The sequence below is a fragment of the Macaca mulatta genome, chromosome 20 (genome assembly GCF_049350105.2).
Source record: "Macaca mulatta isolate MMU2019108-1 chromosome 20, T2T-MMU8v2.0, whole genome shotgun sequence".
Lineage (NCBI taxonomy): Eukaryota > Metazoa > Chordata > Mammalia > Primates > Cercopithecidae > Macaca > Macaca mulatta.
The window spans coordinates 48256387-48328475 of record NC_133425.1 but is presented as its reverse complement, the minus strand read 5'-3'; positions in this window follow the sequence as shown (position 1 = coordinate 48328475).

Genomic DNA, 72089 nt, shown 5'->3' with positions numbered 1-72089 from the left:
GGTGAACAGTGGCTGTTGTTATTACTGATGAGACCCTCTAAGCAGAGCCCTGTAGGGGGAGAACCTTCGCCTTTTCATGGTCCCCTTACAGAGTAGGGGTTTCTGGAGCAAGTGCTTGTTGCTATGAAAAGACTGGGGCCATTAGAACATCAAAGTCAGAAGAGAGCTTAGTGGGACCCCAAGTGTCTGCTCATTTGCATCACCGGGGAGCTTTATGATACAGACTAATGGACTCCAGTCCCAGCCTATCTAATTGGAATCTCTAGGCAGAGACTTGGAAATAGGCATTCAAACAATCTGAGATGGTTTTGAGGAGCTGTTACACTTGGGAATCTCTTCCTTGAATTCCTTGTTCTTCCTACTCATATTTTAATACTGTAGGTGGTTTGTAAATGCCTGTGTACCTATTCATTGATTTAAGCCTTCTGTCTAAACAAAACCTTTGCTTCATCTTACCTTAAGAACCAGTGAGGAAGAAATTACTGGTATTTCAGAAACTCACAGTTCTTGGAAAAGGAAACTTTCCTCTCAAAAAGTAATTATGGAAATTTCATAAAAAGGTGAAAGATTTTTGAGGAGAGTCAGACATAAAAATTACATTTGCAAATTGTACTTGGAAAGAATTATTTTAATTGAAGCAGCTATTCCCAAGTCTAAATCCCATAGCTCCAGTGGCCTCAGAATGTTCATTTCATCCTTGTCAACTACTTTCTCTTCTGATACGGCCTAAATATGCTACTTAACTAACAACTTCTATTTAATAGGTGCTTCTTGGGGACTATGCATGTGGGTCCTAAGAGGCGAATCTGTGCAAGAATTTCATCACCATGGTGGTCAGCAGGTAGATAATTTTGGGACTCATGATATCTTTGGCACTTCCTTCTTTGTCTATGTGAAGGGCCATCTTTCCAAAGAGGAAAATGTCTCTCCAGCATTCTTGAAGGCAGTCCTATAGGTTGACTTTGTTCATTCATTCATTCATTCATTCATTCATTCATCCATTCATTCCACAAATATTGATGAAATGCCTGCTAAATGCCAGGTACTATGGAACCAGAAATATATTGGTGAATCACATTGACACAGTCCCTAACATGTTAAAGCTTAACAGTGCAGGGAAAGATAGCTTTTGTAGGGATCAGTACAAGTATGAATCACATTGCAAAGGGAGAAGCAGTGGGCATTATAGAAGCATGACCCAACACCTTGAGTAAGAAATGAGGGTGGGAGTCGGACACAGTGGCTCATGCCTGTAACCCCAGCACTTTGGGAGACCAAGGCAGGTGGATCTCTTGAGGTCAAGAGTTTGAGACCAGCCTGGCCAATATGGTGAAACGTCAAGTTTTCTAAAAATACAAAAATTATCTGGGTGTGGTGGCATGTGCCTGTAATCCCAGCTACTTGGGAGGCTGAGGCAGGAGAATTGCTTGAACCCTAGAAGCAGAGGTTGCATGCAGTGAGCCAGGATTGCACCACTGCACTACAGCCTGGGCAACAGAGTGAGATTCCAAAAAAAAAAAGAAAAGAAAAAAAGAAAAGAAGAAAAGAAATGAGGGATGAGGGTGGGAAAGGACTTCTACCTTTTGAGGAATGAGTCATAAGTATTTGTCTCTTGGTGTTAGAAATTGGAACATATGAAGAATTAATATGGGCTATGTCTGTGATGTCATCTCCCTGATAAGAAATAACTGACTTGTCAACTTTGATATTTATTAAATGTAACCATTATGTGGGTAAAGTTGGTGGGGCTTTTCCACATGTAAAAAATTAATTTTAATGCAGGGAGTCAGTGATGGGAGTACGGTTAGGAGGCTATTGTAGCAGGCAACAGGGCCCTGAGACCAGCAAATCCACAGTGAGTATGGAAAATAACATGCCGTGGTATAACATTTTGAAAGTATTAATCATGTGGTTTTAGTCTCTGTGTTTCTCTACAGCTCTATAGCTTCTCCATTCATTCAGTATGACCCTCCATCTTCAATACCTTTGCAGATTCAGAGACAAGAGTTTTGAAGGAGTCCAGGAAATGCCACCCCAAAATATGATGTTTTGGCATGTTAATTACTTTGAAGTGAGGGCACATGGGGACGAGTGATGATAGGCAGAGGCTTTCTTGAACCTCCCTTATTTACCTAATGACAGTACTCCAAAAGGGACTCAATAGTCATGAATCCCCTTCCCAGGAATCCCACCAAGCAGGGAAGATTGATTTGTATCACAGGAGAGAAGATTGGGGGTCATCACCATGGCCAGGCAGCCTTTGTCACAGGCTGCCACCTATTCTTTTGCTTTTGAGATAGAGTCTCACTCTGTCACCCAGGCTGGAGTGCAGTAGTGCCATTTCAGCTCACTGCAACCTCCACCTCCCAAGTTCAAGTGATTCTCCTGTCTCAGTCTCCCAAGTAGCTGTGATTACAGGCATGTGCCACCACACCGGCTATTTTTTTGTATTTTTGTAGACACAGGGTTTCACCATGTTGGCCAGGCTGGTCTCAAACTCCTGACCTCAAGTGATCTGCCCACCTCTGTCTGGCAAAGTGCTGAGATTACAGGCAGAAGTCACTGCATTTGGCTTGTCCCCTATTCTTCTGAGGTCCCAATCATCTTTCCCCCAAATCACTTACTCTCCTCTAAGTTGTCTGCATCCCCCTTTCCATCTCCCCTGTGAAGAGCATGTAAAAGCTTCCAGATCTCACCAGTATTGGGTATTCTCTTAAATTTGTACACTTTTTCTCCTGTTAATCCGGTTACTAATAATTTCTTTCACAGACTCAGTGATCAAACCCTCAGAAGGTAAAGGGAAAGTTTTACCTCCTCCACTGTCTCTTCTTGGTTTTGAGTTCCAAAAGCAAAGGCCTGGGAGGAACAGAAGGATTAGAGTTGCCTACAAGGGAAATACCGCGGTTCCTCACGCTGGAAGAGATCTCCCAGCATGGGGTCACTGCCTGTTTGCTGTGAGGCTCATTTCTCACCCTTCTGCTGCTCTGGTTTCTGTCTTGGGGTTGATTCCTACAGACCCCATCCCATTCCCCAGGTTCTCTTGTTCCTCTGGCTTCTGGGTAGTTTTGCCCAAGGCGAGGCGTAGACGTTCTGTCTGAGGGTGAGAGGAGGGAGTTAGGGTATTTCTCCCTCATTTTTCTGCTTCTGATGGTGTCTCTGACAGTAGCTGCATTACCATGGCTCCAGCTCCCAGTAGGCAGCTGCCCCCACTCTGGCTCTTATCTGTAGGTAACACCTGGGCTCTGGGAACACCTCCTCCATCCCGCTGTTCCTGCACCTCTCCAGGTGGCCTCAATGTTCCCTGATGTGTTTTCAGCTTTTCTAACACCTCTGTTACTCATTCTCCACATTCAATGCCCTCAAGTTGGCCCAAGTTCTGTTTTCCTGGTTGGATGGTGACTGATACCTTGGAGTTATCAGGAGGTTCATGAGGAAGGAGAGAGATGGATGGTACCTGTGCTGAAGGAAGCAGACTGGAGGTCCCGTATGGATGGATCAGACAGGAGTTTCTCTAAGATACTGTCTGGTCTCTATTTGAGCACCTGATCAAGTGAGCACGGTTGCAGCTCGGAGGGGCTGAGAAACCAGCATCTTTAGACCATTAACTGCCCTTACCTCTGGCAACTGGCAAAGACTCCTCTTGGCCAGCAGCTACAGCAACCTTGCTGGGCCCCGAAAATTTACCCTACATAGAAAACCCTGTATTAAGGCTCCAGGACACTCGTGAGCCCTCAAGATCAAGGACAAGGTCCTAGCGTCTAAAACTCCTCTTAGCCCAGGCCCCCATCAATAGTAAAGGAAGAACATTTCTGTCACTTTTTGCTTTCTTCTCAAGAGCTGGGAAAATTGTAGCTGGATATTACCTTAGAGACACTCTAGTCCTAATTTTTCATTCTGTGGACAAGGATGTTGAGGCTCAGGGAAGGGATTTTGGCTGCTCAAGAACTCCTGGTTCATCTTGCATCTAGTACATTTTGGTGACTATTTAATATCATTTAGGAAAAAATCTCCACTCCTACCTTTCACACCCTGAAACATTCTAAATTTTAAATTATTTTGTGTTTGAGAGTAGAAAGCAGCGACTGAAAAGAAGTCTGCATGTGCTTAAATCTTTATCAATCCATGCATATTTGGTTGTATAAAAATGTCAAAGATCTATTTTGGGGTTCTGCAAAAGAGAATTCTTTCTGGAATGACACTTGAACTGTTAAATATCGTCTCAAATCTCATTTGGGGGGCTTGTCACCTTCTAAAAGCCTGGCATAGGGCAAAAGTGGATTAAGGTTGAAGTTTTCCAGAGACTTTGTCTTAGATCAGTAAAATACTTCTGATCACTTTCTATCACCATCAGAACCAGAGTGGCTTCTGAATCTCGTGGTTTACTGTCATTATTAAGAAGAATTGAGTACAATGGTTGAGATAATTATTGTTCTCCAGAGTTTTTGTTATTTAGAAGGAAAAAAATTTTGTGTTATTTTATTTTATTTGAGACATAATCTCACTCTGTCGCCCAAGCTGGAGTGCAGTGGTGCCATCTTGGCTCACTGCAACCTCCACCTCCCAGGTTCAAGTGATTCTCGTGCCTCAGCTTCCTGAGTAGCTGTGACTACAGGAGTGCGCCACCTTGCCCAGCTAATTTTTGTATTTTTAGTAGAGACAGCGTTCCACCATATTGGCCAGGCTGGTCTCAAACTCCTGACCACAAGTGATCCACCTGCCTTGGCCTCCCAAAGTGCTGGGATTACAGGCATGAGCCACTCGCCTGACCAGGGTTATCTTTTTAAGGAAGATACTGACTCTTATTTTGCTCTTTCTCCCTCCAGTTCTCTAAAAGAACACATTCCAAGGACTCAGGGTTAGGGGTTTCAAATGTTTTGTGTTTAGGATCCTAAGGAATATGTCTGAGTAGTTGGAAGACACACATATTTTGCAACATCCTCTCCTCCCCCTGGGAATGAATTCTTTATCTTTAATAAGGTGATCTGTCCAGGTCTACGTAGATTATCTGTGAGATAATTTGGCAGGTAAATGCAAAACCAAGATCGTCTCTATTCCATTCCTTGTGAAATTCCAAGAGGCATTACTAGGGACTCGGGCATAAAAGTTTAGAATCTGTGTCTTTGCATGAATTTAATCATCTCCATCAGAATCCTTAAGGAATTACAATAACAGTGATTCATTCATAATTCACAATTTCCATTATCTTCTTTCTCCATCTAGTGTGGGGGGTAAAATTTATGGCTTCATTTACATTGTGTTCTATGAATAATAGAAGAAATACAGTAAAGACCCATGGAAATGTTCTTGCTGCAGATGCACTTTGGAGCACATCTGCATCACAATAGCCTCCTCGCCTTCGTACAGTGCAGGATCTGCCAAGCTTGCAGCTGCGAAAGGGAGCATTTCAAAGGGGCCATTCTCATTATACAGAGTCTTCTCTTTCTTTGAACTTCAAAGCAGAATGAAGAGACCTTAAATGATATGGGGTAGGTAAGTGATGAAACTGTAACTTCAGGTATAAAATATCTTCAATTATGTGTATGGAAAAACACAGCCATTCAGTGGAGCAAATATGTTTGCTTAGAGTGATATCTGGCTGGCAGGCAGGAACAAATTTAATCTTAAGATTTCTTCGAGCTGTTGGGGCCTTAAAGATAATCTAGCCCAAAGCCCTTCTTTTGCAAATGGAGAAACCAAGGCATAAAGAAAGAAAATGACAAATTCAAGGCTGCACAGCAGAGAGAAGGCCAGGAACACTGTCTGATCACTGGCTGCTGATCTGGTAGACTATATTATCTTTGTTTTAAACAACAAAGCACCTGGCTTTGTGACATAGCAATAAAGCTAGCGGTAATCCTCTTGGTGAGGGATTTTCAAACACGGGCGTTTTCAGGGATCCCCCCCCCCAACAATAATAATCTCTCTTAATTGAAAATCTTCACTGAAAAACATTTTGAGATTTGAAGAAAGAAATTTGTCATACTTCTGCGATTAAGTAAATCTCATTTTTCTTCTCCCAAGGAATGACAATAAAGCTGATGGAAACCTTTTGACGTTCAGATTTCTCCCCCTGGTGTCTAGTGGTAGCCCCAGTGCAATACTTTATTACTACTCCATCCATAAAAGAATAAAAAGAAACCCATACATTTAGTGAACGGTCTGTCCTTTGAATCAGTAGCTTTCCAGAAATCACAGGGAACATACCCTAGCCAAGCCAAACTCCTTTCACATAGTAGAGGCTCAATGTATTTTTGTTGAAAAGATTAAGTTTTTTAAAACGTGCTTTTACTTGTAGTTTGGTGTGGGCCGTAAAGAATAGTTCCTAAAACCCACTATGTTCATTACTCCCTTTCCTGCACCATGCTTCCTACTTCCCCATCCCTGGTCCTTTGCTATTTTGTTTTGAAGAGAAAAAGCAAATCGCCAAGCATCATTTTGGGAAGGATCTCTTATTTCTTACAGAAGACTCACATAGCATGTTGTGTCTCTAATTTTACTAAAGTAACTTTGATATCATGTGAGTAGGGAGGCCTTTGCTGGAAAGAGCAACTGATATTAGTAGGCAAGACACATACAAATTCAACAGCGCCGTGATTCACGGATGCATATTCTCTGTGATCCAACATGTCTAATACATTTAGTCATGCACAATAAAAACCAAACAAAAGAATCAACCATCGGCCTTTCACTGCCCGCTTCCCACCCCAAGCTTTAAGGAATTTCTCTAGTTTTGCACACCCAAACCAAAATACTGTGTTTTCTTCCCCCTTCAAATGAATGAGACAACTCAAAGAGCATTTACTCTACAAAGAAGAAAAATGAGCAGATAACTTTATCTTTTTGTGCTAAGTGCTTACTTCACCCTATTCCAGAAGCGTAATTTGGCGACAAGCTGATCTCATTTTATAAAGAGAATTCTAGAATGCACCAACAAATCCCTGTTAAGCAACAAACTTGAATTTCTATAGTTTACAAAATATCTAAGATCCAATCTATTGCTCATTTCAAAAGTCTACCTGCTAAACTAAAATCAGACTGATTAAGATACTCCTTGGATTCCACAGTAAAACCACACTGCCTGCTAATTTCTCTGTCTGCTTTTTACCCACTGGGTTATTATTCATTCAGTTGCAAGACCTGCTTATTAAGCGTAGAATGAAGACCAGATTTTTGATTCTTACCTGTAAGACCCTTGAGGATTTTAAGAACCTCGTGGTCTACTGGATGTCTCTCCTTCCCATAAATTATTATTTTTCCTGCCTCATCATAATGGGATAGGGGATGGGTTTGGTGTGGAATTAAACTTATACATACTTTGTTTCTGAATCCCGGTTCTCTTTTATCTGGTCATAGAGACTCAATTTCTGTCTGTTGAATTCTACTGCGATCATTCTCTTGTGGAAGAGACATGGATATAAAATAAAACTATCAACTGTATTTTACAGAGAGCAGCAAGAGAGTTTCCACGTTGTGAGGACACTATGCAAACTGTTTTTCTCTTGAGGACTGCCTTTTTATTCCACTTTATTATATTAATATTTATGTATGTCTTTATTTTTGGTGATGTGTCTGCAAGCAGGAGTGACCTTGTAGTTAGTGCCTCAGAAGCCATGCAACATTGGCAACTTAATGACTTAAGGGTGGGTGTAGAACATCTAGACGGGAAGCCTGGTGATCATGCTGTTCTCAATCGGCGACAGTTTTGCCTCCCAGGGGACCTTTGGCTATGTCAGGACACATTTTTGATTGTCACAACTGGGGCAGGTTTGCTGTTTGCCTCTGGTGGGTGGAAGTCAGGGATGCAGCTACTCATCCTACAATGCACAGGACAGGCCTACAACAAAGAATGATCTTGCCCACAACGTCAATAATGCTAATCCTTGAGAAATCCTGCTCTAGATCAAGTCTCAGCTGGGATAGTGTGTCTGGCCCTGAGTCCAATACTTTGAAACAAATCTTGCCAATCTGGAGCTTGTCCCAAAAGGGTGGCCAGAAAGTGGAGGGATTTGAAACAGTATCAAATAAGGTATGGTGAAAAGGACAAAGGGTGTTTAATTTAAAGTAAATGGGCCTCAGGAGACATAGAAGTTTGTTCTGTTACTTCAGAGACCTAACTGGAAGCCACAGGGAGAGAGATTTCATTTTAATGTAAGAAAGTCATTTCTAACAATCAAAGTTACCAGAGTAGAATAGGATTCCTTGTGAAATAATGACTTCCCTGTTACTGGTTAAGCTGAAGTATATCTCACCAGAACTTACATTCCCTGAGAATAGCCAAAGTGCCCATTTTCCTTCCCACTGTAGACTGATACAGAACCCAAGATATATTCGATATCTAATAAACAGTAGTTTGATTATTCATCAGATTACTTACCAGTACTTTGATTATTTAACCAAGACATTGTAGACGATATTCAAGGGTAGCCATACTCCAAATTTCATTTTTAGACTGGCCTCATGTTTCTAGCAAAACCTTAAGAAATATATTATTTTAATTTTAAGGCAGCTGTAACTAGAACTCATGGCTAGCAAAACTCAATAAAATAATTTTAAGCTACATTTGGGGAATTCATTTTTGGAGAATCTGAATCCATATATAGTCACACATTGACATGAAAGGTGTGTCCTACTTTCAACGACACCAATATAGTAGACAATCTAGAAGATATATATTTTAAACTTTTTATTGAAGTATTATGTACAGAGCTAAGTCTACAGTTTGTTGAACTTTTACAACCTGAAAATACTCATGCCTCTATGACCCAGATTGAGAAACCGAGCATTTCTAGTGCCTCAAGCCCCATTTGCGTTCCTTTTCAGTCACTGTTTCCACAAGGGAAGCCACTCTTCTGACTTTTAGTGGCACTGAATAGTTTCATCTATTTTTTCCACTTATGTTTATACTTTATATAAAAAGAATCATAGTGTGCATACACTTTTGTTTCTGTGTTCTTTCACTAAACTCTTTGTAAGATTCTTCAAGTTCTTTTAAGTGTAGTTGTAGATCACTTACTATTATTGTTATTATTATTATTTTATTGCGTGACTCTACCATGAGTAGAGTCACTCTGTCACCCAGGCTGGAGTGCAGTGGCACCATCCTGGCTCACTGCAACCACTGCCTCCTACGTTTAAGCGATTCTTCTGTCTCAGCCTCCCAAGTAGCTGGGACTACAGGTGTGCACCACCATGCCTGGTTAATTTTTGTATTTTTAATAGAAATGGGGTTTCGCCATGTTGCCCAGGCTAGTCTCAAACTCCTGACCTCAAGTGATCCACCCACCTCAACCTCCCAAAGTGCTAGGACTACAGGCGTAAGCCACTGTGCCTGGCTTAAAATTTCATATTTTGTATGCAATGAAAAAACACCTCCCCAGACTGGCCATCCCCTTCTTGATAAAGCAAGGCACCAATGTGCTTCTTTGCTGGGTTAGAGGAGACATCTACCTTTTCCTGCTCCAATAATAGACATTATTCTTTCTTCAGTTGCTGGGAAGATAGATCTTAGACAACTTGGGGCACTCTTTCAGCCCAGGTCTAATCTATGAAATGATCAAAAAGCTTTATTTAGTTAAAAAACGGTGGCGGTGAGGTGGGAGCTTTCAGACTAAATCATTTGCAGTCCACACCGCCAGTCTGTGTGTGTAGCCAAGTATGCATATTGGCCCACAAACTGATGTGAAGAAAATGTAAAGTTATTTTTTTCACCGCCAAACTTAATTTTTCTGTTGACTTTCCATTCTGAGAGGGACAGCAGAGGGTAGGACAGAATTTTGATCTATTTAGGGTCCATTCTGCTCATTTCTGCATGTTTCTCTTAGGGCTGTGTCTAATTTCTTGGGTCCCTACTGAGGTTACAGCTTTATAGAGGAGGGGTATCAAGTCCTGGACCCTCAAATCTCATGGCTGTCATTTGCTGAGAATGTCCCACCTGGCCTGGATCATTGACTGAGGCTGCTGTGTTGTCCTTCACTTCTGGAAGCCCAGCGTTTCCAGCTTTGATCTCCCTCAGCTACTGCTGCTCCCCACTTAGGGTCATGAAAAACATTTGATTGCTCTCCTGTTCCACTCTGAGGCCAAGGGCAACTTGCCAACTTTGTCCAAAGTCCTTCACCAGGCAGGCATGTCTTTTCTTTCCACATTGCTGTTGGCTGCAGACAACCCCACTTTAGGGCCCCTCTTTGTTCTATGGGACAATTCTCCTCTAGTTTTGACTTCTATCATCCCTTGAACTTATTGGACTTAGTCTGGAGAGTATGGGGACGGCAGAGAGCTTGAGGGGTTATGATAAACTGTATCCTTTCATCCATACTGAGTTACAAACAGAGAAAAGTAAGCAGATGGAGTGCATCCTTCAGGCACTTACTCAAATCAGAACATCTGGAACACCTACTATGTGCTAAGGAAAGCTAGTATCTGAGAATGCAACTTAAGTGTGAATCAACAATGAGCTTGCATACTGTGATGGTCAGCTAGGCTATGTTATAGTGTGTCCGGAGTTTGTTCCTTCTGGCGGGTTCGTGGTCTTGCTGACTTCAGGAATGAAGCTACGGACCTTCACGGTGAGTGTTAGAGCTTTTAGAGGTGGTGCAGACCCAAAGAGTGAGCAGTAGCAAGATTTTTTGTGAGAGCAAAAGAACAAAGCTTCCACAGTGTGGAAGGGGACCCGAGCGAGTTGCTGCTGTTGGCTGGGGTAGCCAGCTTTTATTCCCTTATTTGTCCCCCCTCATGTCCTGCTGTTTGGTCCATTTTACAGAGTGCTGATTGGCACATTTTGCAGAGCACTGATTGCTCCATTTTACAGGGTGCTGATTGGTCCATTTTATAAACCTCTAGTTAGCCACAGAGTGTTGATTGGTGTGTTTTTAAAGAGTGCTGATTGGTGCATTTTACAAACTTCTAGCTAGCCACAGGGGGCTGATTGGTGTGTTTTACAATCCTAGCTACAGAGTGCTGGTTGGCGTATTTTACAATCCTCTTGTAAGACAGAAAAGTTCTCCAAGTTCCCACCCAACCCAGAAGTCCAGCTGGCTTCACCTCTCAATAGCACTCAGTTATTCAATCAAACCCTTATCTAGGTGTGGCTGTGGAGTTAATTTTGTAGATGTGATTAACATTGGCTTTATGTATAGGAGATTATCCTCAATAATCCGGGTGAGCCTCATCCAATGAGTTGAAAGACATGAAGAGCAAAACTGAGGTTTCCCTGGGAAAGATGCTTCCATAAAAAAGAAAAAGAAAAAGAGAGAGGAAGCATGAGAGCTATGCCTTTTTAATGTTATGCTAAAATAGATCCCTTCTCATAAAAGAAAACATTATAAGCCTTTTCTCACTCCCTCAAACTCTTGAGGAAAACAAAGATAATCAAGAACTATGAGAGAGAAAATTTTATTTTACATACTCAGATTATAAGAAGTATGAATGTTAGAACTGCTTTATTTTACCAGCTGAAGTTCCTCTAATAATATTATTGCCCTTCAAGGATGTGGAGAAGAGAATGCTTATACAGTGTTGGTGAGGATGCAAATTAGTACAAGCTCTATGGAAAATGGTATAAAAGATTTCTCAGAACTAAAAATAGAATTACCATTCAATACAGCAATCCCAATACTCAGTATTTACCCAAAGGGAAAGAAATCATTATATCAAAAAGCTTGTAGGTTTATTGCAGGACTGTTCACACTGGCAAAGCTATGGAATCAACCTGTGTCTGTCAACAGATGGTTGTACAAAGAAAATGTGGCAAATTCCAGTATATTTAATGGAATATTATTCAGCCATAAAAAAGAATGAAATAATGTATTTTGCAGCAACATGGATGGAACTGAGGCCATTATCCTAAGTGAAACAACTTAGAAACAAAAAGTCAAATATCACATGTTTCACTTATCAGTGGGAGCTAAATAATGGGTACACATGGGCATAGAGTGTGAAATAATCGGCATTGGAGAACTGGAAGGGTGGAGGGTGGGACGGGGTGAGGATGAGAAGAAATTACTTAATGGGCACAGTGTGTACTATCTGGGTTGTGGTTACATTAAAAGCCCATATTTCACCACTATGTAATATATCCATGTAACAAAACTGCACTTGTGCTCCTTAAATTTGTACTACTCCATCTGTCTATCTATGTATCTATGTATCTATCTATCTGTCTGTCATCTATCATTGCCCTTGATTCAAGTGCTTACTGAAGGAGCTAATTTGTTTCCTTCCTTTATTGTATTTTATTTAGAATGTTATCCATCATATTACAATCCAATAAAATGCCATTATAATCCAAACTTTTAAACAATTGCTTAAGACAAAAACACCATGCTACAAATACTTTTGCGATGCATTTTAGTTTGAATCTAGCCAGTTTTCATATAACATCTGATGATTATAGGAAAATGCAATTTATAGGTTCTAGAGTAGCTTCCATATGTTTTTCTCCTTAGTTCTATGCTATTTCTGTACATGGTACAGAAATTTCAAATCCCAGTTATGCCATCTATTTGTTGTGTATCCTTGGGTAAATTAATATCTCTGAGCTTTGGTTTCTGTTTGATTATGCCCATATGTGAAATGGGGATAATAATTGTACCTGTCTGGGTGGGGTGGGGTGGGGGGCGGATGTGTGAGAAGTAAATGAAATCACATACGTAAATTGCTTAGTGGATATCTGAGTAAAGATGACATTTGGAATTCATGCATTTTACTTATTTACTTCCATTCTCTCTTAAGCTCTACTAAAACGAAACTAAAAAGAGGTGGGCTTTTGTTGTTTTGCTTTGAATGAATAAATGGGAGAGGAGACAGTAGCAACAAATTTTTGGAAGTTGGAATGCTAAGTGACTTAACACACTTGAGAAGATGGAGTCCTAAGCCTGCAGCATGGAAAACCAAAAAACAACCAATTTAAACCACTGAGTCAAAGGATTGAAATTGGTACCACAAAATGAGGTAAAATATGGGATCAGAGCCCAGGAGTACTGGTCCAAAGCCTGTTTAGGAAGAGTCTGAGGCTCACATCTCCTTCCCAGTGGCATGCAGCTGGACAACTGCCCCTCCTTTATCCCAACAAAAGACCTGGAGCTCATTCTTTGGAGAGGTTAAAGCAGAGGTATATGGATGAAAGTAGCTCAGTTATTCTAGAAGGTGGGTTTATCCTACTGAAAACACAGGGTGCAGATTAATGAATGCATTCTGGTTGCTAAGATTCCCCCCAGCTATCCCTTCACTCAGCTTCTGGAAGTGACTTTCAGGCCTTTTTCCTTCCTAGGAGATCTAGGAGATGAGTCTTCTCTCGGGAATCTGGTCTGGTTTGTGCACATTTTACAAGGGAATAGCCCAGCCCCATCACCTTGTAAAGTTCACAGACAGTATAGCACACTTAGAGCTTCTAGTCTGTTTTTATCTCCATATTCTTCAATACAGCAGACAATTGGATTACCAGAGTTAAGAGAAAGCTTAGCCATTGACAGAAGTCAAAGTGAACATCAACAAAAACCAATCTGGTAAAAACTGGAAACCATGCAGAGTAAAGAAAAAAAAAATTTCCTATCATTATTACATCCATAAATCAAGAAGAGGATGCTTTATAAAAGGAACACTTAGAAAACAAAATAGAGTTCTTAATTAAAAATGAGGGCAGAGATGAAAAACTCAAGAGTTAGAGAATTAAGTTGAGGAAAAATGAAACCAAGAAAATCTAGAAAGTAGAGTTAAAAAGACAATATGATAGAAAGTAAGAAAATTTAGAGGACCACCAGCTCATGAAGTTCAAGATCTGAATATCGGGAGTTCCAGAAAGAAAATATGTGGGGAGAAACAACAGAAAAACATTTCTCAAAACTGACGGGCAAATTCCCAGATAGGGAGAGCCATAGATTTGGAAGCTGGAATGCTATTACTATTAGTGATTAGCACTATTAGCACAGTGATTGAAAATACGCAAGCCTCACATATCTCAGAACACTGGGGGGCGGGGGGGAGAAAGAGCAAGAGAGAAAGAGCAAGAGAGAGAGAGAAAGAGAGAGAGAGAGAGAGAGAGAAACTAGTTGCACACAAAGGCCCAGGAATCAGAATGATTTTGAAATTCTCAAAAGCCATACTGGATGTTGGAGGACAAGTGGAAGGATGTTTTCAGAATTTGAAGAAAAATGATTGCCACTTGGAATTCTATACATAGCCAGACTGTCAATCATGTATGAGAGTGGACAAGCCTTTCATGAGTTTTCTAGCAAAGATGGTAAAAAACAAGTGGCAATAGGAGCTATCTTAGGTGTATGTGAAAATGAGAAATGCTTTTTCTTTGGGCTGGCCCCAGTTTTGTTTCTTTTACTTTAGAGATAGGGGTTTTCTGTTGTCTAGATAATAAGAGTTGTCAAAAGTTTTTATTGTGGTTGTTTTACTGTTCTTAAATTTTTGCTCAAAACAATATTACAAAGCATTTCTTTATTTCCCATACTAATTACAAAGCATGAGGGTCAAATAAACCTGTTTTTAGGTAAGCAGTGTTTCAATAATTTTATTTCCTACATATCCTTTCCCAAGAAGATACTAAAGGATGTATTCCACCTAAAAGAGGGAATAAGCCAATAAGAAGGAAGATATGAGATTCAGAAAAGAAGAGATCCAACACAAGGAAGAGGCAAAGAGAATCCACAGGAAGATGTTGAAGGGAGGTGCCAGGATAGTAGCCATGCACCAGGCCTAGAAGGCAACCAGTTCAGGTTGGAGTATATCAGAAGCCTCCAGGAAAGATTTCTCTAAGAATAGGAAATTGATAGATCAGATCATATAAACGTCTTAAAAAGAGTTTTAGACAAAAGGCAGGGACTTCGGAGTTGCACTAGTGGTATATTCATAGAAAACAAAACGAATGAGAAAGCAAGACAATTATCTCTAGGGAAATTTGCACGGAAAATAAAAATAATTAGTGTACACACGACTCAGCTGTGAGCAGCACTTACACAGTCATATGCCAACACAATATCGATCTGACAAAATTACCAAATAGCTATATTAGGGACCCGAGGGAGGGGAAAGGGTGTGCAGTGATGGGGCAGGGGAATGAATAAAAGTTCCATTATCGTTATCCATAGAAGGAGGCCAATAGATTATGTCTAAACTACAAAATGAAGAAGTGGTAAGAAGTATGTGGTTCATAATTTTGAAGGTAAATGCCAATATACTTCCTTTTTAGATTCGAAAGTGAAGTCTGCTGGGAAGATAGATGTGGGGCAAAGGGTAGGAATTGCTGAGTTTTGTACAAATTTGTAAAACTCTTTGACTCTTTAAATATGGACATATATATTTGACAAATATAAAATGGAAAAAAGTCTCATCAGAGTGCCTACGTAATAAGTCCTCAATAATTAGCCCTTAATATTAACTTTATTATACCTTGTGTGTTCAATCCTGGGCAACTGTGAAAGGAAGCAAGAAAAACTTTCCTTAATGTGAATGACTCAGGCTTTATGTTAGTTCTAAGCAGTTTTCTTCATGATGATCAGACTATTAAAGTTTGATGAGGATATGGAAACCTATAATATCTCAAGAAGACAAAGAGAAGGAGCAAAACCATATTATTGAGTGCCAACTCTGTGTTTGGGATGGTGCCCCTTGCATGCATGGCTTCATTTGCCCTTTTATTCTTCTTGAGATAGGGTCTCACTCTGATGCCCAGGCTGGAGCACAGTGGTGTGATCATGGCTCACTGCATCCTCAACCTTTTCAGGCTCAAGTGATCTTCCCACCCCAGTCTCCTGAGTAGCTGGGATTACAGGCATTCACCACCACGCCTGGCAAATGTTTGGTACCTTTTCGCAGATATGGGGTTTCACTATGTTGCCCAAAGTGATCTCGAACTCCTGGGCTCAAGCAATCCACCTGCCTTGGCCTCCCAAAGTGCTGGAATTATAGGCGTGAGCCATCCCACCTGGCCACGTATACCCTTAAAATCATCCTATGCTGTAGGCATTATCATCTCCATTTGACAATTGCAGTCAGTCTTGGAAAGGTTAAAATTGGTCCTCATCACATAGTAAGAGAGGAGTCAATCTGGCATCCTTCTCACTCATCATCTCTGTTAACTGCATCAAAAAGCATATAGGGACAATCTTGGATGACAGTTTCATAATATTAAAGGTTGGTGCAAAAGTTATTGAGATTTTTGCCATTAAAAGTAATGAGAAAAACCAGCAATTGCTTTTGCACCGATCTAATAGATTAATGAGGGAAGTCTGGATGTTTGGAACACAGGTGTAGGTCTAAATACTTCTGTATTCTCTTGTCAAAACCAGATCCCTGGGCTGGATGCCCCGGGCACTGACCAGCAGGCTGCCCTTCTGTTCTTGTGGTTTACAGAGTTCCTGGTTTTGCCAACACTAGACCTGCAGAAGCAGTGTGCTGTTTGTTTAATCTTTTCGATTCCTCCTGACAGAACAACTTGTTCTCCTCTCCTCCTGGTGAGATAGGTGAAGGCTGAATGTAAACAGAATCTTTCTTCTTCCTGTTCAAAATGTAGAGGTGCAGGTGAAGCCAGCAGCTTGAGTCAAAAGGTTGGCAGTGGACTTATTCATCACTGGAGCGTGCCGCGGTGAAGTGAGACCCTGAAGACAAGGGTCCCACGTTGCGATTCTTCTAACTGAACCCCAGTCCAAGTGGTCAGAACTGGTGGGATTAGAATTTGGGACTACCAGAAGCCTTAGCTTTCCCTGGAGTTAGATAGGGATGGATGTTTATTGTAGAAATTTTGGGATATATGGAAAAATACTGTATCAGTCAGAGTACTCATGGGAAAGAGATGGCACACTCAGAAAGACTAAGAAGGTACATTTACTGCACAGATCTTTTACAGAGGTGTGGGTAAGATTTAGGAAACACCAGCAAGGCCTGGTGTGGTGGCTCATACCTGTAATCCTAGTGCTTTAGGAGGATGAGGTGGAAGACGGCATGAGGCCGGGAGTTCAAGACCAGCCTGTAACCAGGCATGGTGGTGTATACCTGTAGCCCTGTTTACTCAGGAGGCTGAGGCAGGAGGATGGCTTGAGCTCAGGAGTTTGAGGCTGGAGCAACCTGTGATCGTGCTACTGCACTTCAGCCTGGGCAACAAAGTGAGACACTGTCTTTAAAAAAAAAAAAAAAAAGAACTCAACAAGAATGGTGAAGCACCCCAGGTCAGCAAAAATGGGGAGCTGTTGCCACCCTTAGGCATGAAGGAACTTTGGAAGGGAGAGTTCACCTAGAGAGCGACAGACTTACAGATATAGGTCAGCTGTATCTTAATGGAGCCGAGACCATAGAGTGAGCGATACAGTCCTTTCCAGCCTGCACTGGCAAAGAGCGAGCGCTGGGAATAAACACCTCAGTGTCACTCTTTTTCCACCCTCTGGTCACCTGCTGTTGTCTTCCCTTGAAGAACCCAACTACAAACCAGAGGGGAAGGGAATGTGTTAATATATCTGTAAAGGTCAGCCCCCCAGGACACAGATTAGAGTGAAGGTACGTGGAGAGTGGGTTTGGAGAGGGCAGACCACCCAACATAGGTATAAAAAATACAACAATAAAACGGAAGTCTCCCATGATCCCAGCTTGTGTGACTCCAGCGCCTGCCCTCCTGACTGTGTCTTGTCGATGGCTTGGCTTTTCTCCTCCCTTTGTGCTTCTTTGCCACTCTGAGGATCCAGTGCCCCAAATGTTGCCAGCTCTTCTCAAGGAGGCGCGCGCTCATAGCGAGTATATTTTTATTGTGAAGACATCTGCACCTTCTTGCCAGCCAAAAATAACATATGGAAACGTTTCCCACATTTTCACCAGGGGGCACTCACTCCTTTTCCATGGATGACTAAAAATGCTTTTTTCGAAGTATTTGCTGGCCAAAATAGAATCCTTTTTGTAGCCACGGTGAATGTTGGAATCAGCTCTGCCCTGAAGTGATTTCTGGCCAAACAATGTTTCTGTTTGAAATAAGATGACTGGACTCCGCGTCTGCCTTCTTGGTAAATGTTTAGCACCCAACTTGCATGTTCCATTTGGAAAATGCTTTGGGTCTAAACGCTACGTTACTGTTCTTCCATTGAAATGAACAGAACCAAGAAGACTTTGAGAAAATAATCTGCGTGCTTAATTTGTAGGTGCCCTTTTCAGAGCTGAAAGCCAGACCAATCAAAGACAGTGAACAAATCCTCTCTTTGGAGGCTGCCCTGTACCCATCCCCGTGATTCATCTTGATGATAAATGGAGGCTTCCTGGGGGAAATATGTTTTCTCAAGCATAAATTCTCCCAAATGGAAAGGAATTTGTTTGGTATCATATCAATCCTATTTAGCTATTACGTATGAAAGTGACATACTCTTTGTCAAAGGAACTATGCAGACAGACAGCTGAGTAATCAAGCAATGTATGGGGAGTAAGTGGAAGGCCTCAGGCATATATTTATAAGAATTCCTCTTAAAAGTGTGGATTGTGTTTGCAACTTGATAAAAATAGTTATAGATCTCTGATGTCTTTTTAATGAGCACCATGTTACAAGTACAGGGAAATATAAAGATATATTTACTTCATCACCTGATCAATCAATCAAAGGGGTAGATTAAAATTGTGGGGTTTTTTTCATAAAAAAGCTCATTCTTAGGTCTGGACACCGTATGGTATAATGATTAAGAGCAAAATTTTGGCACAAAATCATCCTGGATTTGCATCTTGGTACCATTTCTTACCTCTGTAATCTTGGGAAAGTTATTTAACCCCTCGAACTTTAGTTTTCTGATATACACAATGGGGGAAATTATGGTACCCACTTAATAGCATTAATGTCAAGATTAAGAGGATAACACAAGTCAAGTGTCTGGTACATAAAAATACTCAATACTTAATGAATATTGTCATTACCTTATAATAAGATAATCCCCTCAAAAATTTAGAGATAATACATAATGAAGAAATCATTACATGGGTTCAGACAACTTATTACTGGGCTTTTTTTTTTCTTCTCCAATCAACTTTAGCTATGGGAGTGCTAATTAGTTATTTAAAAAACAACAGCTGTTTGAGTGAATTCACTGTCACAAAACATAGGATCTTGGAGCTGGAAGGACTAACAGATTCATCTCATCCAAACTTCTTTTAAGCAGAAGGGAATTCTTTAAAAAATCTTTGAAGTAAAGCTGGTTTGTCTGCATAGCCACGAATCCAAGGTATGAGTAAATAACTGCAGTTCTCACTGATTCAGAAATGGTAATTTATACATTACCCTTCTCCTTACAAATCAGTGCTTCAATGTGAGTTAGAAAAAGAATGATTTCCTTTCATTTTTATGCATCCTGACTGATTATTAAAGTTTACTTTCACTGCTTTCTGTAGATGTTTGATACATGCGGGATAATCTCTTATTTCGGCTTTTAATGAAAAATTAAAAATAAAATTTGATTACATAATTTTTCATGATGTGTGGGACAAAGCTACTTTGTGGAGAATAAATTAAGAAAGATCAAAGTTAACAGGTCCACAAACTGGGACAAGGTGATTTGCTTAAGTAGTGGTTAGTCTTTTGCACACATTCTTGTCCTGCAGCATATAAAGAGAATGAAACTTTTCTGGGGTTTGCCCAATTGGTGATCATGCTTCTGCATGGGGTGGGCAAGAATACGACTAGCTCAGATGGTTCCATCTTAAGGAGATATGAATTCTGGTCTAGCTTATTGTTTGTATTAGTAAAGGCAAAAAAATACAGATTGGTCTAAGGCTGATTTTTTTTTTCTTTCAATATGACCTACTATGTCCAAGGTTTCACATTATACTAGCTCTGTTTGAGTTTCCGATTTGGCTATTTTGCCATTGTATATATCTAGAGATTCCACTCACAGAAAATATATTGACTATTACCATGTAACCTCTGTTAGGCTAAATGCCAAGTAATGTACATAGCTGAGACTCTGGTATCATCGCACGACTCTGTCCACCTGAAGATTATCTCTCTTCTAAGGAGCCACGGTACTCCATTTATTCAGCTTTTATAGTATTTTTAGAGAATTTTAGTTATATACATACATGATCATAATATATTAACACGCTTTTTTTGAAAAATTACGGCAATGAGGCATGAATATATTCTTGTTTGAAAACCTTCAAAAATATGGATACAAAGGGAAAAACAGAGACTGTCTCTCAGTCCTATGACTCCTATAACTGGTAACGACTCTTAAGACATGAGGCATATCCTTTACTCCTTTTTATCTGATAGTGCACACATTTACACTAAAGGTTGCTAACCAGCTGTTTACAGGGGCCTGGCAGACAACAAAAACAAGCAAGGAAGACTGGGTATAAAACAGTGGCGCATAGTGGACACTGGACACCCAGAGCTGCATGAGTGGCAGCCACTAGGCTATTTTAGCCAGTTATTGCCATGTAGGAAGACAGGTCCAACGTGGCAAAAACTTCCTATTTTTCAAGAGAAGACTGACATGTAGATTCTGGAATAAGAGTTCCTAATTTTTAAATTCCAGCAACTAATTCAAATATTTTCTTTGCTTTTGAGATGAGGCTCTATTGCCCAGGTTGGAGTGCAGTGGTGCAATCTTGGCTCACTGCAACCTCTGTCTTCCGAGCTCAAGCCATCCTCGCCATGTCAGTCTCCTGAGTAGCTGGGACTACAGGCACATGCCACCACGCCCAGCTAATTTTTGCATTCTTTGTAGAGTTGGGGTTTTGCCATGTTGTCCAGGCTGGTCCTCAAACTCATGAGCTCAAGTGATCTGCCTGCCTCAGCCTTCCAAAGTGCTGGGATTACAGGCGTGAGCCACCACACCCAGCCTAATTGGAATATTTTATAGTCAATGTTTAAATTAAGCCAAACATATCTACAGTCTTAGTGTGGCTAGGCAACAGCTGATTTGTGCCCTTCGATTTTCATCCCCACTATTTTCATATACAATTGCATTGCCTATACTATTGCATATCCTATTTGCATTATCTTTCTAAGCTAAACATTTTCTTAAGGCAAGATCATTTCCTTATTCATTTTTGCATTCATTCCAAAGGACTCCAGTATACAAATTATATAACTAATTTCAAATCTCAGTTTTCATCTATACAGTGTCTCTAAGGTGATGCAAAAACTTGGAACTAATGAAAAAAGCAAGAACAAAATGTAAACCCAAACAACAGAAATAAGAAGGAAAACAATAAGAATAATAAACAACAGCAATAAAGTCAACCCAGAAAAAAGTATAATTGAGGAGTTGGTGGTTAAAAATCACCTCCAAAAGAGGCCACTAGTAATGGTCAATGTAGGCACATTGATAGGACCGTATTGCCCTGATTCTGTTCCCATCTCCATTCCCCAATCCAATCAGTCTGATTGGGTGGTAGCAGGAGCCTTGCTGGTCACTCAAGTGGGCAGTGTCTGGAACTGATGAACAGGGCTCTGCAGGCACACTCAACGCTTATCATCCAATCTCTAAGTCTCCTAATTACAGAATTGAGATGCCCATGGGACATTGAAAAGTTGGAATGCAACAGAAGATGCCTTGATGGTTGTTTTGAAATCATTTTGTGTTGATGTACACAAGGTAAAGGAAAGCAGAGAATGGAAAGGCATCAAATCTGTAGTTAGCCTTGAATTTTACCAGGACGTGTACTTCCAGAAGTGGTCTTATCTCTAATTACTTAAGCTTGGAAACTGAGCTACAGAGAAGAGGCTTTCTTGTAAAGAAACTGTTAAGGTTTCAATTATGCTCTGACCTCACTTTGATGCGCTTTTTAGGACACATGCTTGGACAGGATTTGCTTTAGGGTGGACGTGGGGAATTAAGGGACAGGGCAGGAAGAAAGATATTTAGCCCTGGAATCCTTCAACAACACCTGTGTTGTTTCCCCTACTTACTCTTACTCCATCCCACTGGTTGGAGTAATCCTCTTAACCTAAAAACTATCATGTCACTCCTCTGTGTAAAATTCTGCAATGGTTCTGTTGCCTTCTGATTAAAGTTGACACTCTCAACTTAACCTAGAGGACACTTCGTTTTCAGGCTCTCGTTTGCCCGTCTCCACTCTGGGCCTTCCCATGTGTTCTTCCTTCCCCTTGCTTGCTGGCTAACTTATTCTCACTGCAGATCTCAGTTTAATACATTTTTCGTGGGAAACCATCCCTGGCCCTTTAGAACAGCACAGTCCACTAGAAATATAAGTCACATATGTAATTTTAGCCACATTAAAAATGTGAAAAGAAAATAGAAGCAGTTGATTTTAATAATCCATTTTATTTAACTCAAAATATTTTCATTTCAGTATGAAATTGATATAAAATTTGCTGGCTGGGCACTCTGGCTTATGCCTGTAATCCTAGCACTTTGGGAGGCTGAGATGAGAGAATTTCTTGAGGCCAGGAATTCGAGACTTGCCCGAGCAACAAAGTGAGGTCCTATCTCTATAGAAAAACAAAGAATTAAATTAACCAGGCATGGTGGTGCACACCTGTAGTCTCAGCAACTTGGGATGCTGAGGTGGGAGGATCGTTTGAGCCCAGGAGAGTTTGAGGTTACCGTGAGCTGTGATCGCACCACTGCATTCCAGCTTGGGTGACAGAGCAAGACCCTATCTAAAAAAAAAAAAAATTCCTGATATACATTAGTACTATTACTTGATAGCAAGTCTTTAAACTCCGGTGCATATTTTGCCCTTACAACACATCTTAATGAAACCTTGCCTTATTTTGAGTCTCAATAGCCACTTGTGGCCAGGGGCTCCCATATAACAATGCAGCTGTAGGTGAGGTTGGCTGCTCGCCCTCCTGTGAAACGTGTCCGTCCTTTCCTGTGTTGTGTTCCAGTCACAGAACTCTCTGTCCTGCAGATGGGTCATGCTCTTTCTCACCTCATGTCTTAACATAGGTTTTTCCTCTGCCTGGAATACTCTTCTCCACTCCTCTTGTATCCGGCTAGCTCCTGTGTGATTTTTTTCAACTCAACTTCCCCTAGAAAATCTTCCATGACTTCCCAAATCCTGATTGTGTCTTTCCCATGATCTCCCCACGTGTTTCTTAAGAAACATCACAACTTGTTTCCCACGGAATTACCAATGCCTGTTTGTAGTTCCCTCTGGGCTGTGAGCTGTATGGAGGTCCCGTTCCTATTCCTGACTCACTAGTCCAGCGCCAGCACATGCTCGACACTCAATAGTGCATTATTTTCTGATTTTCAGAGACCCAAAACAAACTCTTCTACTCATTTTTCTCCGACAGAGTTAGCATATGGATGCAAATGTTTCAAAGTTAAAAACTTAAAATCTAGTTAATTTATTTTATAAAACCTGTTGACTCATATTCCATAGACTACCTGTAAACTTGGAGAATACTATTTAAAAATAAATACACCTGAGTCAGTATTGTACCAACAACAATTTTCTGGTTTTCACAGCATGCTGTGATTATATAAAATATGATCACTGGGTGAAGTTGGGAGAAGGGTACATGGGAACACTGTATTATTTTTGTGACTTTTTGTGAACTTTAGATATTTCAGAGTAATAAATTATTTTTAAAGGAATCTGCTCAATTTAAACAATTCAAGGTAATTGCTAAATTCCATGGCTCGTAAATGCTTTTGCTTGGTATAATTAAAACACTATTTCCTAAGGGCAAACTGTAATATGAAACAAAATGTGTCAAGGGAGAGAACAAATCAGTGGCTCCCAAACTTTGTGGATTCATGGCACATTTCGGAATATTAGAATTTTGGCAGCCCTCTTGGAATGATTAGGAGACTAAAAACAACATTTAAACAAATTAGGAACAATTACAATGCAGTAATTGCCACAGTCTAACAAATGTCTCCCAGTGTTTTGAAAGAAGTTAGTGGTCACCCTTTTGCACTGTCCTGCTATTTGATTAGAATTATTTATTGCTGTGATGACAATCTGCTACAAACTCACAAGCCAAAGCTCACACTTTACTCTGGTTCACAGCAGGTTGGATCGTCCTTTTTATATTCCTGCCTGCTGAAAGGATCCATCAGACAGATGATGTTGCAACTATGTGTATTTTCATTTTTAAAAAAGGTCACATTGGGCAAAATTTCATTGTAACACTGTTCAGGTTTCATGGTTCATTAGTAGCCACAGCTCAATGGTGGAGAACCACTGATCTAGATAGTAAAGATGGAAAATCTATTTTTGTTCTCAGCCAATGCAAATTATTTTTATAGAGCCCAATTAAAAGCCCTATGTGTTTTTTGAACATTTCAGATTCTGTGATATTCTTCCTTTCTTCTAACTCAGTCTACATCATGTAGTCTAACATATACTTTGTAAATTCTTGTTACATTTTGTAATTGTCCTTTGAATGTATGCTTCTCATTCTAATAACTTATAAATTCCATGAAGATAGATCTTTGGCTTCTTTTGTGTCACCCTTCCATTGGCTTCTGAGTCAATTAAATTCAATTCTACCCATATATGCTGAAAATAACCATTAAGTTGATTTATCTAGATTAGATGATTTAAGCAAAGGCAAGAAAATGGTTTAATTAACCCTACGTTGAACTTGTCATGGAAAATTCTTGAAACTTGCCTGCACAGAGGTCACACAGGACCCCTTTCCTCAATGGTGCCCTAACACCCGACACATGTAAGTCTTGAAAATGTGGGCTGGCACTGTGGAAAGCAGTTTGGAGATTTCTCAAAGAATTTAGAACTACCATTTGACCCGGTAATCCCATTACTGGGTATACACACAAGAGAAAAAAATCATTCTACCAAAAAGACACATGCACTTGTATGTTCGTTGCAGCACTATTCACAATAGCAAAGGCATGGAATCAACCTAGGTGTTGATAATGTCCATCAATGAGTTGGATAAAGGAGATGTGGTACATATACACCATGGAATGCTTCACAGCCGCAAAAATGATGAAATCATGCTCTTTGCAGCAACATGGCTATAGTTGGAGGCCATTATCCTAACAGAATTAATGCAGGAACAGAAAGACAAATACTCCATGTTCTCACTTATGTAAGTGAGAGCTAAATAAGGTACTCGTGGACAGACAGATGGCAACAATAGACACTGGGTACTACTACGAGGAGTGAGTGGGACTGGGTTGAAAAACTAACTGTTGGGTACTATGCTCACTATTGGGGTAATGGGATCAATTGTTTACCAAACCTCAACATCCTGTGATATACCCAGGTAACGAACCTACACATGTACCTCCTGAATCTAAAATAAAAGTTGAAATTACAAAAGAAAAAAACCCCATAAAACAAAAACAAACAAAAAAGAAAATGTGGGCTGGTCACACACAGACAGCTCCAGTACATACAGGCTCCCACAGGGTAGCCGACCCTTGAAGAAGGGGCATGATTGTGCCTGGGACAAGAGAACATACCAAATTCAGAATCTTTAGAACACATTCTCTAGCTGGTTTACCCGTGTTTCTCTCTTCCTTCATTTTGGAGATAGCTTCTTTTTTTTTTTTTTTTTCTCTTCATGGGAGTAATCTATCCATCCCTTTGCATGAACATATAATAAAATGATATCCAATTGCACATGCTACTTATTAATCTGCTCAAAAAACTAGTATGTTGTGAACCTCTTCCCAAGTTAATAAATATATGACTTTAATACACATTGGATTCAGAAAGCAGAGTGCTAAGGCTCTAAAATCACACTGCCCAGGTTCATAGCCCAGATCTAGAACTACTATCCATGTTGATCTTCTGGAATTTACTTACTCTCTTTGTACCTCAATTTATTAAACTGCCAAATGATGAATAGTATGGCCTACTTCATTGTGTTTCTACAAGGGTTAAATGAGAATGACTGTAAGGCACAGTATAAGAGCTCAGTAAGGTTAGCTATCTGTCTACATCAATGACTTTCAAACTAGTTTAAAGCAGTAAAAACTATTCAGTAAAATCTATTTTGCAGAGAGGATGGCTGACTAGAGGCATCTTGTACCCAACTTCCCCACAAAGAAGGACCAAAATAGTAAGTAGATGACTACACTTCAAATAGATCACCTAAGAGAGAACACTGGATCAACAGAGAGGTGACAGGAATCACCTAAAGCAGGGAAAGAGAGGGAAGCAAGGAAGCCTGCTTGGCTAGGATTGGTTGTGAGCCTGGACAGAGTCCCCAGTAAGGGCAATGGGTAAGTGAGAGACCCTCAGTGGTCCACATATCCAACATGGAATCCTCCTGCAATCCTGGTCACAAGAGAGCCCCTTGACCATCATGGGCCCTGAAACTGACTTAAGGAGCTGCCTGGATCCTCCCTGACCCCGCCAGGTCCTAAGCTGCTACACAGCAAGGCACAATTTTGAAAGCCCAGCCCCAAACAGACTGCACCCTGCCCTGGGTCCCAAAAGTGCCTGCATCTCCACATTCCTGAAGCTCCACTGACATCCCTTGCTGGTTTTGTCACTGGAGCCAAGGCACAGGCCACTTGTGGTGATCCTGCTCTCACCAGCAGGAGAGCCACCATGAATTTGCATGCACCTAGACAGAGTCCCCTGCCCCCAGTTGCCATCATTGTGGGTGATCCAGCTGCCACTAGGGCTTAAGTGTAAGTGGGGCACAGGCTGCTGCCACCAGGGCTGGGACATGAGTGAAGTGCTGGTTGCTGCTGCCAGGGTTGAGGTGCAAGTGAAACGTGTGCTACCACCACTGGACTGAAGTGCAAGGAAAGTGCATGTTCTCTATCCACTTGCCTATGGCTGCCACTGAAAACCACTCTGCCCTCCGCAGTACAGGGCTGCAACATAGCTGCTGCCACTTCTCACCTGACCATTCCACTGGGGGCCTGGAAATCACCCTATCTCTGCCTACCAAAGCCAGTTCCTGCATGTACCACCAGGGTGTCTAAGGACAAGCCTTCCCAGCCTGGCTTTTCCCCTACCCTTATGCCACAGCATGTAGTTTGGGGGTCTCGGGATCACCAATCCCACCCACCACTGTCAGCACCTGAGTGCTTCTCCTGGGAGATTGAGGTTGGGCCACCTACTTGCCACTACCACCACAGCTGACACCCACCTGCCCATGCTACCTATGGGCTTGAACTGGCCTGCCAAGGCTGCTGCTGCCACCATTAACATAAATGCTCACCATTTAATACCAAGATAGTTATCCTGCCTCTGCTACTGCCATTGCCTACATCATGCCTGCTGCCCAAGGGCTTGAGAACCCACCCACACATCCAGCCCACTGCTACCACTACTGGTATTTCAGCAATCCACCCAAAGACCCAGGAATCAGTCCACCTCACCAGCTAAAACTGGCATGCAAAGGCTGGCCTAGGGCCCAAGGAGAGCTGCCTCCACTGGAACCCAAAGAATGGACCACCTGGCATCCTAGTCTCCAGCAACACTTCATCACAGCTTTCACTAATAAGCACACTCTAGGTTATTGAGGAAATAATAGACACCACTGACTCTGTTTATAGCTGAAGAAAGCATACAGAGACTATACTACCATACACAATCAGAATCAAAGCCAAGGTGCCCTACTTAACCCACTCCACAGATACAGCTTCAGGAAAAAGTCCTCCTCTACAAAAGCAAATTTAAAAAATTTGAAGAAGTGAGTGTTTCACTAGATACCCAGATATCAATGTAAGGACATAAGAAATATGAAAAATAAGAAAATATGACACCTCCAAAGGAACACAATAATTATCCAGCAACAAATCCCAATCAAAAAGAAATTTGTAAAACTCTGGAAAAAATATCAAAATATTGATTTTAAAGAAGCTCAGTGGGATACAAGAGAATGTTGGAAAACAATATAAAGAAATAAGGAAAACAATTCAGGATATAAGAAATTTACCAAAGAGATCATAAATAGGATAATAATATAAATAAAAACATAAGGATCATTAAAAAGAACCAAACAGAAATTCTGGAACTAAAAAATTCATTTAATGAGATACAAAATACATTTGAAAGCTTCAACAATAGACTGGAGCAAGCAGAAGAATCTCAGAACTTGAAGACAGGTTTTTTGAAATAATTCTGTCAGAAAAAAACATAAAAAAAGAATGAAAAAAGCCTGTATGACAAATGGGGAATAATACAATGACCAAATGTTCTATTTATTGGAGTCACAGAAGGTAAAGAGAAAATGAAAGTGTTAGAAAACCTATTTAATGAAATAATAGATGAAAAATTCCAAAGACTAGCAAGACATTTAGACATACAGTTACAGAAGGCTCAGAGATCCCCAAACAGATACAATGCAAAAAGATCTCCATGGCATGGCATATTATAGTCAAACTGTCAAAAGTCAAAAAACAAAGAAATAATTCTAAAAACAGTAAGAGAAGTGTCTAGTCATTTATAAAGGAGGCTCCATCATAGTAACAGCAGATTTCTCAGCCAGAACCTGATAGGCCAGGAGAAAATGGGATGACATATACAAGGTGCTGGAAGAAAAAAAAATTATCAGCCAAAGATACTATAGGCAGCAAAGTTATTCTTCTTAAATGTAGGAAAAAGAAAGTCTTTCCCAGAGAAACAAAAGCTGAAGGAATTAATCACCACTAGATCAGACCTGTAAGAAATTCTTACAACTGGAAGCAGAAGAATGATATTTAGCATCATGAAAACACATGAAAATATAAAAACCACTGGTGTAGAGAAGAAATGAGGAAAAGACTATGTATTAGTCCATTTTCACACTGTCATAAAGAAATACCTGAGACTGGATAATTTATAAGGAAAGGAGGTTTAATTGACTCACAGTTTTGCATGGCTTGGGAGGCCTCAGGAAACTTACAATCATGGCAGAAGAGGAAGCAGACATGTCTTACATGGTGGCAGGAGAGAGAAGTGCGTGTGAAGGAGGAACTGTCAAACACTTATGAAACCATCAGGTCTCGTGAGAACTCACTCACTATTATGAGAACAGCATGAGGGGAACTGTCTACATGATTCAATCACCTCCCTCCCTCGACACGTGGGAATTACAGGTCCTTCCCTGGACACTTGGGGATTACAATTGGAGATGAGATTTAGGTGGGTTCACAGAGCCAAACCGTATCTGACTTAAATGTTACCACTACAGAAAACTACAAAACCATGAGAATAAACAATAAGAGAGAAAGAAAGGAACAAGTAACCATTCTATTTTAGTTTGTTTTGATGATTATTATTGTATCACTATTATCCCTTCCAAATTGTGAATGAGTCTATTGGTGCATCAGTAAAAGCAATCTTTCGTTTTCTTTTTTTAAAAAGTAGAAAGATTTCAAATAAGCAAGCTAGCGATGCACTTCAAAGAACTAGAAAAGCAAGAACAAACAAAAACCCCAAATTAGTAGAGGGAAAGAAATGATAAAGATTGGAGCAAAACTAAAAGAAACGAGACTAAAAAAATTACAAAGAGTCAATGAAATGAGAAGTTGTTTTTTAAAAAACATTAACAAACTGGATAAACCACTTGCTAGACTTGCCAAGAAAAAAAGAGAAAAGGCCCAAATAAACAAAATCAGAAATGAAAAAGGAGAAGTTACAACTGATACTACAGAAATACAAAAGATTACCACTCTGTGAACAACTATGCACCAACAAATTAAAAAACTAGAATAAATGGGTAAATTTATGAATATATGCAACCTACCAAGATTGAATCATGAAAAATAGGAAACCTAAACAGACAAATAATAAGTAATAAGATTGAATCAGTAATAAAAACTCTCCCATCAAACATATAAAGCCCATGGCTTTTTTTGACCGCAAAATTTTACCAAAGTTTTGAAGAAGAAATAACACCATTTCTCTTCAAACAATTCCAAAAAACTGAAGAGGAAGAAATTCTCTCCAACTCATTCCATAAGGCCAGCAAGAGTGTGATATCAAAACCAGAGAGGGATGCAGCATAAAAAAGAAAACTGTAGGCCAATATCTCTAATGATCATAGACAAAAAAAAAAAATCCTCAACAAAATACTAGCCAGCCAAATTCAACAGCACATAAAAGAAAGTACATCATGATTAAGTGGGATTTATCCTAGGGATGAAAGGATGGTTCAACATATGCAAATCAGAAAACATCCTATCAATAGAATGATACATCCTATCAATAGAATGAAGGACAAAAAGCATATGATTATCTCAAAAGGTGCAGAAAGAAAATTTGATACAATTTACCATCCCTTCATGATAAAAACTTTTGAAACACTAGGCTTAGAAGAAACACATCTCAACATAATGAAGGCCACATAGGACAAACCCACAGCTAAGATTATACTGAATGGGGAAAAACTGAAAAGCCTTTCCTCTAAGAACTGCAGCAAGACAAGGATGCCCACTTCTACCACTCCTCTTCAACATAGTACTGGAAGTCCTAGCCAGAGCAATCAGGCAAGAAAAAAAGGCATCCAAATTGGAAAAGAGGAAGTCAAATTGTCCCTCTTTGCTGAGTATATGCACTTATGTTTGGAAAAACCTAACGACTCTGTGAAAAAGCTTTTAGACCTTATAAACTCATTCAGAAATACAGTAAAATATCATTATACAAAAATCAGTAGTATTTCTATACATCAATAATGAGCTAGCTGAGAAAGAAATTGAGAAGGCAGTCCCATTTACAATATGGGATGCACAGTAGCTACAAGAAATGTAAAATACCTAGAAATCAATGTAATCAAAAAGATGAAAGGTCTCTATAAGGAAAACTACAAAACACTGATGAAAGAAATTGAGGAGGACACAAACATATGGAATGACATCCCATGCTCGTGGATTAGGAGAATTAACATTGTTAAAATTACCATACTTCCCAAAGCAGTCTACAGAGTCAATGTAATCCCTATCAAAATACCAATGTATTTTTTTATAGAAATAGAAAAATAATCCTAAAATTTGTGTAAAAGCAAAAAGTAGCTTGAATAGCCAAAGCAATCTTGAGTAAAAAGAACAAAGCTGGAGGCATCACACTATCCAACTTTAAAGTAGATCACAAGGCTATAGTAACTAAAGCAGCATAGTGTTGACATAAAAACAGACACATAGACCAATCGAACAGATTAGAGGAGCCAGGAATAAACCCATGTATTTACAGCCATCTGATATGCAACAAAGATACTAAAAATGTACACTGGGAAAAAGGATACCTTTTTCTTTCTTTTTAAAATTATACTTTAAGTTCTGGGGTACATATACAGAACATACAGGTTTGTTACATAGGTATACACATGCCATGGTAGTTTGCTGCACTCATCAACCCGTCATCTACATTAGGTATTTCTCCTAATGGTATCCCTCTCCCAGCTCCCCACCTCCCAACAGGCCCTGGTGTGTGATGTACCACCCCACCCCCATGTCCATGTGTTCTCATTATTCAACTCCCACTTATAAGTGAGAACAGGCAGTGTTTGGTTTTCTGTTCTTGTGTTAGTTTGCTGAGAATGATGGTTTCCAGCTTCATCCATGTCCCTGCAAAGGACATGAACTCATCCTTTTCTATAGCTGCATAGTATTCCATGGTGTATATGTGCCACATTTTCTTTATTCAGTCTATCATTGATGGGTATTTGGGTTGGTTCCAAGTCTTTGCTATTGTGAATAGTACTGCAATAAACATACGTGTGCATGTGCATGTCTTTTTATAGTAGAATGATTTATAATCCTTTGGATATATATCCAGTAATGAGTTTGCTGGGTCAAATGGTATTTCTAGTTCCAGATCCTTGAGGCATCACCACACTGTCTTCCACAATGGTTGAATTAATTTACATTCCCACCAACAGTGTAAAAGCATTCCTATTTCTCCACATCCTCTCTGGCATCTATTGCTTCCTGACTCTCTAATGAATGCCATTCTAACTGGTGTGAGATGATATCTCATTGTGGTTTTGATTTGCATTTCTCTAATGACCAGTGATGATGAGCTTTTTTTCATAGGTTTGTTGGCTGCATAAACGTCCTCTTTGGAGAAGTGTCTGTTCATATCCTTTGCCCACTTTTTGATGGTGTTGTTTGTTTTTTTCTTGTATATTTGTTTAAGTTCTTTGTAGATTCTGGATATTAGCCCTTTGTTAGATGGATAGATTGCAAAAATTTTCTCCCATTCTGTAGGTTGCCTGTTCACTCTGATGATAGTTTCTTTTTTTTTTCTTTCCTTTTTTTTTTTTTTTTTTTTGGAGACAGAGTCTTGCTCTGTCACCCAGGCTGGAGTGCAGTGGCTCAATCTTGGCTCACTGCAACCTCCGCTTCCCAGATTCAAGTGATTCTCCTGCCTCAGCCTCCTGAGTAGCTGGGACTACAGGTGCATACCACCACACCTAGCTAATTTTTGTATTTTTAGTAGAGATGGGGGTTTCACCATATCGGTCAGACTGGTCTTGAACTCCTGACCTCATGATCTGCCCGCCTCAGCCCCCCAAAGTGCTGGGATTACAGGCGTGAGCCACTACACCTGGGCACTCTGATGATCGTTGTTTTTTTTTTTTTTTTTTTTTTTTGCTGTGCAGGAGCTCTTTAGTTTAATTAGATCCCATTTGTCAGTGTTCACTTTTGTTGCCATTGTTTTTGGTGTTTTAGTCATGAAGTCTTTGCCCATGCCTATGTCCTGAAAACTATTGCCTAGGTTTTCTTCTAGGATTTTTATGGTTTTAGGTCTTACATTTAAGTCTTTAATCCATCTTGAGTTAATTTTTGTGTAAGGTGTAAGGAGGAATCCAGTTTCAGCTTTCTGCATATGGCTAGCCAGTTTTCTTAACACCATTTATTAAATAGGGAATCCTTTCCCTATTGCTTGTTTTTGTCAGGTTTGTCAAAGATCAGATGGTTGTAGATATGTGGTATTATTTCTGAGGCCTCTGTTCTGTTCCATTGATCTATATGTCTGTTTTGGTACCAGTACCATGCTGTTTTGATTACTGTAGCCTTGTAGTATAGTTTGAAGTCAGGTAGCATGATGCCTCCAAGCTTTGTTCTTTTTGCTTAGGATTGTCTTGGCTATGCAGGCTCTTTTTTGGTTCCATATGAAATTTAAAGTAATTTTTTCCAATTCTGTGAAGCAAGTCAGTGGTAGCTTGATGGGGATAGCATTAAATCTATAAATTACTTTGGGCAGTATGGCCATTTTCATGATATTGATTCTTCCTATCCATGAGCATGGAATGTTTTTTCATTTGTTTGTGTCCTCTCTTATTTCCTTGAGCAGTGTTTTGTATTTCTCCTTGAAGAAGGATACCTTTTTCAGTAAATGGCAATGAAAAATTGGATAACCATGTGCAGAAAAATGAAACTGGACCCCTATCTCTCACCATACACAAAAATCAACTTAAGATTGATTAAAGACTTAAGTGTAAGGTCTCAAACTATCCAACTGCTAGAAGGAAACATAGGGAAAACACTTCAGGACATTGGTCTAGCTGAAGATTTTATGGCTAAGACCTCAAAAGCACAGAGAGAGAAAAACCAAAACAGGCAAATGTGACTATATTAAACTAAAAAGCTTCTGCACAGCAAAGGAAATAATCAAGAGTGAAGAGATAATCTCTCAAATGGAAGAAAAAATTTTCAAACTCTTCATCTGACAAGGACCAATATTTAGAATATACAAGGAACTCAAACATCTCAACCGTAAACAAAACCAATAATCCCATTAAAAAGTGGGTAAAGGGCTGGACCTGGTGGCTCATGCCTGTAATCCCAGCACTTTGGGAGGTCCAGTTTGGAGGATAAGCTGATACCAGCAGTTTACAACTAGCTTGGGCAATGTAGTTAGACCTCATTTCTAAATAATAATAATAATAATAATAATAATGTTCATTATGTAGTGAATGCCTGTAGTCCTACCTACTCAAGAAGTTGAGGTGGGAGGAACTCTTGAGCCCAGGAGTTCAAGGTTACAGTGAGCTATGATGCTACCTTGGGTGACAGAGTGAGACCCTGTCTCTAAAGAAAACACATATCTATTGCAGCACTATTCACAATACAAAGATATAAAATCAACCTGTGTCCACAATGAACAAATGGATAAAAAAGTGATATATATATATATATGCACAATAGAACACCACAAAAAAGAAAATCATGTCATTTGCAGCAACATGGATGGAACTGCAGGTCATTATGTTAAGTGAAATATGCCAGGCGCAGAAAGACAGACATTGTGTGTTTTCACTTACATGTGGGATTTAAAAATGTAAATCTCATGGAGATAGAGAATGGAAAGATAGATACCAGAGGCTGGAAAGGGTGTGTGAGTGGCGGCGGGCGGGGGCAGGGATGAAGACAGGTTGGTTAGTGGGTACAAACATACAGTTATATATAGAAGATATAAGTTCTAATGATTCTTCCTATCCATGAGCATGGAATGTTTTTTCATTTGTTTGTGTCCTCTCTTATTTCCTTGAACAGTGTTTTGTAGTTCTCCTTGAAGAAGAATACCTCTTTCAATAAATGGTGCTGAAAAATAGCAGAGTACGGTGACTATAGTTAATAGCAATGTATTATATATTTCAAAGTAGCCAGAACAAAGGACTTGAAATGTACCTAACACATAGAAATGATAAGTGCCCAAGGTGGTGGACACCCCAAATACCCTAATTTGTTCACTACACATTCTATGCATAAACAAAGACTCACATGTACCCATAACTACGTATAATATTATATATCAATAAAAGATAAAATAAAAAATTATTAGAGCCATAATTAAACACACACACACACACACACACACACACACACACACACACGAAACTTCCCTGGATGAGACAGAGTGAGAATATAGGATTTCTGATGTGTCTCCAGGGTATCCTAGAAAAGTGGTTCTTATCAGATTTTCGTGTATCTCACAACTGCATAGGGAACTTGATGAAAATACAGAGGCCTGGGCCTTACTCTACTTCAATAAGCCTGGGCCTCTGTATCTTTTTTCTTTTTTTTTTTTTTTTTTTTTGAGACGGAGTCTTGCCCAGGCTGGAGTGCAGTAGTATGATCTCGGCTCCCTGCAATCTTCACCTCCCTGTTTCAAGCAATTCCCTTGCCTCAGCCTCCCAAGTAGCTGGCATTATAGGTGCATGCCACCGCACCTGGCTAATTTTTTCATATTTTTAGTAGAGACTGGGTTTCACCATGTTGGTCAGACTGGTCTTGAACTCGTGACCTCAGGCAATCCACCTGCCTCGGCTTCCCAAAGTGCTGGGATTACAGGCGTGAGCCGCCGCACCCGGCCAGGCCTCTGTATTCTTTATTAGCTCCCCAGGTGATTCTGATTCACACAGAAATTTGATAACTCTACAATTCTCTGCAACACTTTCAAGGCCATTGATCCCCATCATAATTTTTAATGGCCACATAAACTTCATAGAATGGATTCTCACTGATATATTTAAGCACTCCACTATTGATGGATATTTAGGTGGTTTCTGTTTTTTTCTTTTTTTTTGTTCAGTTGCAGCAATTGCTACAGTAAGTGTTCTTACACATATATGTCCTTCTGTATGTGTGCAAATATGTCTGCTGGATAGATTTTCAGAAATGGAACTGGTGGGCCCAGAGTATATATGCTTCAAATTTTGATAAATATTACTAAATTGCCCTCTGAAAGGTTGTATCAATTTACTCTCCTGCCAACAGTGTGAAGAGGGTACCTGTCTCCCCACTCTGTTATTTTTCTCTTGGCTCACGTTTTAGCACTGTTTATTTTAAGGCATTGATGAAATCCACATCAGTGATAAATGGGTCCATAAGCGCCCAACTGATTACCTTTCGGAAACATATTCAGCACCCCATTGATTCTTCAGAAATCATTTTCTTATCAGTAAGTTCCTCCACCACACAGCCAAGGCTTCCACTAATATATGTGCTTATTTTTGTATCTCTGGCATATTCCAAAATACAAGAAATTTTGCTACTTCTCTTGATTTTAGGTTGAGTTTTCTATTTTCTATGAAAGAGAATGTTATTTATAGTCCAGAAATTCTGAAGTCAAAAAATATAATTCTCTCATTGTTGAGTTCCTGGATGCCTTCCCCTGATCAGAGCCGTATCTCTGAGTAACACATCATGGGAGTGACAGCTCTCTGGTGATTTAGGAGCCTGCCAGATCATTAGAGCATTACCAATGTAAGGATGTATTAGTGTAACACATCATCAGCATGTTATCACCCTGTGATGAATTGCACCAAATCAGAACAATGGCCTAAAGAAACTATGAATTCTTTTACAGTTAGAAATGAATTTTTTTTTGGAATAAGGAATAAATAAATATGAATGTTTTTCTTTCACAGTTGAGAGAGGTTTAAATCATATAGTTTTTGCTCTTTTGATCTTGGTCATTGTCTAGTTTGAGCTGGAGACGAGGTATTCAGGCTGGATAAGTTGGAGGCTTTCTAGCTATAAATTAATTAATTAATTATGCTGAGGGAAGATTGGCATTCAGAAAAAAGGTCTTCTTTACTCTGATCTTTGTGCTATGTTTCCCTTTAAGTCCGGGGGTGTTTGTGGATGGGGAACTCTTTCATCTGTGCATTTGGTTTTAAAGGGGAATTCCTTAAGAGCAGAGACAATTTTTTTAATAATTTGATATATTTCTACAGTGCCTGAACAGTGTGCGTTGAATTCTTGGTGATGGAGAATCCATTCTTTCAAAGCCAGAGGTTCCCATGATTGGAGTCGTTCCTTTAAATAATGACAGCGCCTTTGGAAATGAGCTTCTTGAATGAATCGCACCAACAGCAGAAGCAAGAGGGGCCGTATTAGTTCCTCACCAATAGCAGGAGCAAGAACAACCTGAAAGGGGTCGAACCAGAATGTGGGTGACCAGCAAATCAGATTCTCACTAAGGGCTGGTTGGAAGCATGGGCCGTGGAATTACCCCAACTTGGGTTTGAATTCTCACTTAGTCGCTTCCTAGTTTGGGCAAGTTGCTTGACCTCTTTAGCCAGTTTCTTCTTTTGTACGATTGGGATGCAGCTATAATCACCTTATAGGGCTGTTGTGATGATCAAGTGAGCATAAAAAGGGCTTAGTATAGTGCCTGGGATATAGTAAGTGTTGCGTAAATGTTAGCAATTGTAATTGTGGTGGTGGTTATTGTTTTCACATTTTGCTGCCCACAAGCATAAAGCTTGACGTTTGACAGCCCTGGGGATTTGGTGGGCATACTAGTATTTTTAGGCCTGTAGCATTTACATTCCATGTTTCCTAGCATGTGCTTTATCTTCTCTGTATTAAGATGCTGTAGTACTTACGTTGACAGACAGATTTTCCAATAGGACATTCCGAGAAACTGTTAAGTACTTGTAGAGAACTCCCATACAACCAAGTACAGACCTGATGAGAGAATTTGGAACTGGCTATTGGCACAAAAGGTTGTGTGTATAATTTAGAAATGATTGAGTTTGCCGGAAACAACCAGTCGGAGCTGCTGTTGTTACTGTGAGCTAGGCATTGTGCTAAATGCATTGCATGAGGTCCTCTTGACAACTATTCATATGGTGGGCATCAATATTGCCACTCAGCAGATGAGAAAAGTATGACTTGGGGAGGTCAGGGAACTTGCCAAAAACACATAGCAAGTAATATATGAAACCAGGATTTCATTCAGAGTTTTTGATTCTAGAGCCTGAGGTCTTAATGGCCACACATTTCTTGAAAACTCACATCTCACATTCATAGGGTAGTTCTGCATGTTTTGAGGTGTGTGGCCCATCTAGAGGCATTGCTTGAAACAGAGACAAATAGAAAACACACCAGAAAAATCAACACTGGCATGTCAGTGGATAACAGTGCCAGGAAGCTCTGGTTACCCTGAGGCCTGGCAGTCAGCACAGACTGAGTTCCACTAATCCAATGAAAGCTTCAGGAGAGGTGTTCAATGCTACCCTTGACTTTTACCTACTCTCTGTGGTCTGCTTCTCATTGTGAGAAGCCCACACAGGGTTGGTGTGCATGCTGTAGATAAGCAAAGACAGATGCAAAACCCCTCTTCCCATTTCTGCCCCCTCTCTCATCATCTCCCCTTCAAAGCAAATTGCAAAGAACAGTTCTGTTCTGATCAGGCATTAAAATGTCATCATGGTACATAGTTCTGATCAACTTAATCCTGTAGCTTGCTGCCGAAGGCTGCATCAGCATGTCAAACTTTGGGCTATTGAAGAACAGTGATCTTCTGTGGCTACCGATTTTTTTTTTTAAAGCACATTCAAATGCAATTAACAAATCAATGCTGGAGACAATATTATAAATTATTTTGGTGCATGTTTAATTTCAGCGGATAAATGGAAAGTGAGTTTGTTGAAATGAATGTTTCCTGGTTTGTGGGAGTCCTGTTTTCTTTGGAATACTTTGGGAGACTAAAGAGGCCACTATTTCCCTTGATATATTTTTTTTCAGTTGTTTTGGAGAACAATTTTCTCTGACATGTAGCTGGTTGTTTTATGGCTCTAAGAAATATATTGGTTTATTCATCTGTTGCAACTATAATAATATTGCCGTTGGAGTCCAACTCAGTAATAAATCAGGCCATTCCTTTCCACTCTATACAAATAATTAAAATAAAAATTGACAGTGCCAGTGAATTTGTTCTACCAGCTGAATAGAATTGTGTGCTATAAGTCTAGATATTTTGGTTGACACAGGACTGTATGTCTTAAAAATAAGAAACCAAAAGGTGGGAAAATAAGACCTTATTTCATTATGTGCAATTTATAACATTTATCTTAAAGATAAAGTTGCTTTCCTCTGCTGCCTATTAACTAGGAGCCAGAACGCGAATACTGTGGCTTCACAACCTTCCCCCATCCCCTCCCCACTTTCTTCCCTCTCTTTTCTTTCCTCCCTTCTTGGCATCATTAAAAAGCAAGTTGAGGTTCATTATTGTACCTCTGGAAATAAGGGTCTGTTATTTATGTATGCATGCTTGCATACATATTTTTATTCATGTCCTACCTTTTTCCTGAAAAGAATTAAGGCAGCTTGCAAAAATACATAATTCAAAATAAAATAAGAACGGGAGAGTCAGAAAAATTGGTGGAAAGGGGGAAATAGGCTCGGAAAAATAAAATAAAGGCATGGGTGACCCACAAAATGAATGTGCTATGAAATCTGGCACTTTGCTAGAGTGGAGCCATGCATTTGGCTTGGAGGCTCCTTCTAGGATTAATGCCATAATTCTTGGCAACCATTAGATTAGAAACATATTAATGACTCAGGAGAAGCCAAACTGTCCTTGGTATTGACACCAGAGTGAGTTTTTCCCTCTGGGCCCTCACTAAGAGGACACTATAATTCACGGACAAGAGTCTTCAATAGATCTTTAAGAAACACAATCAATTAATTGGGCTTTTCTTTATACTTGTACTTCCCTGAAGGCCAATGGCCCAGTACTAAGAGGCAGAAGCATTTCTATAGGGGCCAAATGTGCAGTCTAGACAGGCAGTTTTCTCTTGCCCTTGCTTAAGCCAAGAAAAGAGCTCAGCACACGAAAGTAGTGGTTCTCCAACTTCACTGTGCATAAGATTCACCCAGCAAATAAAAGTTGTCAGGTCTTCCTCCTCTCCCCATGTGTAGAAATAAACCAGATTATGCTACAGAAACAAGCAACTTCCAAAACTAAACAGACTAAAATAACAAAGGTGTTTTTCTTGCTCATGTTCCATAACCCCAGCAGGTCAGCGGAGGAAGTCGGGGGTGGGTGATGGGTAGTGGTGTCTCTGCTCTATGGCTTCTGCTTTCAGGAACCCAGGCTCCATCTCCATGCTTCCATGATTGCCAAAGCAGAACAAAGCCTGGGGCAAATTGCGTATTGGTTCCTAAAGCTTCCACCTGGAAGATATGTATGGTACTTCCCAAGTTCATTTCATTGCTCAAAGCAAGTCATGTGGTCATGCCTAACTGCAAAGGGGGTGGCAAAATGCAACCATGCTTTGGGCCTGGTAGAAGAGAATCTGTGTCTTATATGGAAACCCCAGTTGCTTTCCATGCAGATAGTCTGTGCACCATATAGTGAGAAGCCCTGATCTAGAGAAATGGCTGGATTGTGTATCTCTCTTGAAATCTTTCACTAATATTTTCCTGAGTTGCCAGCCTAGGCAACATGGGGAGAGCCCATATCTACAAGAATACACAATTTAGCTGGGTATGGTGTCACATACCTGTAGTCCCAGCAACTTGGGAGACTGAGGCAGGAGGATTGCTTGAGCCCAGGAGGTCGAGGTTGCAGTGAGCCATGGTTACTCCACTGCACTCCAGTCAGGGTGATAGAGCAAGACACTGTATAAAAAAAAAAAAAAAAAAATTTACCTGAGTTGGGCTTTAGACATGTGCTGAGTGGTGGTGCATTTCAGGTAACACCTTGACAAATACTTGCCTTGAAGCTATTCTGTGGGAGCAACAAGTACTAAGCCATAATGTGTTGAATATATTCCTGAGGGTAAAACTGAGGAGCCTGAAAAGGACACTCCTGATTTTAAGATGAACCAAAGAAAGGTGCACCTGTTACCTATAGAATGTCTATAGACTCTGCCAAGATTTTCCTCAGTAAATAGTTTTGGCTCTGTTAGCACACTTACCATGAGATCTCAGAGTTCTATGTCATAGACCAGAAGTTCTGAACTACGTATGAATAACAGACTTACCTTGAATCTTTGGGAAAAAATAGCGTGCTTGGAAACTCTAGGCTAGTTCCCAGACTTAGATATTGCTATTAAAGCTTCTCAGGTGATTCTGAGCCATTCTCCTGGCTAAGGAGCACAGGCATTGAGCTTGGAACAAAACTGAAGCAGTTATAAACAAGTGCCCACCTTCACTATAAAATGTCTCAATAAAGTCCCCTGAAATGCTTAATTATTATTTTGCAGCTGCCTAAATTTTAAAAATCAAAGTGATGAAAGAGTATAATCAAAGATAATTTAGATCATACATAAATGGCTTAACCCGAAAATCGTCAGCCCTGCTTCCTAGAGGCAATCACATTTAGCTCTTCTAGCTATCTCTTCTGGTATTTACTTCCATATCTGAAAAGTGCTCCTACTACTGTTTCTTTGCCAGTCTTAGGAATTACCTAGAGCAGTGCCATCCGATAGAACTATAATGAAAACTAAAACAATGGAATATTACTCAACCCTGAAAAGAAATGAGCTATCAAGCCACAAGAAGACATGGAGGAAACTTAAATGCATATTACTGAGTGAAAGAAGCCAATCTAGAAAAGCTGTGTACTGCATGATTCCAACTCTAACATTCTGGAAAAGGCAAAACTATGGAGGCAGTAAAAATATCAGTGGCTGCCAAGGGTTAGAGGAGAAGAAAGGATGAATGCGTGGAGCACAGAAAATTTTTACGACATTGAAATGAATCTATGTGATATGATAATGATATTATAGATACATGTTAGCATACATTTTTCATAATCCATAGAATATACAACAGCAAGAGTGAACCCTAATGTAAGCTATGGATTTTGGGTAATAATGACTTGTCAATATAGATTTGATTGTAACAAATGTGTCATTCTGGTGGGGGTTGTTCATAATGAGTGAGGCTGTGGATTTGTATGGGCTGGGAGTATATGGTAAGTGTTCGTACCATCAGAACAGCTTCACTGTGAACCTAAAACTGCTCTAAAAAATAAAAAGATGGACTGGGCATGGTGGCTCATGCCTGTAATCCCAGAACTTTGGGAGGTCGAGGCAGATGGATTGCTTGAGTCCAGGAATTTGAGATCAACCTGGGCAACATGATGAAACCCCATCTCTAGAAAAAAATACAAAAAACAGCATGATGTGACATCGCATGCCTGTAGTTCCAGCTACTCAGGAGGCTGAAGTGGGAGGATCACTTCAACCTAAGGGGTTGAGGCTGCAGTGAGCTGAGCCATGATCATGCCACTGCAGTCCAGTCTGGGTGACAGACTGAGTCCCTGTCTCAAAATAAAATAAAAGAATATAAAATAAAATTTAAAAAGATGATGTACATGAAGAAAAGGAAATGTAATGAAAACTAACTATGTGATTTAAACGTTACTATTAGCCACACTGTTAAAAAGTAGAAACAAGAGAGATTAATTTTAATAATATGCAATCATATGATGTTTCAGCCTATGATGGACTGCATATATGATGGTGGTCTCATAAGATGATAGTGGAGCTGAAAAATTCCTATCACCTAGTGGCTCATACCAGTTTTAACTCTGTAGCTATGGTAATGTTGTGGTGCTTGCATTACCCATGTGTTTGTGGTGAGGCTTGTGTAAATAAACCTACTCCTCCAGAAAAGCCTCAAGCAGGTCCTTCAGGAGATGTTCCAGAAGGCATTACTGTCAGAGATGACGGCTCCATGCGTGGCGTTGTCCCGGAAGACCTTCTAGTGGGAGAAGACGTGGAGGTGAAAGGTGGTGAAATTGATGAACCTGACATTGTGTAGACTGAGGCTGATGTATGTTTGTGTCTTAGTTTTTAACAAAAAGCTTCAAAAATAAAAATAATAAAACATTAAAATATAAAAGCTTATAGAATAAAAATATAAAGTTTTTTTACAGATGTAAAATGAGTTTTTGTTTTAAGCTGTGTTATTACAAGAGTCAAAAAATGAAAAAGTTTATAAAGTGAAAAAGTTTATAAAGTAAAAAAGTTACAGTAAGTTAAGGTTAATTTATTATTGAAGAAGGAAAAATACTTTGAAAATAATTTTAATGTGTACAGAGTTTATAAAGTTTACAGTAGTGTGCAATAATGTCCTAGGTCTTCACATTCACTCACTATTATTGACTTGCCCAGAACTGCTTCCAATCCTGCAAGCCTCATCTATGGTAAGCACCCTATACATGTGCACTATTTTAAAAATATTTTATGCCATATTTTTACTGTACCTTTTCTATGTTTAGATATGTTGTAGACACACAAATACCTACCATTGTGTTACAATTGACTACAATATTCAGTGCAGTAACGTGCTGTACAGGTTTGTAGCAGAGGTGTATAGTAGCTATACCATCCAGGTTTGTGTAAGTGCACTCTATGCTGTTTGTACAATGATGAAATGCATTTCTCAGAGCATATTCCCATTGTTAAACAACACATGACTGTATGTTGTTTAATCCAAAGTATCTAAAATATTATCATTTCAATATGCAACCAATATAAAAATCATTAATGAGATATTTCACATTTTTTGTACTCTTTGAAATTTATTGTGCATTTTAAACTTAGAGAAAGTCTCAGTCCTAATTAGCCACAGTTCAAGTGCTTCCTAGTTACAGATGGCTGGTAGCCATTATGTTGCATGGCACAGACTTAGACGTTTCCCATTACAGCAGATGGATATTTAGCTCTTTCACAGGTTAAGAACATGAGAACCTGTTATTTTTAACAGTTTCCTTAATACTGTGATACAATGTACAATAATGAACAACAGGGAAGTAACTGTGGTGAAATCACACTGTTCCTTATGTAGATCACAGGACTAAGAGACACTTGGGATTTGTCAAGAAGGAAATGAACATATATTTGGCTCTTCTTATTCCTTATTACTTATTCCTTAGTCTTGGGAAATAGGAATTAACATATAGAAGAAAAACATGGAATAGATGGCACTCTGCCATCTAATTTGATGACTACAGCCACAGCAATCACAGAAACGGGCAGGGCATGGTGGCTCACACCTGTAATCTCAGTTCTTTGGGAGGCTGAGGCAGGAGGATCATTTGAGCTCAGGAGTTTGAGAACAGCCTGGGAAACATGGCAAGACCCCGTCTCTACCAAAAAAAAAAAAAAAAAAAAAAATTAAAAAATTGTCTGGGCCTGGTGGCATGCACCTGTAGTCCCAGCTACTCAGGAAGGTGAGGTGAGGGGATTGTTTGAGCCCAGGTAGTCGAGGCTGCAGTGAACCTTGATCACGCCACTATACTCCAGCCTGAGTGACAGAGTGAGACCCAGAAAGGGAAATAAATAGCACGGAACAAGGTTTACTAGTTGGGTTAGATCCTGAAGCGTTCTGGAGATCTCACATCCTTCTCAGCTATTATTTTAGCTTAGGAATTTTAATAAACTCTTAATGTGAGGGGACATTCCCCAAACCAGCCAGAAAACAACTTGCATTTTAGAAATTCAGGAAATTAATTCTTATAATGCAGATTTGTCATTTCAGTCTCTCTACATCCATTTTCCTATCTTCTAGTAAGAGTCCCCCAGCTTTTCCCTGGAGACTCATCTGTTCCTCTTCTGTTAGCCCTTGTGCTGTGGGAAGTATTAATTCTATGCTAAGTCACAGTGGTGGAATGTGTGACTTGCTCTGGCCACTCAGAGAATTTTCGTCCTCTGGCCACAGTGATTGGGTCAGGGGTGGGCACACTTAAGCCAAGCCAATTGGGCTCAATCAGAGAAATCTTAGGGTTTTTGCTTGAACAAGTGAGAGGTGGCACTCCAGGGCTACCCTGTGAAGCCTGGGAAGGAAGCCCACACAATGGATAGGGATACTAAGGCCTGGAGAGGAACAGAATCTCGATGACCATATTTGAGCTCCAGAATTCAGCTGTGCTTGAAACCAGAGATCTACTGCTGACAAGTAAATCTCCCAGGTTTCTGTCTTTTGGCACCACTAGTTTGTGTTAATAATAAGTTTTTAGTTATTTTGAGAAATGTTGGGGCATTAATCTTTCTCTATAACATTTCCCAGTGGGGATTTCTCTGGATAATAGTTTTATAAGATACTCCAAGTGAAAGAGTTTCCCTGGTCAAATGAATTTGGTAAATTCTGTAGACTAGATTCTTTTACTTGGTGATTCCCAATGCACTTTAAAACATTAAAAGCTCTAAGAATTTCAGAATTTAAGAAAATCAGTTCTCTTTTTCCAAGACTTCTTTGGCCAAGGTACCATTCTTTAAAAGTTTGGCTCACACCTATTACTATCCTATGGAACACACTTTGCTGGCTTCTGCTCTGGGAAGGGAGGAATCCTTCCATGTTTCCAGTCATCAGGCTGGGCCACTTCCAATCCCAGCCCCACTGGAGGTGTACAGACCACCAAGACATTATGTATCTTACAGGAAAAATGTAAATATTTTAGACATACAGTTAGATTGCCATGCAACCAAATTAGATAAACCTGATATTTGAACCAGACCAACTGGCTGAGAGATTTATTACATCATTTATTAAAGAATTTAACTCATATTTATTGAGTCACAACTTTGTTACAGTCCCTATAACCTTAAGGAGGTAATAATTTAGAGATTTTCACACGAGTCCAAGTTGCAATACTTCAATTATTGCTCTTCTAGTCCTTCCCTCACTGGAATGACGATTTATGCTGGTGTAACTTGGTTTGACATTAACCTGTAACCTGACAGAATTCAAGTTACTCATCATGAAAAGTAGATAGGCTGATCAGAGGATCTAACATTGATATGGTAATTAAATTTTTGATTTTTTTCAAGGATACCATCTTATTTAATCCTAATGGAAAGCTTTAGAAGGTAGATAGACTAACTCTTATTAACCCTGTTTTGCAAAGAGGATAAGAAGAGAAGTTGAATGGCTTGCCCAAGGTCACAAAATTCTGAACACTCAGAATCAGAGAAATCCAGTCCTTAGATTCCCAATTTGTCCTTTTTTAATTTTTTAAAAAATTTACCCATGCCCTTTACCACTTGCTGAATTTTCTCCAGTACTTAGGGTGTGAAAAGTAGGATATAAAGTTTTACTGTCAATACATAGTAGCCACTAGCTATTTCTGGCTATTTAGCACTTGAATGACTAGTGTAGCTAAGGGACTGAAGTTTGAATTTTAATGTAATTAATTGAAGCTTAAATTTAAGGACATACCCCATTCAAGTATTGGAAAACTTTTAAGCATGTTTGAAATATAAATTTGCTTTTTTCAACTGTAAATTTTATGACATTTAAATATAGATCATGTACTTTTTGATGAAATTTTAGTGTCCAAATTGCGAAGAACTGTAAGTATAAACCTCATCAGATTTAGAAAGTATAACATAAAAATAATACAAAGTATCTTATTAATAGTTTATTTATATGTTGATAATGTTTTGGATATATTGTGCTAAATAGAAATATATTATTAAAATTAATTCCACTTATTTAATTTTCCTTTTTTGAAAGTGGTTACTTAGAAAATATAAAGTTATATATATGGCTTTTATTGTATTTCTATTGAACAACACTGATATAATAGACTGTATTGGAGTGTCTTGAATGTCTAGCTGCAAATTTCTAAACCCAAGTAAAATGGGTGATAGGATATCATAGAACTAAGATTCAGAGTGTGGCCTTGGGAGTCACTCAGGCTTGGTTGTGAATTTCGACTCTTGCACTGGGCAGGTTACCTGCCCTTTTGAATCTGTTTCCTTACCTGTCAATTAGGAATAATGTTAATATCTAATTCACAGAAGTTTTTGAGAAGTCAATGAACTAATACACATATAGCTTATAGACTGGTATTAGGCAGTGTTTAAATGCTCATTACTTTGTTAGTGATAATAATAATTATAACAATATTATAGGTATAAAATGCAAATAGAATCCCTAGCCTTCATAAATGATGGTCTTTTTTTTAAATTGCACTTTTTTTCAAGGCATCATCTTCTGTTGGAATTCATTGCACTGGACTGCATTAATCATACCCTGTTTTGTTCTTACTGACAGTAATGAATAGTAAGTGATACAAACCAGCCTGCTAGGTCACTGATGAGGTGGCTACAAAAGCTCTTTTCCCAGGCAGTTCTTAATTACCTTTTGTGTGTGAAATACCATATGCTGTAATCCCTCTAGCTGGAAATCTGCTTTGGGTTAAAATGCCATGTTCATTTTTAAACAATGTCTTTGGTTGATTTCTCCTCTGTAAATCTCAGGGACAGGTTTGATTCAGTTGTTGTTCCTTAAAATTTGTTTTTTAAATTGAGTGATTTCCTATTTCTTTCTTTTGCATCTCATTTTTCTATTATTATTTAAGTCAGTGACTCTAGCTGGTCTTTGAGGGTTGGGGCTAGCTGTGTGCTCAATTACTTGAAGGCATCAGATCTTCTCCAAATGACACCTGGTTTAAGGTGATAGAGACAGCTCTATTACAGGAACACATAAATATTGTTTTTGAGGCATTGGAATCTAGCATCAAATATAATGGAATTTTATAACTTTTAAAAGTCTTGGAAATGTTCCCTTCTTTGAAGGTTAGTCTTGTAGCCTCCTCAACCTCCCAGGACACATTTGGAAACATAGATGGATGGAAGTGAAAAACAGCCTTTCAGTTGCTAAGAGCACAGGTGTTGCCAAGCACCTTATTTTTTCTTATTTTTTCTAGAAAGAGAGGAGATTTTTCTAAAAGACTCTGACTTATCCATGAATCTAAAATAGGAGCTGGCAAACTTTTCCTGTAAAGAGCAGATAGTAAATATTGTAGGCTTTGCAGGGCTATGTGGCCTTGGTTGCAACTACACCACTTGGCCTGTTGGTGAGTGAAAGCAGCCACTGGCAATACAGAAAGAAATGCACATGGTTGTGTTCCAATAAAACTTTATTTACAAAACAAGCAGCAGGCTGGATTTGGTCCGCAGACTGTAATTGCCCGCCCCTGATCTCAAGTATGGTGACAGATTAGACTTAGCAGGGCACAGGAAGGGCAGTCCTAAGAGGTAGCTGTTGGACAGAAGAAAGGGGAAGAAAACATCTTCAAGGCAGACAGAACCATGTAGAAAGTGCATCCATTCAAGACCCTTCCATTTCCCAAGGGAGAAATAGTTCTGGGAGTATCATAGTAAGATTGATGATATGTCTTCAGATATGATAACTGAGATTCATAATGAAGGTCCCAAGTCCTGCAGGCACTATCTAAATATATCTTATATATTTTGATTACAAAGACAGAAAATTAGAAAATGTATTTGAAAGAGTTAACCAAGCAGATTAAAATAAAAAGGCATTTTGGTGCTTAATGGGGTAAGCATCAGTTATCTGAAAAACTCATGGAATCCTTCATTTTCTGAAATCTGTAGCTTTTTAAGTGTCACTGTATTTTTAATTTTTTTTCTCTTTAAGCTAATGAAACCAATTTTCCACATGCGTCTTTGGACAGATTCTCTGTGGGTCTTAGAAGAATATTCAAAACCTACATAACTCCCTTCCTCTTTCCATTTTTACAAAAATCTATATAGAACGATAAAATGTACATTATGTACTCACAGTTCATACTGATGGCTGAAAAACAGTGTTCTAGGAAAAAGGGTCTCTTGGACAACTCAAGTTAAACTTGGATTGGGGGGAATTGGTTGTTTCTAGCTCGAACCCCTGGAAATTCATCACTCGACCATAGTTGGGCTGCTGCTGAATTGATGCCTTTGAGGATTTTTTCAGTACATTTTCCAGAACTTTTTTGAAGGAAGGAAATTCTGTGACTCCCCGTTTGACAGATTCTAGCTGTGTCTCCTCTTTGCTCTGAATCATTCTATATTTATCATTATTGATAAGAAACATCAATCATGGCTGGGATTTATTCTATTTCTCCCCTATGTACAGTTCATGTTCAGGTTATAAAAGATGCATTTGTAAAGATGCCTTAGAAATTTTCCCAGGTTATTTATAAAACCTCTCAGGTTTTGACCATCATAGGTTGGCAATCAAGGAAAAGTCATGATCAAAATAATTTTAAAAGATATATTGACTCTACTCTTTGTAAAATGTTTCTTTTCTAGGAGTTTATTATAACTTTGCAGTAATACTATAAAGTATTGCCCAAGGTTAATACTGGAAGCCACAGAGCTAGATTCCACAGGAGGTGCACGTCCTGATTTCATAGCCCATGGCTGTGTGATATTGAATAAATCACTTGACCTTCCTAGACTTTCTTCCTTATTTGTAATATGGAACCTGTAATTTTATATTTTTCAGAGTTGTTGAGAGTGATTAAATGAGACACTACACATGAGGTGCTTAGTACAACACAGGACTACCAGGTAAAACCATGTTGATTGTGAACTGCAACTCTATAGGGCACCAGTCTCATAGATGACAATGCAATGTGGCAGCTCTGGCACAAAGTCAGTCCTTGATATATGGAGCTATTATTATTGTTATTATTATTATTACTATTATTAATGAGAAACCCAAGGTACACAAAGGTTATAGAACTTGTTCATGATTATCTGCTCTTTCTGTGAAAAAACCATCATTATATGGTAAAAACTACCAGGCATACATTGTTTATCATCAGTTGTGACATAGTTAATATTTATTATATATAACTACAGTTGTTGGATTATGATAACCAATAATGGCTTAGTAAAAGCTTGGGCTCCATGTTTGTCTCTTTGTGGATTTGATTCTTCTGTGATCTCATTCCAGAGTTTTCTTCCAGCTAGTTTTTCCTATGCCTAGTGTCATAGTATTCTTAGGAATGTAAAATTCTCATTCATTTGTTCAGGAAATGCTATTAAGTACCAGCTTAATAGCATGTGATGCTGTCCTAGGCGCAGGAGAGGCGGAGATGACTAACGTGACGGAGATGACTAAAGTGACTTATTTATTTTTTCTTTTTATTTCAATAGTTTTGGGATAATTTTATTTCAATCGTTTTCTTTTAATTTCAATAGTTTTTTCTTTTTTGATTTCAATAGTTTTGGGTTTTGGTTACGTGAATAAGTTCTTTAGTGGCGATTTCTGAGATTTCTGAAGGGGCTCACAGACGGATGGAGGGTCAGATAGGTAAACAGGTCATAAGGGCAGGGTGAGAATGCCTCAAAGAGTGAGGCATTCAGACTTGGACTAGAACTACACATTGATTCTCCTAAGTCTCCAGCTTGCTAATTGCAGGTCTTGGGGTTTCTCATCCTCCGTAATTGCATAAGCCAATTCATTATAATACAAAGGGTCTTCAAAAAGTTCACAGAAATGCATATTATGAAAAAACAATGCATGGATTTAAAAGGTTTTGGCATGAAAATAAACATGTACTAACTTGTTATAACATTTCTGAACAGGATCTAGTTTGAGGCACTGAGAAGGATAAGACATCAGTTTGAAAAGAGACTATCAGAGCAATATGAATTCTGATAAAATTGAAGCAAGAACAAGCATTAAATTTATGGTGAAGTTGGAATGGAAGAATGTTAAAATCATTGATGCTTTATGAAAAGTATATAAGGTCAATGCCCCAAAGAAATCAGCAGTTTACAAATGAGCAACTTGTTTTAAGAAGGAATGAGCCAATGTTAAAGATAAAGCCTATAGCAGCAGACTGTCTGCATCAATTTTTGAGGAAAAAATTAATCTTGTTTGTGCCCTAATTGAAGAGGATCAATTATTAACAGCAGAAACTATAACCAAAAACATAGACATTTCAATTGGTTCAAATTACATAATTCTGACTGAAAATTGAAGTTGAGCAAACTACTCAATGAGTGCCAAAACCATTGGACCCAGATCAGTTGCAGATAAAAGCAGGGCTTTCAACGGAAATTTTTAAAAAGCAGGATCAAATTCCTGAAACATTTTTTTGAAGAATTGTAGCAGGAAAGAAAGTATGACTTTACCAGCACAACCTTGAAGACAGAACACAATGAAAGCAATGGCTACCAAGAGGTGGAAGTGTTCCAGCTGAAGCAAAAGTGGACTAGCCAAAAGCAAAGGTCATGGCAACAGTTTTTTGGGATGTTCAAGGCATTTTGCCTGTTGACTTTCTGGAGGGCTAAAGAATGATGACATCTGCTTATTATGACACTGTTTTGAAAAAGTTAGCTAAAGTTTTAGCAGAAAAAAATGCCTAGGAGAGCTTCACCAGAGAATCCTTCTCCGCCATGACAATGCTGCTCATTCCTTTCATGAAACAAGGACAATTTGGGGATGATTTCAATAGAAAGTCATTAAGCATCCACCTTACAGTCTTAACTTGGCTCATTCTGGTTTTGTTTTTCCCACAAATCTTAAAAAATTATTTAAGGGCACCAGTTTTTTCATCAGTTAATAATGTAAAAAAGACTACTGACGTGATTCAATTGCCAGGACCCTCGATTCTTTAGGGATGAACTAAATGATGAGCATCATTGCTTACAAAAGTGTCTTGTCCTTGATGGAGGTTATGTTCAGAAATAAAGTTCATAATTTTTATTTTTATTGTTTAATTCAATTTTCACAAATCTTTTGAAATCCACTGATAAATCTCATTCTATCTATCTATCTATCTATCTATCTATCTATCTATCTATCTATCTATCTATGTATCTATCTATCTATCCTCTATCTATCTATCTATCTTCTATTTCTCTGGAGAATCCTAATACAACCAGCAAGACCTGGTCTTTCCCCTTAAAAGAGCTTAAGGCCCAGGAGGTGGAGGTTGCAGTGAGCTGAGATAGTGCCTTTGCACTCCAGCCTGGGCAACAAGAGTAAAACCCCATCAAAAAAACAAATCCTCCTTGGACTCAATGAGGCTGGAAGTAACTCTTGTAGGACAAGTGAAAGAAGGGTGCCAGGCAGACAATGAAGGGGGCAGTTGAGATAAATAAAAGTGCATTGGATAGGGCTAAGGACTTGCTGTCAGCCCCAGGTTGGTGATGATATCCCAGCCATACCATGTACAACCCCTGAAATCTTGGACAAGCCTCTTTTCACCTCTGCATCTCAACTTCCTCAACTGTCCAAATGAGAAAGATAACCTTTTCTCCATTAACAATCCTGGACATTTCTAAGAGATCTCAATGAAGAAGTATGTGAAATTTCTTTGGAAATTGGAAGAAGTAAGGTACTATATAAAATAGAAGACACGATTCCTTTAATTCATGTATACAAACTCCAGTGAATCGTGTCTTAATTAGACTACCCTGAAAACCTGAGACAAAGACTTGGGTGAATGTGCCCCTAGGAGGCTGGAGTGAGGAAACAGGAAGAGGGCAACAGTAGAGGAGGAAAAGTAGACACAAAGGTGTGTAATTGAGGTTGTTGCTTGGGCAGTGAATGTTCAAATTTACCAGGACTCCTGAGAAGCAAATAGAACACCTTCCAGGAATGTCCACCCAAAGGATGGGAGGTGGGAGTTTTATCCACTGATTGCTTCCCCTCCATTCAAGGACTGGCATCTGGATTACAATGAACAAAATGTGCAGTTATCTTGGGAATGTCCATAGTGTCCATATATCTGATTTGGTTTCCAGCTGTTAACTCAAATATACCTCATGGTTATAAAGACATAGTCCTTTCTCATCTAACTTCTATTGATAGAATGCCTACTGAGTAAGAGACATACAAATCAGTACAATGAATTTATTAAAAGTAAAGGGTTTTTCCTCCCTCAGTTCTGAGGTTGCTTCTTTTGAGATAATCTTTCTCATCTGCAAACACTCTTGTAGAACACTGGGTTGCTCAAGAAGTAAGTTTGTAATCAGAATCGAATCTTCTGTAACCAAACTGTGATTAGATAGCCAAACAATTTTTAGTTCAAGTAATTCCCTTATTATGTAGGAAACCATACAGAGGCTTTATGTGGACTGTGCCTGGGATTCTAAATTCTGAAAGTCCTTTGACAGTTTGAAAAACATGTACTTTATCATAATAAAGCATGCTAAAAGTAATAAAGAATTATATATACATATACATATATATATATAAAATACAAACACACCTATGCGCACATGCACACACACACACACGCACACACACACACTCTTCCTACTGGGCCTTGATCATCCAGCAAGCCCAACCTATCAAAAGGATGCTAAAAATAGTCTCACTCACCAAGAGAGGTTCTGAAGTGTGAATTCTGATAAAAACACTATCATAAGACCCTGCTGTCATTTGGTAACTTTTATGTCAGTGAAATCTAATTTTCAAAATCTCTGATTAAGTTTGTCTCTTTAGCATAGAGACAATATATTTGCATTTTTAGGATTTAAATAAGAATGCTTCCCTTCACAATTCTGCTCTAGATGCCTTTTTATATACCAAGGTACTGGTGTCCTCAAGTTTAGTATCTTCGAAAATGGATATAAGAAGGTAGGAAATTTAGGCCAAATGTGTGACCTAATTATGTGAGTTTTCTGGATGTGGCAGCTGTTCATGACTTTGGCTGTTTTAACTGAAACAATTAACAACGAGCCCTCATTCCTAACTCTCAGCATCCATGAGTAGGCCGTTATCCCCACTAATTAGCTGAGTGATCTTTGGCAAGCCACTTTATAGATGGAAAAATTGAAGGTCAGAGTGGAAAATGTCGACAGCAATGCTTTCCTTGTAGCTGTAAAGCACCTAGCATGGTGCTTCACATGTAGCGTGCAGTCACTCAAGAAGTATTTTTGAGCATCTGCTGTGTGTCTGGCACAGTTCCAGAGGCTGAGGTTACACTGGTGCCTACGGCAGACAAAAGCTGATGTGCTGGCATAGGAAGGCAGAAAAGAGCAAGTAAAGAAATAAGGGTTTCAGGAGGTGACAAGGGTTGAGAAGCAGAGTGTGTAATAGAGAGGGATGGGTATGACTTCTGAGACTGCATATCTGGTACGTGTCTGTGAAAAGGGAACATTTGAGCAGAGACATGCATGGCAAAGGATCTGTCATGAAAATACTTGTGGGCAGAGCATCTTGGGCAGAGGGAAACCAACCCCAGATCCTAAGTGAGGCATGAGCTTTGCATCCCTGAAGGAGAGCTCCAAGGAGGTTTGGAGTGGAGTGAGCAAGAGGAGAGTGGCACGAAATGAGTTGCAGAGAGAGGCAGGGGCTAGATTGTGAAGCTATGCATTTAGATCAATGACAGACTAGAAAAAGAAAATGTGGTACATATACACCATGGAAGACTATGCAGCCATAAAGGGGAATGAGATCATGTCATTTCCAGGAACATGGATGGAGTTGGAAGCCATTATCCTCAGCAATCTGACTCAGGAACAGAAAGCCAAACACTGCATGTTCTCACTTATAAGTGGGAGCAGCGTGATGAGAGCACGTGGACACATTGCAGGGCGGAGAACAACACACACTGCGGCCTGCGTTGGGGGACATGTGACAGGGGTTTAGATCACACCCAATGTATCATGGGAAGCCATTGTGATATTTAAAGCAAGGAAGTGAGTTGATCTGACTTGAGTTTTTACGAGATCACTCTGGATGTTTTGTGAAGAATATAATCTGAATAGGGAGGCAAGAATAGAGGCAGGGAGGCTACATGGGAGGCTGTTGCTGTAGTTCAAACAAAAGTCATTGGACAATAGGACTAGAGAAGAAAAGCGGAAGAACATGGGGTGTTATTGACTTCATGTTTATCTTCCCCTCAAATGCATATGGAACCCCAACCCCCAATGGGATTGAGAAGGTCGGGCCTTTGGGAGGTGATTAGGCTTAGAAATATGCTCATGAGGGTGGAGCTCCCAGGATGGGATTAGTGTTCTTACAAGAAGAGAAAGATACTAGAGCTTTCTGTCTCTACTGTGTGAAGATACAATGAGAAGCGGCCGTCGGCAAACCAGAAAGGGGGCTCTGACCAGAAACCAGGTTGGCCAGCGTTTTAGTTTTGGGCTTCCATCCCCCAGAACTGGGAGAAATACAATTCTGTTGTTTAAACCACCTCATCTGTAGTATTTTTGTTAGAGTAGCTTGAGCTAAGATATCAAGACTAGCTCCTAGTTTTTTGTTTGAGAAACTAGGAGAGGAGCAGGTGGGGAGGGGTTCATATATGGATAGTAATGCTATTTTAGTTTGAGTTTCCTCCAGAAGGCCCTGAGATGAAGATTTGAGTGCAGTTAGATTGTTTAGAAAGTGGTTCCAGGAAACACTGGTATGGGAGGGGGAAGGTGAGGGAGGGAGGGGAAGGTGAGGAAGGAGGGAAGGCAACAAATCCAGGGTACCTGATCAAGCAAGTTGCCACTAAGGGCAACTGGAGCTTAAGCGCATGGGGGAACCCTGTGAGTGGGTGTAGAACATGCACCTCAGTGCTATTCCACCTGAGTGTCGAGGAAGCTGGGCTTCTTTCTTTTTTTAACTTCAACTTTTATTTTAAGTTCAAAGGTGCATGTGCAGGGTGTGCAGGTTTGTTACACAGGTAAATGTGTGCCACGATGATTTGCTGCACAGGTCATCCCATCACCTAGGTATTAAGCCTGGCATCGCTTAGCTATTCCTTCTGATGCTCTCCCCAAACCCAGGCCCTGGCGTGTGTTGTTCTCCTCCCCATGACCATGTGTTCTCATTGTTCAGCTCCCACTTATAAATGTGAACATACGGTGTTTGGCTTTCTGTTCCTGAGTTAGTTTGCTGAGGATAATGGCTTCCAGCTCCATCAATGTCTCTGAAAAGGATGTGCTCTCGTTCCTTTTTATGGCTGCATAGTCTTCCATGGTGTATACGTACCACATTTTCTTTATCCAGCCTATCATTAATGGACATTTAGGTTGATTCCATGTCTTTGCTATTGTGAATAGTGCTGCAGTGAATATATGTGTGCTCGTATCTTTATAATAGAATGATTTATATTCCTTTGGGTATATACCCAGTAATAGGATTGCTCTGCCTCTAGGTTTGAGGAATCACCACACTGTCTTCCGCAATGGTTGAATTAATTTACACTCCCACCAACAGTGTAAAAGCGTTCCTTTCTCTCCACAACCTTGCCAGCATCTGTTTTTTTTTTTTTTTTTTTTTTTTTTACTTTTTAATAATAGCCATACTGACTGGCATGAGATGGTATCTCATTGTGGTTCTGATTTACATTTCTCTAATAATCAGCGATGTTGAGAAGCTGTTTCTCCAAACAGTCGTAGATTGAAGGCTGTTCCTGAGGGAAAATGAATTTCCTGGCACTAGCTCCTACCTGCTCTGTGTGCAGCTGGAGCATCCTCTAGCAGTCAGAGAAAGCCCTTAGATAAAGAGAGGTAGGTGCTGGCAGCTGGTGATGTGGCAAGATAGGGAGAGGGGCAGCACCTGCATCAATGCCAAATAGGCACTTGGACCCAGAGTTGGTAGCTCAGGTGACAGCCCGGAACTCCTCTGTATATAGAATGTTTAAAACCATGAGAATGAAACATATGTAAATCAGCTCTGGAGAGCTTTAGATGGAGAAGAGAAAGCCCTTAATATTCAAGTTCGTGTGTTGTGCCAACATTTAGAGATGGCCTGGAGGAAAACATCGAGACGTAGTGGCCATTGAGGTGGAGGGAGTCAGCAGACTGTGATGTCACCGCAGCCAAGAGAAGGCTATTAACATAGTGGGACACATTTTCTTAATCCAGTCTGTCACTGATGGACATTTGGGTTGATTCCAAGTCTTTAAAGTATGAGTTTGTGTCCTTTGTAGGGACATGGATGCAGCTGGAAACCATCATTCTTAGCAAACTATCACAAGAACAGAAAACCAAACACTGCATGTTCTCACTCATAGGTGGGAACTGAACAATGAGATCACTTGGACTTGGGAAGGGGAACATCACACACTGGGGCCTATCATGGGGAGGGGGGAGGGGAGAGGGGGGAGGGGAGAGGGATTGCATTGGGAGTTATACCTGATGTAAATGACGAGTTGATGGGTGCTGACGAGTTGATGGGTGCAGCACAGCAACATGGCACAAGTATACATATGTAACAAACCTGCACGTTATGCACATGTACCCTAGAACTTAAAGTATAATAATAATAATAATAATAATAATAATAATAATAAATAAAAAAAACATAGTGGGAGTGGTCAACTGTGTCCAGTACTGTAGAGAATGTCTAGAGAGAGAAGAATGTTGGATGGGATGGCTCCCTGGTGCCACTCACAAGAGATACTTGATACCTAAGGTTATTATTAAGAATATTAATTAGATACCCGAAGATCATGTTTGGATTTTTTCTCTTGAACTATTTTTTGGAACCCTTATGAAACAGGATTTCTATATTGTGTCTCTGGAAATTCTGCAATTATTTCCCTTGAATTCCTGCTCAGGACTCCATAGAATTTGGTTGAATGTAGTTAGATGAATTTTTGTTCCGTATCAGGACTTTTCTTGTAGAGAAAAGTTTCTGGACAGTGGGAAGAGAAGCTGTCTCAGTAAAATGCCCAGTTTGTGCCTTGATATTCCTAGAAGCAGTTTAGTTCTGGAAAATGTGCTGTACTCCTAACAATGACTTTTCTAGAACTTGTATGACCAAAATAGTTCTGATGTAAAAGTCCCCCAAAGAATAAGTTGACTTGAGTTTCTTAAATGGTACTTTTCCGTGGAGGCAATGATTCTCCTAAGGACTTTTATACTTTTACGTTTTAAAAGCACAAAATCAGAAATATCAGGCATTTGAGATGCTCTGATATTCAGGGATGTACACTAGCTTGTCTTTCTTTAGACATCTAATTACAAAATCGGTTTTGAGGAAGAACTTCTTTCCCCAAGCCTGAGAGTTCGTTTGGGTCATGCAGGGAAATGTTAACACAATAGAAGAGAAAGGGTTCATTTAACAGGATCCTTCCCCAGTCCTTCTCATATTTGCCACTTCTGCCGTATAATAAATGCATGTGACTTCTTTTTGGCCTTAGAGAATGTTTCAGGCAGACCATCTGAGTTATTTTAATGTCTTCTCTTTATTGTAGTCTTTCAAGAAATGTCATTATCACATTCCTGTCTTAAGACGAGGAAGTGAAGCCAAATGATAATGGCTAACACCACTTGTCACTTTTGGGAAACTCTTGTTGAGGTAGCCAAAGTGAGTTACTAAACAGTTATTTAAAGTTAAGTACTGTCCAGGATTTGATTTTTCTTTTTTCAGATTAGAAGAATGTTTCAAACTATTTCTAAACACTCAGCTCTGAGTGATGCTTTTGTTGTTTCTCTGGGCTTCTGTATTTTTAAAGAATCCTACCTCATCTCTCCTGCTTTCATAGCTAAGACTTTTCCCAGGCCTTCATGATGAGAAAGATATGACTGGAACAGGAGGATATGTGTATGTGTGTGCATGTGTGCGTGTGTTTGCATGTAAGTTATGTGCCTTTGTTTTAATGAAAGCAAATCAGTTGCATATTGGCCATTAGGCTGCTATATATTATTCTTGTCTCTTTTACAGATTATGTTGCAACCTGATTTAAAATTGAGCCACAGATCACTCCCAGTATTTTGAGTAGCATATGAAATGAAAACTACTCTCTCTCCAATACCTCCCATGGCTCCCAGCACTTTTTGTTTTCTATTCCTGTTTCTTATGCTATTCCTGTGAAACAGTGTAGCTCCAGCTACAAAAACACCCCTGTTCAGGCCGAGGCGGGTGGATCTTGAGGTTAGGAGTTCGAGACCATCCTGACCAAGATGGTGAAACCCTGTCTCTACTTAAAATACAAAAATTAGCTGGGCATGGTGGCGCGCACCTGTAATCCCAGCTACACAGGAGGCTGAGGCAGGGAGAATCACTTGAATCTGGGAGGCAGAGGTTGCAGTGAGCTGATATCATGCCACTGCACTCCAGCCTTGGCAACACAGGGAGACTCTGTCTCAAACAAAACAAAACAAGACAAAACACACTTCTGGTCCACCCTTTCTGTGTTCCAGCATGCCACGTTGCATACTGGATTCTGATACTCTGGATGGAAAGAAAAGCTGATGGAGAGAAGCTTGGGGCTCTACTTAGAAATGTCAGAGATGGAGAAGAGGCTGCTTTTCTATCAGTTCAACCCTTGGGTCATATAGTTGGGTCATAGGTAGTGAAAGGGAGTTAAAAATTCTCTTACCTTACTGGAGCTAACCTTTTTCTTTTGGTTAGAGAGTATGTATGTGTTTCTACATCCGTCTCACTTAATGACAGAGTGAGAATCGATTCTCCCTGTCTTTGGGTCTTTTTATTTATTTATTTTTTCGACCTTTGATTTACAAGTGTTGTAGATACCCTAGGACTTTTGTGGGCATTTTACTGGGAGGCTTGGAGTAGCAGTGTCAGTCAGCACCCTTGAAACTTGAAAGTCCATGGAAAGAAAGTAACATTTTCCACAGGGATATGTGATGGCCCATTTTAAATAAGACTCTGCTACAGAGAAGACTGTATTGGGAAATCAGAATTGAAATGAGATAAAGGCCGGGCATGGTGGCTCATGCCTGTAATCCCAGCACTTTGGGAGCTGAGGTGGGTGGATCGCCTGAGGTCAGGAGTTCAAGACCAGCCTGGCCAACATGGTAAAACCTCATCTCTACTAAAAATACAAAAATTAGCCAGGCATGGTGGCGGGTGCCTGTAATCCCAGCTATTCAGGAGGCTGAAGCAGGATAATCACTTGAACCCGGTAGGCGGAGGGTGCAGTGAGCCGAGATTACGCCACTATACTCCAGCCTGGGCGACAAGAGCAAAACTCCGTCTCAAAAGAAAAAAAAAAAAGAGATAAATATAGCATTAAGGATAACTTAGAGAGAAACTGCACATTAAGACAAAGAACAATTTTCTTATAGTTCAACATTGTTTTAACTCAAAGTTTGAATTACAAATAGATGTCACTTCTTTCAAATGTCCCTGATTTTTAAGGACTCTCCTGATTGTTCATTCAGAATTTTTTTTTTTAGTATCTCTCTCTCTCTGTCTGCACTGTCCCTCATTAAAAATCAGGTTTTGAGAAATGATGAGAGAGTTTAAAAGTTTAAAGTACATTCAAAAGTGCTCAAATATTTCGCAGTCTGAGTCTTTATTTCTCCCATCTCTAAAAGTGCCTCTAATTGTGGCCCTTTGTTCCTGTTTTCTTTTTTTTTGTTCAAAGACTGGCTCCCCTACACAAAGCCCGCGAGGCCTGCCCCCAGCTTGTGCAGGGAGAGGCGCTCCCAGGCTGGTGGCCTGCAAGCGCTCCAGGTGGAATGCGTGATATGAAATGATCAATCATGAGACCATTTTCGCTGTCATTAAAACCTCTTTGTGAGTGATCACTGTTCTTTCTTCACATGAGATAAAAATTAAAGACAGGTTGAATAAAAAATAATTGCTCTCCATTTCCAAAGAGGAGAAATGTCTCTGACGAAAGGAGGGGAGAAAACTTTCTCAAAAAAGTCAACCTTTCGTTGAAGAGCACTTTAATTTTCCTCAGATATTCCAATATGTTATTTCCTGCCTTCCCTCCAGCAGTGGATTAAGCAATCCACTTTTTTTTTTTTTTTGAGTGTTCCAATCAAGGTCCTGTTTCCTAGATAATGCGGGCTTCTCTGTGCCTCTCCATATGGACGGAACATCTGGACCTTGCACTGCCTATGTCATGGTGAAGCAGGGCAAAGGCAGATTCCAGAGTTTTCTCAGCCAAATAAAGAGACAAGAACTCAAAACTGTAGTCACTTGCACACACCATCACATAGCACCCCATAACCAGGAGTGGGCCTCAAAACAAAAAAGCGAGGCCACAGTGTTTCTCTTCTAAATTAAGAATTAGGGCCAGGCACAGTGGTTCATGCCTGTAATCCTAGCACTTGCAGAGGCCGAGATGGGAGGATTGCTTGAAGCAGGTGTTTGAGACAAGCCTGGACAACATAGCAAGACCCCATCTCTACAAAATAAATAAATAAAATATAATTTTTTTTTTTTTTTGTGGGGAGGAATTTTCACCTTAAAACTAACACAGCAGCAGAATTTGAGACTGATTTGGAACATAACGGCAAAATAGAGCGAAACAATTTGATTATGCCTGATTTAAGTGGGGTCTAAATTTTATTTTATTTTCTTTGATTCTTAGATTTCTGCTGTGGGTGAGGATTTGCTTTGTAAGGAATGATCTGGTTGAGAGGTGAGGGAGCTGAGGGAAGAGGCATCTCCCCAGGTCTCAGGTAAGGGACTTCTGAACCTCAGTTCTTCCATCTGTAAAATGGAAGAGTTGGAGCATGCAACCTTTCCTCTAACTAGCTTTGATGCAAAAGGTGATTTTTCAATGGAAGGTTATCAAAAGAGTCCAAAAGCCATAGCATAGGGGACTTCACACAGAATCCAAATCCCTGTAAACAAGTTTTTGGCCATCAAAATCTCTGTGTGAATGATTACTATCTTTTCTTCACGTGAGATAAAATATTAAAATTTCTTCATTATGAGTTTAAATGGGTAAACACCATTGAAATAAGATTGGAAAATAGAAAAATGGGAGTTTACAAGCACATGTGTGTAACCTTGCCCCCATAGACAACTATCGATGGTATCTTCACATATTTCTACTACGACCTTCCCTATATGTCAAATGTCATATATAATTGTATTATCTGGTTTTTAGATATTTTGTGTCTTGGATTTTCTCTTAACATTAGAATGATTCTCCATAGTTGTGCATATTCTTCCCAGTCTTCTTCTTCTCCTTCTTCTTCTTCTTCTTCTTCTTCTTCTTCTTCTTCTTCTTCTTCTTCTTCTTCTTCTTCTTCTTCTTCTTCTTCTTCTTTTTTGAGACAGTCTTACTCTGTTGCCCAGGCTAGAGTGCAGTGGTACGATCTCAGCTCACTGCAACCTATGCTTCCTGAGTTCAAGTGATTCTCTTGCCTCAGCCTCCCAAGTAGCTGGGACTATAGGCATGCACCACTATGCCCAGCTAATTTTTGTATTTTTGATAGAGACAGGGTTTCACCATGTTGACCAGGCTGGTCTTGAACTTCTGACCTCAAGCAATCCACCCGCCTCAGCCTCCCAAAGTGCTGGGATTATAGGCGTGAGCCACCGTGATCCATCCCAATCTTCTTTTTAATAGCTTAACAGATATGGTTAATTGTTTGCCCATTGCTGGGAAATTTATTTCAATTTAGCTTTTATAAGTAATATTACAATAAGTAATTTCTTTATTCCTATGAAATCTGATCTTCCTCCAAGTCAATTTCACTTTGAAAAAATCTAATTGTTTGGTTGGCTCAGGACTCTGGCTTACCCCATGTTGTACAAACTGTTTTATCTTCGTGTTTACAGTTACTTGCGATGATGTTTGTAAAATACTTATGGATTTGTTTGTGCAATTAATTAGATCTTCTGGTCACTTGAAAGAGCTAACTGGGCACACTTAGGTAGGAGAGGCTTGAAGTAGGATTGTGTTTGAAGAGAGCAATACGGAATGTGCTGTGTGTCGTAACTCTTATGTTGTAGAAAGGAGATATGTCACCAGCTTTCTCTCATCACCACTGTCCTCAATGTCACCCCCTGGGATCCGGGTCGGTAACTTGTGGTAGATGAGATAACAAATGACCAATACCAGTGTCTTTCATGCTACTCTTCAGCCCGCAACAGTTCCTTGCCATTAATATAACCACTGAAGAGTGTTAAATTTCTTAGTGCTGTGAAAATTGGTATTAAAAGAAGCACTTTAAAAAAGAAATGGGAGCTTAAGAGCTATAATAAAAGAATAACCCTTAAAGCAAGTCAATTGGAAAGCATAATGAAGTTGATAGTGGTCTTTTTAGTTTAGTCATGAATTTGTTAGAGAAAAAAATGACTTTTCTGAAAACCACCATCTGTGCCATAAGTGGATCCATTAACACTGCTAAAGACACCAAGAAGGTTATGCTTGCTGCCACCACAGTTCACTCCCATTGCATTTTAATTTTATTGCATTTTCTGTTTAGGTTTTCCCTGGTCTCGTCCACTTGGCCATACCAGAAGGCTTTCGTTCCTCCCTAATGCACTGTGATCTTCGGGGTGAACTTTGCCTCCTGAATCAAAAGTGCCCTGTGTTACTGAGACCTCCACGTGTTGACAGGCCTGGTGAGTGGCCTGCGGCTTTAACAGCTTCATCTGCTTAACACTGCTGTATGTCAAGTGCTATTACACTGGCGTCTAAGGGACAGGCGGAAGTTTTTGGATGAAGTTATGTCTTGGCATGTTAAGTTCAAGTTTACCTTCATTTATTCATAGCAATGTTCTTAAGCTTCCACACAAAGAAAAATCTATTGTAAATGTGTTAGACTCTTTAAATACTTTTTTTTTCAGGTAGGAATATTCTTTTTTTAAAATGCAAATACTCACCTTTCAATTGATCTCTCGAACAACGTTTTTAAAATTGAAGCTCATGTCAAACTATCATGTAGTAGAAGTGCACAGTAGTTGCAAAATAAATATTTAATCTTCTCATCATTTTGAATTATTATTATAAACTACATAGCAGTATATACACATGTATTATACCTCATTCAATCAATAATTATTAAGCACCTACTATATATAGTTGGCACCTGCTAGGTGCTGGGTATGTGATTTCAGACCTCCTGGGAATATTGTCTAGGGATTTCACGTACCTCCTCCACTAAATGTCAAGCTTCTTGAGGACAGAGATTAGGTCCTGACTTCCTTTTTCACCTCATAGAGAATGTAAAACATGTGCAAGAAGTACTTAGCAGATGCCAAATGAAAGAATGAAAAAATAATGAAATCATATTAAGCTTCTATTGCTTAACAAAATGGGCTCATACATGAGATTTGGCATTCTCTTTATGAATGAATTCCGAGTCCCATGTCTGTTAGAAGGGGATATGATGTGTTTCTTTTCTTTGCTATGCTTAAAGTCCTTTGATAGTGGATGGCAGGGAATGGAGACTAGAGACTAAAATAAGAGATAGGAGAAAAACTATGTCTATGAAGATGGAAAAGGACTTTTGCAGCTTTTTAGTCAACCTTTTCTTCTACAGCTGTCTGAAATGAAGCTTCGTGAGCTTGAGGGACTTACTCAAACTTGCCCAGTGTTTTAGTGGTAGTGGCAATGCTGGAAGTGGAATCCCCATTCTGGAATTCTTTTTTTTTGAGACAGAATCTGTCACCCAGTCTGGAGTGAAGTGGCATGATCTTGGCTCACTGCAACCTCTACCTCCCGGGTTTAAGCGATTCTCCTGCCTCAGCTTCCGAGTAGCTGGAAATACAGGCACACACCCACTATGCTTGGCTAATTTTTGTATTTTTGGTAGAGACTGGGTTTCACCATGTTGGCCAGGCTTGTCTTGAACTTCTGACCTCAAGAAATCTGCCCGCCTTGGCCTCCTAAACTGCTGGGATTACAAGCGTGAGCCTGGCTCCCTCTTCTGGGATTCTTAATTCTTCCCATCATGTCTTACTTTTTAGTCAACACTGAGTATTACTACTTATGCCTTGGTTGGGATTTCTAAGTTATAAGCAACAGAACTTGGGTCTGATCACTATAAGCCAAAAACGATGTTCTTGGAAAGATGTTTATTGGTTCACAAAATTCAAGGAAGAGTGAGAGAATAAGACCTCTGTAAAAACTGTCACCAGAATTCCTCCTAGGTTCTGGAGAGTAGGTCCCTTCTGGTGCCACCATCAGAAGAAATCAGCACCAACAGTTTTTCAGTCTTTGTGTTACTGTATTCAAAATTCAAATTAGACCTTTGATTGGCCTAGCCTGGGTCATGTGCACACTCCTTGGGAAGGGAAGGGTGGGACCCTCTGATTAACTGTCCCAATAAGATTGTGTCTATTGGGATTTGCAAATCAAAATTAGGTGCTGTTACCAGGGGAAGGAGAATGGATGCAGTATTGGCAAAAACCTACAGAGCTCCAGCACAGCAATTATTCTATTTCTTCAAGAAAGCAAGTCTTTTTTTTTTTTTTTTTTTTTTTTTTTTTGAGATGGAGTCTCACTCCGTGGCCCAGGCTGGAGTGCAGTGGCCTGATCTCGGCTCCCTGTAAGCTCCGCCTCCTGGGTCCACGCCATTCTCCTGTCTCAGCCTCCCGAGTAGCTGGGACTATAGGCGTCAGCCACCACGACTGGCTAATTTTTTGGTATTTTTTTAGTAGAGACGGGGTTTCACCATGTTGGCCAGGATGGTCTCAATCTCCTGACCTTGTGATCCCCCCGCCTCGGCCTCCCAACATGCTGGGATTACAGGCGTGAGCCACCGCTCCCAGCTAAGAAAGCAAGTATATAGACACTACCTTCTTCAAATATTTAGTCTTCTGTTCATGCCTGTAATTCTACTTCTGAGTCCTGCACTCATAGCACACTTCTACTTTACAGAGATCTCTAAAGGGAGATATCTCATCGCTCTTCTGTTTTACTTCAACATTTCTCCTTCCTTTCAAGTTTCCTTCGCTTTGAAGTCTATAACTCTTCACATACATTCTAGGTGTTGTCATCATCCACCTCTTCTGGGGGCCTTGCTGCCAAAATTCCTTCTCTGCTGACCCAGCACCTCCATGATTCTGTGGTGCCAGTGGTGTTCCATCTATACCTTTGGGTGTGGCATGAGACTAAGCTGCCTCCTGAATTCCAGCATGTATTTCCAGATGCTGGAAGGAGAGAGCATCTGGAGACAATTGAGACCTACAGGAGAAGTCAGAAGATGGAGAAGCCATCAAAAGATGGGAGAGCCAAGCATAAAGGACTTGAAATTGCAAAGGAAGGGAATGTAGAGCAAAGCCAGGTATCATGGAGAAAATAGTGTGGGACTAGTTTTGGGGGCTTTTGAAAAATCCTTACCAGATTGGTTTGGATTTATTAAATATGCTGGCTTGTGCCCTCTGATGAGCTAATGGTGCCCCTCTATGTCTCAGGCCTCCACCTAGATGACCTGGCTTAAGCGCAACAAGACTAATATCATTTTCCCTAATCACCCCGTGCTTATGTCAAACCTTTGTCTCATTGTTTCTCATCATTGCTGGTCTAGCCACAACCAATGGATTGTTCTCTTTAGGAAAGCTTAGCAAGGCTCCAAAAGAGGTGAGGCAGAGTAGTTATAAATAATTGACACGGGGCAACTCATTGAACTTTTGTTCTGCTTTGAATATCCATTCTGTTTTGTTTCCTTCAACTTTTATTTTAAGTTCTGAGGTATATGTGCAGGACGTGCGTGTTTGTCACACAGGTAAACGTGTGCCATGGTGGTTTGCTGCACAGATCAACCCATCACCTAGGTATTAAGTCCCGCATGCATTAACTATTCTTCCTGATGCTCTCACTCCCACTAACCTCACCCCAGACAGGCCCCAGTGCGTGTTGTTTCCCTCCCTAAGTCCATGTGTTCTCATTGTTCAGCTCCCACTTATAAGTGAGAACATGTGGTGTTTGGTTTTCTGTTCCTGTGTCAGTTCGCTGGGGATAATGGTTTCCAGCTCCATCCATATCCCTGCAAAGGACTGGATCTCATTCTTTTTTATGGCTGCATAGTACTTCATGGCATATATGTACCAAATTTTCTTGATCTAGTCTATCATTGTTGGGCATTTGGGTTGATTCCATGTTTTTGCTATTGTGAATTGTGCTGTAATGAACATATACGTGCATGTATCTTTATAATAGAATGATTTATATACCATTGGGTATCTACCCAGTAATGGAATTGCTGGATCGAGTGGCATTTCTGCTTCTAGATTTTTGACGAACCGCCACACTATCTTCCACAATAGTTGAACTAATTTACACTCCTACCAACTGTGTAAAAGCGTTCTTTTTTCTTTGCAACCTTGCCAGCATCTGTTGTTTCTGGACTTTTTAATAATCACAATTCTGACTGAGAATATGCACCTTTGACACAAATTCCTCTGTCCTGACTCACACTTCGGATGAGTCACTTCCTCTAGAGCCTTGTGACTTAGCTATTGGCAACTTAGAATGTCTTATTTCCCTTAGTCCCGATTTGGCATGTCAACAATAGTCATAGTCCCTATTAAAGGAAAACTTTGAATGAAACATCTAATTCTCAGGTGACTTATGACTGATGACCAAGTTCCAGTACCCATGGCTGCTTACTAGAAAAGTTGAAATTTACCGGATGTGACACTTTTAGTGGACCCACCATCATCCTAGTCACCATGATTAAAAATGTATTGCTCAGAGCATGCTTGGTTGTGACTAATAGAGACCTGCTAAATTAGCTAAGTGACTGGTTTATTGTAAAGATGCATGAAAGTCTCAAAGAAACAGTTGGTTGGTCTTCTTTGGAGCTGCAACATCTTCAGGCGATGTTCTTTTGCTCTACTTTTTCTTTCCTGGTTGCATGCTCTCCTGTTGTTGAGGAGTCTCCGCATCATTAATCTCTTCATGTCTTTCCATAACAGTAGCTTGTGTGTGGTTTGGGACTGCTACGGCTCAGAGACTCAGCCCTGATTCTCTCTGAATTTTACATCTCCAACTTGGCTTCTATCCTTCAAATGCTTAAGTTAGACAACTGATGACCTCTGATGTCCAACCCTGGAATAATTAGCTGCTGTCAGGGATCAGGGTTATCTGGTACCCCCATGTTGACTGAGGCCCTCTGCTTCTGCAGAGTGGGTGCAGAGGGCTGTCCAAAGACAGGGTTGTGATCAGGTATGCTCCAAGCATGTCTACTCAAATCCTTCCTTGCCAAGATGTTCCTCTTCCTTTATCCCATATCATGATTCTGGCTGTCAAGCACTGCCCTTTAGTCTGAATTAATGATTCAGACTGTGATATGCAGGGTCTCGAGTGGATGCCTCCATCGGGTGTAACGCACCTGGCCTTGCAGAGATGGAAGACTTGGCATCTTTAAACCAATGGGAAGGGACTCTCAGGAAGTCTGTGTCTGTCTCTGTGAGAAATAGCATCGGAAATCCGTGAAGATACATTGCTGAAACCCAACAGCAAAATACTTAACATAGTTACTAGCTGTGCTAACTGATTTAATGAACAGGGAACATAACAAATGAGTGTGTTTACCAAGTTAACTTCTGAAAATGAATATCTGTAATTAAAGCAGCTCACAACTGACAGGCAAACAGGAAATTATGGTTATTATTACACACAAATCATCTTAAAATACCAGAACTTAATAAATGGAGGAAAAAACAAACAATGGCTAAAACTGTCTGCTAAATAAAAAATAATGATGAACACCTGTGGTCTTTTTATAGGACTCCAGTGGAGATGTTTTTTTTCTTGAAGACCTAATTATGTTTTTGTAATGCTACCATTTCATTATTTCCCTGTAGCGTTATTAAAAGAAAATGTCCATATTTTCTCTGTGTAAAAGGTCTGGTACATAGATTCAGGCATGGGGTTTTCTTAATGCTGCAGATACTGTGACACTTTTAGCTATGTATTGGCAAAGAATGTAGGCCTTGGCGAGGTGGGATTTTTCTTTTTGGCAATACCAGAGCCTGGCCAGGGGACAAGGGTGACATGGACCTTCTTCAGACAGACTCTGCCTGTAAGTAACCGAGAGCCATGTTGTTGAATGTGTACAAGAGCCAGCTCTGTAGTTAGCCCTTATCTTGAATCCCGTCTTTGCCCCTTCCTAGCAGTGTGTCCTCTGGCAAGTTACTTAAAATGAGGACAATCAGGACACACATCTCAGGATTGTTCTTTGAACTAATACGTGGACTTAATGTGCTTGGCACATCATAGGTGCCAGTAAATGTTAGTTACTATTATTAGGTTGGTGCAAAAGTAATTGTGGTTTTTAAAAGTAATGGCATTAAAAGTAATGGTAAAAACCACAATTACTTTTGCACCCACCTAATATTTTACCTACAAGTTACGATTCTCCATATGCTCTCTTTAACCAAGTAGGTCCTAGGAGTGAACATGCGAAAGCCCCATCCATATAGTCAGTGACTGCTAGCAGCATCATGAGTTGTCCAGATCTGCAGAGTTGATAGTTTATTTTCTTTATGACACCAAACACCATTTAAAAATATCTTGCCTACCCATTGCCTGCCTCTTTCACTAACATGTGAGCTTAGAAGAGGAAGAATATTTGGGGTATGTTGCACAATTCTAGGAGGTGCTATTCACATTGTCATGTTATTCTTCTGTGCTGCCAGGCTGCCCTTCACACTATATGCAGTGTGCATGTACCTCCAGAGGTGTGTAACACAGTGGTCTTGAATGGGACCTAAAATTGAGTTCAAAATCTGCCTCACTCCCTTACCAATCTTTCTTCTCCACCATGATTCTCATCTTTGCCAGTGGCAGCTCTGTATGTCCCATTGCCCCAAGTAGGAACTCTGGAAAACTGATGGTTTGATATCATAAATATCTTAACTTCTTTCTTCCATTTTTGCACCCTTGTTATCCCCCTGGCTCCAGAAGCTCTACTAAACCTAAACTCATGCACTTTTAATTTGTCAATCATACCTCAATGAAGCTAGAAAAAAACACCCAAACTCTACATGAAGTCACATCACTCCCTTGCTTGATGTCCTCCAGTGGCTTCCCTTGTACATAACATAACATTAACATTCTTCATCACAGCCTCAAAGGTCTTACCTTGTGCCACACTTTCTTGATCATACAAGCACACCAGTTGCAAATGTAGAGTCAGTGTGCCATCAACATCACCCATGTACTTGTTAGAAATGCAAATTTTGGGGCCTGAACTAGACCCATCAAATAAAAAGCTCTGGGGGTGAGGCCCAGCCATCTGTCTTAAGAAGCCTTCCAGGTGATTTTGATACTGGTTGTGCATCCTCACTGCACTGGTGCTTTCTGTTTCTCAGACCCAGGAGATGTCCCTCCACCTGCAATGCTCTTTCCCAGATCTCCCCATGATTGATGGGACCTGCTCTGTTTCATTATTCATATTTCTGTTCAAAAGTCATTTATCCAGAAAGGCCGTTCCCTATCATCCCGTGTGTGATGGTTAATACTGAGTGTCAACTTGATTGGATTGAAGGATGCAAAATATTGTTCCTGGGTGTGTCTGTGAGGGTATCGTCAAAGGAGATTAACATCTGAGTCAGTGGACTGGGAAAGGCAGACCGCCCTTCATGTGGGTGGGCACAATCTAATCTGCTGCCAGAGTGGCTAAAATAAAAAGCAGACAGAAGAAAGTGAAGACTAGACTGGCTTAGCCCCCCAGCCTACATCTTTCTCCCATGCTGGATACTTCTTGCCCTCAAACATCAGGTTCCATATTCTTCAGCTTTGGGACTCGGACTGGCTTCCATGCTCTTCAGCTTGCAGACAGCCTATTGTGGGACCTTGTGATCGTGTAAATTAATACTCCTTAATAAACTCCCCTTTATGTATACCTCTATCCTATTAGTTCTGTCCCTCTAGAGAACCCCAGTACACCATCTAAACTCCCCTTTGCTCCCGCTGTCGCTCTTGTTACTCTTTCAGATGTCCAGGTTTTATTTTCTTTATAGTACTGACCACTAGTTGAAATTATTGCCTGTTAGTCTGTGCCCTCCCATGAGAATGTCAGCTCCATGAAGACACAGGCAACTTCTCTGTTTTTTGCTTCTGACTGTGTTCACAGCCCCTAGAAGAGTGCCTGCCACAGAATAGGTACTCAACTGGTGAGTAAGTGGTTATACGAACATTTCTTTTTTTTAGTTAGTTGGGAGGACTTTCATGTTTCTTTTAGTGAGTCTCCCTTCCTTCTTTTTTATTTCAATGGTTTTTGGGGAACAGGTGAAAAAACCAAAAAGGTTACATGTATAAGTTCTTTAGTGGTGATTTCTGAGATTTTTGTACACCTGTCACCTAAGCAGTATACCCTGTACTCAATAGGTAGTCTTTTGGAGGTTTTCTTTTTTTTTTTAGTTGGAGTTTTGTTCTTGTTGCCCAGGCTGGAGTGCAGTGGTGCAATCTCGGCTCACCACAACCTCTGCCTCCTGAGTTCAAGTGATTCTCCTGCCTCGGCCTCCCGAGTAGCTGGGATTACAGGCATGTGCCACCACACTTGGCTAATTTTGTATTTTTGGTAGAGATGGGGTTTCTCCATATTGGTCAGGCTGGTCATGAACTCCCGACCTCAGGTGATCTGCCCGTCTCAGCCTCCCAAAGTGCTGGGATTACAGGCATGAGCCACCGCACCCAGGCTCTCAATATGTAGTCTTTTGTTTCTCATCCCCCCCTTCCCTTGCTGAGTCCCCAAAGTTTATTGTATCATTCTTATGCCTTTGCATTCTCATAGCTTAGCTCCCACTTATGAGAACACATGATATTTGGCTTTCCATTTCGGAGTTACTTCACTTAGAATAATGGCCTCCAGCTCCATCCAAGTTGCTGCAAAAGACATTATTTCATCCTTTTTATGGCTGAGTAGTATTCCATGGTGTATATATTTCACATTTTCTTTATCCACTCATTAGTTGATGGGCACTTGGGTTGGTTCCGTATCTTTGCAACTGTGAATTGTGCTGCTACGAAAGCGTGTGCATGTGTCTTTTTTATATAATGAGTTCTTTTCCTTTGGGTAGATACCCAGTAGTGAGATTGCTGGATTGAATGGTAGTTCTACTTTTAGTTCTTTAAGGAATCTCCATACTGTTTTCCATAGTGGTTGCACTAGTTGACAGTCCCACCAGCAGTGTAAAAGTGTTCCCTCTTCACCACATACATACAGGAGCATTCTTTTTCTTTTCTTTTCTTTTTTTTTTTTTTTTTTGAGACGGAGTTCTGCTCTGTCACCACTTTGAAATGCAGTGGCACGATGTTAGATCACTGCAACCTTTGCCTGCCAGGTTCAAGCGATTCTCCTGCCTCAGCCTCCTGAGTAGCTGGGACTACAGGAGTGGGCCACCAGGCCCAGCTAATTTTTGTGTTTTTAGTAGAGACAGGATTTCACCATGTTGGCCAGGATGGTCTCAATCTCTTGATCTTGTGATCCACTTGCCTCGGCCTCCAAAAGGACAGGGATTACAGGCATAAGCTACCATGCCCAGCCCATATAAGAGCATTTAAAAAGGTATGTGTGACAGATGGAGTTATTGACCTTCACTCTTCACCTATCCCTGGCTCTAAATCCTTTGCCACCGTACTTTACAACTGTTTCCACTGGAGAAAGAGCTCACTTCTATGGAGCAATTCCAAGTAGTACTTTCATGAGGAAGACTGAACCAGTGTGTGGTTTGGAGCTGAAACCAGCCTAGATCAGCCAAATCCCAGCCAACCCTTAGATTGTGAGGAGGAAAAAAATCATTGTTGTTTGAAGTCATAGAGTTTTGGGGTGTATCGTTAATACATTATTGTGGGGCAATAGCTAATGCTACATGTACAGTCCATATCTTAGGTACCATCAGAATCTGGAAAAAGTGGTGATCAGTCTTGCTTGCATGACAAAAGTAGGAAAAATTTGAGAGGAAGTAATTTCTGAGCAAGTCTTTTGAAAGCTATATATAAGATTACCTGGTAGACAAGAGGGGGAAGGGTATTTGAGCAAAAGGAAATATATGAATAGAGGTATTCATTAAAGTGCATGAAGCTTTTGGGAAAAAATAAATAGCTCATTGGACAGAAAGTATGTGGGGGAGCAACTCGAAATGAGTTTTATAGAAAAAGTAATTATACCTTACGTTTGC